This window comes from Carya illinoinensis, chromosome 12 (assembly GCF_018687715.1).
Source record: "Carya illinoinensis cultivar Pawnee chromosome 12, C.illinoinensisPawnee_v1, whole genome shotgun sequence".
NCBI classification, from domain to species: domain Eukaryota; kingdom Viridiplantae; phylum Streptophyta; class Magnoliopsida; order Fagales; family Juglandaceae; genus Carya; species Carya illinoinensis.
Window position 1 is genome coordinate 12,895,673 of NC_056763.1, and position 72,089 is coordinate 12,967,761.

Below are 72,089 nucleotides of genomic sequence, written 5' to 3' on the forward strand. Positions count from 1 at the left end.
ATAAGGCGGCGAATCTATGTTCCAAAGTGGGGAAACCTATGGATGAACCTTATCAAGGAGTGCCACAATTCTTTGTGGGCTGGACATCCGGGCCAACGACGCACTCGAACTTTACTAGAAGCTTCTTACTATTGGCCTCAATTGAGAGATGAGGTGGAACTCTATGTGAAGACTTGTCTTGTGTGTCAACAAGATAAGATGGAGAATCAAAATCCTGCAAGATTACTAGAACCACTACCCATTCCTTCTCATCTATGGGAAAGTGTGAGCAAGGATTTCATAGTGGCTCTACCTAAATCTGAGGGGTGTGGCACTATCATTGTGGTGGTAGACCGATTCTCCAAGTATGCCACCTTCATAGCGGCCCCTAAGGATTGCTCAGTCGAGGAGACCGCAAAATTATTCTTCAAGCATGTGGTGAAGTATTGGGGTTTGCCACAAAACATCATTAGTGATTGGGACTCTCACTTCACGGGCAAGTTTTGGACCGGACTATTCAAACTTATGGGATCGGCTCTTCATTTTTCCACTAGCTTTCACCCCCAAATTGATGGGCAAACCGAGAGGGTGAACGCTCTATTGGAGTTATATTTGAGGCATTTTTTGAGTGCCAATCAACTAAATTGGGTCAAATTATTGGATGTGGCTCAATTCTCATACAACTTGCAAAGGAGCGAGTCAACTAACAAAAGCCCATTCGAGATGGTGTTGGGGCAACAACCACTCACTCCTCATGCTCTTGAGGCAAGCTATAAAGGAGATTGCCCCACTACATTCAAAGTTGCTAAATCTTGGCATGAACAATTAGACGTAGCACATTCCTACCTAGATAAAGCAACTAAGAAGATGAAGAAGTGGGCTGATCAAAAGAGAAGGAACGTGGAATACCAAATTGGTGACTTAGTGTTGATCAAAATCCTGTCAAGCCAGCACAAGTTCACTAGGAAGCTACACAAGGGACTCATTCGCCGATATGAAGGACCATTCCCGATTATCAAGAAGGTGGGTAAGGTCACCTACAAGTTAGACTTGCCCGCATGATTCAAGCTACACCCGATTTTTCATGTGAGTTGCTTGAAGCCGTATCAAGAAGATATGGAGGAGCTAGCCCGAGGGGAGTCTAAGTGTGCACCATTGGGCATCATAACTACCACCTATGACAAAGAGGTTGAAGAGATCTTGGCAGGCCATGTAGCCCGACAACAAAGTTACAAACCTCGCTAAGAGTATCTAGTCAAGTGGAAAGGGTTGCCTGCAAGTGAAATGACTTGGGAACCTAAAGAGGCCCTATGGCAATTTGAAGATCATATTCGAAGGTTTCATGAAGAGAACGCGTCGAGGATGTTGCGGAACTAGGTGGAGGAGAATGTCACCATCTGGATTTTTCTAGAGAATTCTATATTACTCTAGTCTTCTAGATTTTTGTAGAATATTCTAGAATATTGTAGAATATCATAGAATTGTATAGAATCTTCTAGAAGATTATAGAAGCCCCAAACTATCATTTTGTAGATAGATTGTAGAGTATTCTAGATTAGTGATCTAGAATGTTCTTTACTCTCCTGGATTGGTGACAAGTGTCACAATCCTAACCATTCTTTGTACTAAGAGGCCCCTATAAATAGAGGGAGTCCTCATTTGTGAAAGACACCAAGCAATAAGAGCAAACAAGTTCTCTAGAGCTTCTCTCTCTACTTTCTCACTCTAGATTTGTTCTCTTGTGTCTTGAGTCATTTAGAAGGCTTACTTAGGAGTTTTGTGGGGACAAAACCTCCTAAGGCTGCACGAGACGTGTGAAAAAATTCTAAGTCCATGACACATTGCCAATGCTCTTATCCTCAGAACCCTAATGCATATGACAGCCACTATCAACGACCTGTTCACCTCACTTTTGCGTAGGGTCCGGCTAGTATGCCGCCCCAAACATACCGCTGGGCGATACGCCCAACGTTTTTTTTTGTTTTTTGCATTTCATATTTTTTAATCACTTTCTTAATCATTAAGTAAAAAAAATACATCAATACATTTAAAATCACTTTCTTAATCACTAAGTTAAAAATAAAAAAAGTAAAAAAATAAAAAAAAATTTGCCCAGCGGTCAACCCCAAGCGGCAAAGGGGCTTTTTCCGTTTTGTGTAAGACCTCACAACGCCTAAACGGCCTTGCATAAGACCGACAACAAATAGCCTAACAATGATGGAAGATAATTTTGTCCACACGAGGCCATAACATTGCCTTTCATGGTGCTTGCTTCGGGGGTGACCTGGTTTGAGATTTGAGATCATACTACACGAATCTCAAATCCCAAAGTTCTATTCTTAGTTGAACCTCCAGCAGAAATCATTGCTGCACTGAGAAGTCACAGAGCATGGGGAAAGCAATGAGGCCGACACTTCAATCAATAATAGTATCGCATTCCATCTAAAACACAATCTAGGTAACCATTGATTCGGCTGTTTCGGCAATCAAATCAAATGCTTCGTTTAATTTCCTTAAAGCTGTCCCAACAATTAAGGCGTAGAGCTTCACCAATCTACCATGGCCACTTGTTCTTAACCTCCTCTCTCAAGTCCATCTCAGACCCCCCTAATTTCATGGACCCGAAATCTCTTACAGTTTCTTTCCTTCGAAACTCCTTGGGTTGTCCTTGAGAATGTAGAGAATCCCAACTCCATTTTGAATCTATTGAGAACTCACAGTTTGGCACAGAACCACATCATACACTTAATTAGTAGTCGTCCATTATTGCTTTTGGCCGATTTAGGCAATACCCTCAAGCCCAACTTGGAGTTGTTTAAATCCTTAGGGTTCTTTGGCACTAACCTCGCCAAAATGCTCACCAGATACCCAACTGTGCTAGAAAGTGATGCATACACTGCTGTTTATTTTTTTAAAGCACATGGTTTTAGTGATATGCAAATAAAAACTATGATAATGAAGCGTCCCTCATTGTATACGTTAAATACTCAAAAGATTCTTAAGCCGAAGTTGGAGTTTTTCAAATCGGCTTGTCAGATCTTGAAGTTACAGAGTTTTTATCTGCAACACCTTATGTTCTGGAAAGGATCCTTGAAAAAAAAAATCATTCTGTGTGTTCAAGAGCTTAGGCGGAATGTTGGCACTGGTGAGAATGTCTTAAAGGTTATGGCATGCTACCCAGAAATTAACAAAGACGTTGTACATACGCTACGCTGAACATCGCTAAACTGAGAAGCCATGGTGTTCCCCAGTCATTAGTTTTGAAACTCTTCTTTCTAAGACCATTGTCACTGCTTATCTATAGCAATCGGTTTAGGGAGATTGTTAGTGAAGTTATGAAATTCGGTTTTGATCCCAATTATCTGAAATTTGTTCTAGTCGTCATGTCCATGGTACTAGATAGTAAAACACTGTGGGAGCAGAAGGTGGAAGCTTATAGGAGTTTTTGTTTGTCGGAGGGTGACATTTATGCAGCATTCAAGAGGCAACCCTTTTGTATGAGTTGTTCAGAAAAGAAGATCAAAAAGATGATGGGTTTCTTTGTGAACAAACTGAAGATGAAGCCTTCGAGGATCTCCAAGAGTCCGAATCTTCTACTGCTTAGCTTGGAGAAGCGGATTATTCCGAGGTGTTCAGTTCTGCAACTTTTGAAGTCGAAGGGTTTGATCAAGGAAGATACTGACATTGTTTATATGTTCACAATGTCTGAGAAGGAATTCAAGATCAAATTTCTGAGCAAGTATCAAAATGAGGTTCCTGATGTTGTTAGAGCGCACCAAGGGAAGATAGAATTTCATGGGCTCCCCATAGCCATGGAAATGTAACTAGTTTGGATATAATCAAATGCGGCATTGCCTAAAGATCATGAGTTCAGATTTAGTTCAACATGTCTGCAGTTGAACATGTCCTTAATGCTTTAGGGTTGGGGGGATTAGTTTTCATTTTTACTTGGATTTTTAGCTGTTTGGTCATATGGAATTGGTTGCTCTGTCGCCAAATATTGCAGGACCTTTTGTATATGTTATGTCATGTTTAAACTTATGCATATGTTTATCATTCTACTTATAAAAGAATATATATTTATCATTCTATTCCTAGTTCAGCCAAACTAGGTGCTTGTTGTAGAATGTAGCACCTATTCCAGCAGCTTTATTATAGCCCAGAAATCTATCATTTAGTTCTCCATGTTTTTGTTGTTTTAAGTGCCGAAATTTAGATCCTTCACTGGTTTGGAAGTTGGAACTCCAAGTATAGAGTGGATTGCAGGTGTAAATTTCATTTGATAATGTTCATTACATTTTTTAATATCTTTTGGGGAGCAGTGTTACCCTCAACTGGCTGGCTCACAACAAACAGTGCAGACTTTTAATATAGAGTACTAACGTTGCATACTTTTTCTTCCTTTTCATCTACAGATGAATTTAGTAAAGAGTTACTACCTGAGCTTTCCCGGCCTCCAGGATTCTGTAAGAAAGGCAATTGCAATATTTCGTTTTCGAAAGTGACTTCCTGAATTTTTGTTACGTTTATAAGCTCTTGCTGCATCCAAGGATATCAGTAAGTCCAGACAAATTAATTCCAGACAGTATTAGTTACCAATCTCTGTGTGTTGCTTACTATATATGTCAGCAAAAATTCTAAGAACCCATGCTAAACTGTTTTATAAATGGATGAAAAAGTTTGATGATAAACTTTCAAAATCACTCCTAAGAACACCTAGATGTTTACATCTTTCAAAAGCACCGGTGGCACTTTTTTTAAGCTTTGTTCTTCGTTCTCTTCAGCCATTTATGTTTACATCTCATTTTCAAATCTGCTTTGATCCTTTCGATTGAACTCTTAAGGTGGACACCATATTTAGTGCAATATATGTACTTGCTTTCACTAATTATTCGTAAATATATATATATATTCTGCTTTTGTTTTCGTGGACAATATGCACATGCGAGGATCTGTTGATTCTTTTTTGAAGTAATAGTTCATCACCATTCATTAATAAATCGAACATTACAACTAGACTTGGAACATATATTACAAGTCAACTACAACCTTAATAGCACCTCAGTACACAACCGTGATTGACCTGGTCTAATTCCTATTGAAAATTTCTACAAAGCCAAAGGCTGAGAGACTTTACATCTTTGTCTATGGACAAAAAACCCAGTACATAATTTACCAGGGAAACATTACAACAAAAATAATAAGCACACTAGGCACTCATCATGATAGACTTTTGGTCAGCCCACACCGCACCTTCACTTTCTGCCCAACAACTTCCACATTTCCTATGCATTTCCCGGCACAAGATCTGTAAAATGTGCATCCCCCACATTCCTCCACTTGCACTGCACAAAACCAGCCATGCCACCATCTGCAAGAGGAATTACACCTCTGTTTTATGCTCTGAAAATAGAGCCTTTACACCACCAACCTTATGCCACCAGTCCACCCACTTGTAGCTTCTTAGCCGAAATGGGGGTCATGCACGTTCGCAGGAGCCTCTTTGTTGCAACGCAATGCCACTCACCTTAAGAGACCAGAGGCCATACCAGCCTTTCTCCAACAAACCAGAGTCCTCGCTACCACCACTTCTACACCTTACTTGTGCGTGGCCCCAGCAGCATGGCCTTCCTCTTCCCCCTTACTTCCATTGAATACAGTTTGATGAACCAGTAAGGACCATTTCGTTGTTCAAACTTCTTTCGACCAGTAAGATCCAAATCAAAGAGGAGGCAACGTGATTGGAGAGAGTGAGAGAGAGATGAACCACCGAGGATCTTGGGCCAAAATTCATTAAAATAGAAAGAGGAGGAAGTGAGGAGCGAGGCGAGGCTCCCACTTGGGAAGACTTTGTGTTTTGGGTTCTTTAGAGAGAAGTGAGAGCTTCTCTCTCTAGCAGTTAGGTTTTTACGAGCTCTTTTTAGGATCTATTGATTCTGCAATTAATTGGAAACAACATTATGTCAGTCTAAGGATAGACTATATAGGAAGGTTTTTCTGATGAATTGAAACCTCTAAATTCATATTTTTATAATTTCTTGACACTCATAGTGTTAATTGGAGGGGCGCCCATGTGGGGTAGACCCCTCCTTTACTCTGTCTAACGCATGGCTTTAGGCCATGTGTTATTCGCTTATAACGCATGGCTTAAAGCCATGCGTTTTTGCCAATTAAATGGCAGATTAAGGCTGGCCTTTAAGGCCAGCCGTGTAGGGGGCTATATATAGCCCCCCCCCCCTCTTTTGATTCTTTGTAATAATCTGATTTAGTAAAAAGCTTTCTCTCTTTTGTTCCCTCTTAAAATAGTATTTAGGCTGTGGATTTGTTAAAGAGTTACTCTAGTTTTACACTACAAAGTACGCTTTACCACTAAGTGGAAACTCTTGAGATTTGTCGATCTGGAGAAACTTGTGGAGCAACTTTATAAGCTGAGCTTGAGGTACTTTGCACTGTGTTTTCTAACATTGGTATCAGAGCACATTTTATAATTGCTTCCAGTTTCTTTTTGGCATATGCATGTAAACTGTGATTGTGTTTTTTTTTATGTGATTTGCTCACATGTAGTGCTGTATTTTTTTAATAAAAAAAATGGGGCTGAACCGATGTGCAGCGGTACTGCGCTCACCACCCACACATGGTGGTGCAGCGAGCACCACCTCTGCTCTGTGATGGTGCTGCGCGGCACCTCTGTGATGGTGCTGCACGCACCACCATGCCACTTGCACTAGCAGGTGCCCACGGTGCTTCGTGCACCGTGGGGGCACCTGTAGCACCGACTCGGTGCTGCGTGCACTAGAGGCTCTGGAAGCGGTTTCCGGCCAACAGTGGCGCTGGCGACCTCCAAAAAGGGCAGCAAAAGGGAGTTATTTTTTCGAGTTACTGTTCACATGAACAGTAACGGCTGGAGGAAGAAAATGACCTAATCCATATGGGCTGGGCCTTTCGGCCCATTTGTTTCTAGATGGCTTTTTTTTTTCTTCCAAAATAAAATGGGCTGGGCCTTTCGGCCCATTTGTTTTCTGTTATTAAAAAAAAAAATGCCATAATGGGTTTTGAACCCAAGACCACTTAGTAAACTAAGGAGATGGGCGCACCATTGGGCTGCGAATATCCTTTGGTTTAGGTGGGAGTTTTTTTTAATAATAATAACAATATAATTAAAAAACAATTTCTTTTTGGCATGATTTAATATATGCTTAGATATATTGTTATATTACATGTGATCTTTTATTTGGTGTTATAGATTAAATGTGATAACATGTGAATATTTGTTTATTTTCAGGCTATTTTTTTCCATAATGTCGTAATACATGTGATCTTTTATTTAATTTTTTTTTTTAGAATTAAATGTGATAACATGTATGTGTGTATTGAACATGTGGAAATATGATTATTTTATCATCTATGAATGTTTAGACATTAGTCTTTATTTCTTTTAGTGATAAAATAGAAAATCCCACTAAATAGTCTTAGTTAGAATTTTCAGTGTGCATGATAGGCTGAAAGAATTGCAGTGACCCTAGTAAGAACTGTAAATGCATTGTATAGCCAAAAGACCATGGTGACCCCAGTAAGAACTGTAAATGCACTGCATAGCCAAAAAGACTACAGTGGCCCCAGTAAGAACTATAAATGCACTGATGGAACAAGAAAAATAGACTGTAATGGTCTCATATGAACCATCTTTGTAGACTGGCCCAACAGGTTACTGTAATCTGGCTGTCTTTGTAGACTGGCCCAACAGGTTGCTATGGTCTGGGTAGCTGTCCTTGTAGACTGGCCCAAAAGGTTATTGCAGTTTTAGTAGGTTATGTCTTTACATGTGACTAGGCCTAGATGACTACTTAAGATAGTGGGAGTATGGTTGAGATTTATGATGATAAATTCTCCTATATTTTTTTTTTTTTTAAATTTGCTCGAGAATTGAGCTAGAAATCTAATAATTGGATATTGTGGTGCAAGAGATGAATTTGAAGTTTAGCGATTTTTCGATCTTGCGACATATCTAAATTATTCTTTTTCTAACTTGAAAGGACACGACAGATTTTTTAGGTGTGTGAGTAATATCCCTTCTTTGTGTATTGTAGTGAAATGGCATCCAAGAATATTGTTGTCGACTTAAACAAATGGGATAAATTAGATGGGGAAAACTATGACATATGGCATCACAAGATCCAATATGTCTTAAATGAGCAAGAGGTCTTAGAGGCCTTATCTCACACCCTTACTATGCCCGAGGAAGGGAACTCAGAACAGCACAAGATAGATTAATAAGCCTATACCTAATGGGCTAAGAAAAATCGGTGCGCACGCATAATTATGTTAAGCAGCATGCACAATGATCTAATGTGTGAGTTCAAGGTCTATGACACTGCCCAAAGCATGTGGGAGGCTTTGAAGTTGAAGTTTGGTGGAACTTCAGCCACTAGGTTGTGTGGATTAACCATGAGGTTCGACTCCTATGAGATGCACTCTGACCATACGATGAAGCAGCATCTTAGGGCTATGTTAACTATGATCCATGAACTTAGGTCGGCAGGAAACAACCTGACAGATGAACAGCAAGTACAGGCAGTGATAAGATCACTACCGAATTCTTGGGAGAATATGAGCCAGAATATCAAAGACTTTGATGATGTCTCTCATCACTTGAAGGCTGAGCGCCTAGAGGCTGCTAAGCCCAATCATACTGCCTATGTGGCTAATGCTAGTTCGCGCAAGGCATCAAGGCCTAAGTGCAAGAAGTCCAAGAATGGAGTAGCTGCTGGACATATTAAAAAAGTGTCAGGAACTTATCAGCGCACCAAGAGGAGCAAGCACGGGAAAAACAAGTCAAAATTAGAGTGCTTCAACTGCGAACAGATTGGCCACTTTGCTCGTGACTGCACTAAGCCGAAGAAGGTACACTCTGACTTTTCTCACATTGTTTTTGTAACTAGCCATGTGATGGTGCTGACTCCTATCCTTTGTGGACTGTTGATTCAGGAGCGACCGAGCACATAGCGCGAGATAGAGTCAAATTTGTGGAGTATTGCTGGATTCCAACTGGGAGCTGTGATATCAAGGTGGGGAATGGAGCTAGCGTGGAGGTACTAGGACTTGGTACCTACAAGCTGGACTTGCGGGGTGGCCGCACTCTTTTCCTCCACAATGTGCTATACGCTCTCGAAATTCGACGAAACTTACTTTCAGTTGTTACTCTATTAAAACTTGGTTTTTGGATTGTTTTTTAAAACAATTATGTTTCCTTTCATTTGGGCCATGTGTTTTATGGCAATGCTTTTCTTCAAAATGGTTTTATAATATTGGATTTGGTTTATTCTAATATAAATGAATCTATTGCTTTTCTTTCTTCATCTATTGATAATATGGATTCATACAAATGGCATGCTAGGCTTGGCCATATAGGGCAAGATAGAATGACTTGATTAGTTAGAGAAGGCTTGATAGGCAATCTCGCTAAGGTCATCTTGCCCACGTGTGAACATTGTCTAATGGGAAAAGCTAAGAGAAAACCATTTGGAAAAGCTACTAGGGCATCTTTTCCACTACAATTAGTCCACTCAGACATCTGTAGTCAAATGAGTGTGAGGGCAAGACACGGAGGTGTCTACTTCATCACTTTTATAGATGATTTTTCACATTACGGTCATGTCTACTTAATCTCCTATAAGTCTGAAGCATTGGAATGTTTTAGGCGATATCTAAAAATGGTCGAGAATCAGTTAGATAAGAGTTTAAAAACTCTAAGAACTGACCGAGGACGAGAATATCTTTCTAAGCAATTTAAAAGGCTCTGTGATGAAAAAGGAATCAAAAGACAGTTAACGATGTCGAGTACGCTGCAGCAAAATGGCGTGGCGAAAAGGAGAAATCGAACACTGCTTAAGATGGTTAGGTCAATGATGGCGCAAGCAAACCTACCAATTTCTTTTTGGGGGGATGCACTTTTGACTGCTGCCTACATTCTTAACCGAGTGCCCTCCAAATCAGTAACTTCCACCCCATATGAACTATGGACTGGCGAGAAACCCAATTTGAGTAACTTGGGGCCATGGGGTTCAATGGGTTTTGTTCATGATCTTTCTCATAAGTATGGGAAATTAGGCCCTAGAGGGAAGAAGTGTATCATTATAACGTACTCAGAACACCCTAAAGGGTATGTGTTAATAGGTGAACAAACTGATGGAAGTGTAACTGAGATTGAATCATGAGATGTGGACTTCATTGAAAATGAATTTCCAAGTAGAGGTGAGGTTGATAGGAGTTTAGAACTTCATGAGATTGTGGAACAAGAGGAAAGTGCTCCAAGGAATTTAGTTGAGAATGAGGAAGAAATTCTTCAAGCTCCTACAAATGATAAAAGGGACTTAAATCCGAGTGGGAGCACACTACTTGTCAATCAATCACAACAACCTCAACCGTGTAGAAGCACACATGAAAGTATTCCCCATCGTCGTTTTGAGATTGAAGGGGAAGCTTTTATGGTAACTCCGCATGATGATGATGAGCCTAGGAAAATTCATGAGGCTCTCTCATCTTCTACTAAAGATGAGTGGATGAAAGCTCTTAATGATGAAATTGAATCTATGAAGACTAACCAGGTCTGGGATCTGGTTGATCTACCGACAGGGAGTAAGACTATTGGAAACAAATGGGTTCTTAAAGTCAAACACAAGTCGGATAGATCGATAGATAAGTACAAAGCTCTCTTAGTGGTAAAAGGATATACCCATCAGGAGGGTATAGACTATGAGGAAACTTTTTCACCAGTGGTGAGGTTTGCTTCAATTCGCCTGATTCTAGCTATAGTAGCAAACATAGATTTGGAACTCTACCAAATGGATGTTAAGACAACATTTCTCAATGGAGAACTAGATGAGGAGATCTATAAGGATCAACCAACGGGTTTTGTGGTCAAAGGTCAAGAGCGCAAAGTGTGCAAGCTCAAACAATCAATATATGGCCTAAAACAATCATCTAGGCAATGGTACCTCAGATTCCATCAACCTGTTCTTTCGAATGGGTTTACGATGATCATAGAGGACCATTGTGTCTATGTCAAAAGGTCCAATAAGAGTTTCATTATGTTGTCATTATATGTTGACGACATACTACTAGCTGGAAATGATAAAGGGATGATAATCGCCACAAAAGAGTGGTTATCCTTCAATTTTGAGATGAAGGATATGGGTGAAGCAGAATACATTATGGGAGTTAAGATCTACAGAGATCGCTCAAAAAGACTTTTGTGTTTGTCCCAACAGACTTACATAAAGAAAGTCCTCGGGCATTTCCTAATGAATGAATGTAAACCCATTGACACTCCTGTTGCAAAAAGCGAGAACTTATCTAAAGATTTGTGTCCTAAGACTCAACTAGAAAAGGAAAAGATGGCCCATGTCCTTTATGCTAATGCTGTGGGTAGTCTGATGTACGCAATGATGTGTACTCGGCCTGACATATGCTATGCAGTTGGCTTAGTGAGTAGATTCCAATCTAACCCTAGACTGGCTCACTAGAAAGCAGTCAAGAGGATTATGCGATATCTCAAGGGAATTGCAGACTATGTGCTGTGCTATCAAGGTTCAGATTTGCAGCTAAAAGTTTACAGCGATGCCGACTGGGGCAGTGACCTAGATGAGTGTAAATCAACCACAGGGTATACATTTTTGCTCAACAATGGCGCCATTACATGGAGTAGCAAGAAACAACTCTGTATAGCTTTATCCACCATGGAGGCAAAATACATAGCTTGTTCTACAACAGTTCAAGAAGCTGTTTGGTTACGGAGATTCCTTAAGCATTTAGACATTGGCACAGATTCTTTAGATTCGGTGACAATATTCTCCGATAGCAGCATATGCTAAGCACCCTAAGTACCATGGAAGAACCAAACACATAGATATCAGATATTACTACATTAGAGACATGGTAACGCAAAAGGAAGTGGTTCTGAAACACCTCTCTACAAGTCGCATGGTTGCTGATCCCTTAACGAAGCCCATAGCAAGAGATGTCTTTGAGGCTCATGTTAGGAATCTAGGACTAAGTAGATTGTAAATGTATTTTGTGTTTCAAATGATATTCAGATGTAACCTTTCCTTTGGGATATTAATACAATATGATTCAGTTATTGTCTTTATCATATTGTTTTTCTAATTCACACACAAGATATGTCAACAGGCTTAGATCGGCTCACCCATATGAGCAATCACCTCTAACGCTTGAGAAGCGAGTAGAGATGAGACATTGTGTTCTTAAATACTTGTCCAAATGGATAAGTTAGTTGACACAAAGATATGTCATTTTAGTGGGAGCTAAGATGAGGTCCAATGAGAGAACTATGCATGGGTTACCCCACAACCTATGTAGCCTATAGTTAGCCATATGTGAGATCCTCTTTGACGCCTTGGAGGCCAGCAAATAGAGGAACTCAGGTTAGACGCTTAAGGAGCGGCTAGACTAAGATCTATACGGTGTTGATATAGACATATGCTCTTTGAGAAAGATAAATCCACCGTAGCATGTGTTTCATACTACATGTGCTTATTCGACCAAATGAGTAAGTGATTAAATGGTTCCCCTCTTTCTCACTGTGTGAGTCTCCTATTTAGGTGTCCTTTACTTTTGACTATGTCACAAGATGGAGGTTATGATGTCTATGGCCATGATCAATACGGTCTAAAGGGGCAATGCTGGGAAAGCGGTTTGACCAAAGTTGAATGATATGAGTGCAAAGGGAAGATTCTTCGATATCGCATCTTCGATAGTGTTTGCTAACGTCAAACTATGACGCTACATACTAGTAGGGACTAAGGTTGTGAACATATTGAAATGATTTAGAGATAGTCAAGCATTGTTCCGAGTTTTCTAAAACTCAAGAGGGTTTCGAAAATGCTTGAAACTAATGCGATCGAATGAGTCTAGGACATAACCAGACACTTTAGGGATGTTACTATGCTAGTCTTCTCTATGAGAGATTTAGTGTATGTACTCCCACCTTTCTATAGATATGCTTGGTGGTCGCACGGCCTATTTATTTGTATGAATAAGATTGAGAACATTAGAGAGATGCTGACCTAGGGTCATGCCCACTGTGTGCGAGTGGGAGATATTAATTGAAGCGGCGCCCACATAGGGCAGACCCCTCCTTTACTCTGTCTAACGCATGGCTTTAAGCCATGCGTTATAAGCATTATAACGCATGGCTTAAAGCCATGCATTTCTGCCAATTAAATGGCAGATTAAGGCTGGCCTTTAAGGCCAGCCGTGTAGGGGGGCTATATATATCCCCCCTCTTTTGATTCTTTGTAATAATCTGATTTAGTAAAAGGCTCTCTCTCTTTTGTTCTCTCTTAAAATAGTATTTAGACTATGGATTTGTTAAAGCGTTACTCTAGTTTTACACTATGAAGTACACTTTACCACTAAGTGGAAACTCTTGAAATTTGTCGATCTGGAGAAACTTGTGGAGCAACTTTATAAGCTGAGCTTGAGGTACTTTTTGCTGTGTTTTCTAACACATAGAATTTCTAAAACATCCCAAAACTCAACTATTGGGATTCATCTTCTATACCAGGACCTTGTCTTGTTGTTAACTTCTTGTTTGACTTCACCTGGCCCAACTAAAATGGCGATTAAACATGTCCTACACACATGTCAAATTTAAAAGATCAATTGTGCTAGGTACAAACGGGACGTGGAAGCGAGAGGTAATTGGGAGAGTTTATATGAAATAAAAAATAAAAAAAAATAAAAAATAAAAAATAAAAGGACAAAAGTTATAAAAAAAAAAAAAAAGGATAATCGATCATAAAGCTAAAGTAGACTTTCATCTTTTTCTTTCTTCTTCCATTTCTTCTTTTCTCATCTCTCTCTTTTCTTTCCCTGTTTTTTTTCCTGGGATATGGCCTTCTTGGATAAGTTCTTCTTTTTCCTTCTTTGTACATTATCCATATAGTCATATACTGCTTTTAGGCATTTGGAGCCCAACGCAAGGTTTGTTACCCACGATTCCCATCCCCAAATATCTCATCTTTCTCTTTAGATAGTTGTGGAAGATTTAGAAATTCTCAGAAATATTTGAACAAAACAAAAATATTTCTTTTCTTATTTATCTGATTTGGTGCTGCTTTATGCCTAATTTGCTTTTTTTCTTATGATAAATTTGTAGCTTAATGGAGGCTATAAATTTCTTATTTGAAGGAAGAGGAATCAAGAAACACATCATTGTCATTGTGCTCGTCTTCGTACTGGGATTGAGTCAATTTCGAATACTGGGAGAAATATATAACTAACAAAACCAAGTTTTAACCATGCTAAGGTGATATTATTCATTCAAAAAGTGCCTGCTTAAGATCTCCTTCAACAAATCATCTAATCAAAGCATGTGAATAAGATTTAAGAACATCATTCCTTCTCCCTGAAAAAAAAAATGAACTTAAAAAAGGAACCCAAAAAATAAAAAATCTCGGCACTTAAAAGAAAGAAATTCAAAAGGAATTGTGAGAGAGAAAAGAGAGAGAGAGAGAGAGAGAGAGAGAGAGAGAGAGAGAGAGAGAGAGAGAGAGAGAGAATGGTTATGCAAAGAGGGACATGTTGATAGGATCCTTGGTCGAGATCTTAGATGCCAAGCTACCGCGCCTCTCCTTGTGCCTTGATGATCAATGTGATATGCCACTTACTTGACTGTGATGGTTATGAATGGTGTTAGCTGGACTCGTATAAGGGATCACAGAATGATGGTGGGCGTAATTCTAGGCTGGGCGTGCATGCATGCATGTGTAGTGGCTGAGTGGGTTAAAACAATTAAGTGATATAAGGCGGTTAAGTGGCTAGGCTGACTGAATCAAGCACACGTGTCTCCTCTTGGTGGGCTGATCAAGTCAAGCACACAGGTCTCTTGATGGTGGGCTGACCAAGTCAAGCACATATGTCGCTTGATGGTGGGCTGACCAAGTCAAGTAAAGGTGTCTTCTGATGATGAAGCACACATGGCTATGGGTGGTTTTGTGGGCTGGCCGAGTGGGTGGTGGCTGAGCAGTTTATGGTATGGGTGGTTATTCCCTACTTTGTAGGGAGTAACTGTCAGTTTGTCCCTGACCTTACTCCAGATTCGACCAGGGAGGCCTAGTGCAGGCCAGATGCCCTTCAATGGCAACTTATGGTTGCCTTATGTGATGCCCTACTCGAATAGTGCAAAACAATCAGCAAGCAAATATGAATGCAATGCAATAGACACAAACCACAATGCTAGAATATCTCAACAATGCATTAATAAGTGGGAAAACAATGAAAAGCATAAGTTACCCTGATTCACAAATTGCACAAGGTGAGCCTTCTCCTCTGCGATTCACGGATTGCACGCAGTGGAGACTAAGTGACAAAGCACCAATGTGTCTACAAGGGCTTACAAGCCAAATTCGTCCAAGTGTTCAAAGATAAAATATTACTAATGGCCTAGTGCCTTACTTATATTAGAAAGAAAATAACATGATTACAAAGAAAAAATGGTTGTTGGATCCATGCCTCTTGGTTGAGGCCTCATGCTGTCAGTGGGCCATGGGTGGCCTGGATGAACCCACAACATGGACTACTTGCTTGTGTGTGTGGGTCTTTAGGTTGGCTTACTGGGTTGGCCCTGGTTGGTCCATGGTCCCTACATGTGTGGCCTAGGTTGTGTGGACTAGGCGCCATTGGTGAGTCTTTGGGTTGGACTGTGGTGGACTCGAGCATGGCAGGCTGCTACATGGCCCTAGACAAGTGGGGCCTGGGAGTTGGCCATAACAACAACTTTTAGCTAGATGAGTCTACGTTGGACTAGCCATCTTAAAGTTCAAATAATAATATAAGATTATATATTTTAATAATACTCAATACCTTTTGGTCATAGCATCAACTTTTAGTTAGATGAGTTCACATTGGACTAGCCATCTTAAAGTCCAAATAATAATATTATATATTTTAATAATACTTGATAAATTTTTCTTTTAATATTTTGCAAATACACTTCACATATTAATTAATAATTTTATTAAAAAATATATTTATTATTTTTCAACTATTTTTTCTCTCAACTTAATTATTCAACAAAAAGATTTTGCTAAGCATTCATTCAATAATCACATGTACAAACATGCCAACATTTCTTCTACCCAACATTTATATTTACAATTTAGTTAAAGCCAACAAGCACATGATGCCTACAAACACAAAGAGCAAAATGACATGCAAGGATTATCAAGTCGCCCAGAGAAAATGAATTCCTTTGTGGCACCATCAATAATGGTTGAGGATCACATGTTTGTAATTCAAAAGCACATATATCATCTGGTTTAAGCTAATTTGACTTGCAAGGAGCTAGAAAAAATAATAATAATCACCAAAATCACATATATCATCTAGTTTACATCCAATATATCCTCTGGTTTATAGCCAATCTGTAATAGGAGCATGTGATGCTTCGAGATATTTTCTTTTATCAACTTCTTTCTTTTATCAATCTGGGCTCCACCTTCAACTCCACCATTTTCAGAAACCAATAATTTACTGAGATCTACTAGCAAAAGGTAGTTTATAGCAAAAAGCAAAAATATGATCAAAAGGCCAACAAAGTTCACTCTAACCTTAAACAAGACATACTCATTTTGGTTCAATACTCCTCTTTTCATTAGATCAGACAGACACATAATCATGGCTAAACATCCAGCACTATTTTTCTTAAACAATTAAATGCATATCTCAATATAGCAACTCATACTAATGAAATCACATTGTCAAATTGAACTTATGAATTGTAACCTCTATAAAATGTAACATTGAGAAACATTCAATATAATTTTCTTAGAGTGGACTACTTATAATGAGGGCAAAACAGTACACTTCCTCATAATCATGTTCCACGAATGATAACAATCAATAGAAGAAATAGAACTTCCCAACAAAACATATAAGAAAACTATGATTTGAAGTTAAACAGATAAATACATAGATAGAAAGAAGCATATAAATGCGTCTAAACCAAGTTTACCTTAATTGATGTTGCCAAGACAGGAAGAAGATAACTCTGTGTGTTGGCCTTGAATCCATTATTGATGTCCCTATTCACAAAATAGAACAAATTGTTCACTAGAATGAAGGAGAGAACAATCACATAAGGTACGAATTTAAGAGTCGAACACTAATATATTTAGCATTAAAGTATTTTTAAATTCCACCATATTATCTTATAGAGCATACTGAGAGGCAATCTTCTCTAGCATAATTATAGGATAGCAAATCAACAATCAAGTAATCTAATAGTACCTTGGTAAACAATATGCATGAACTGAAATAGTAGAGAATCAATACCCATTGCATTATCAATAGTTAAAATACACCATACTCAATAAAAACCTCTTTGTAGGTTCGTACACCATACTCATAAAAACCAGATTTTTGACACACAAACACAAATTTGTATATGAAATTCATACCATTTCATACTAAAAGTAAATACAAAAATAAGCATTTACACAAATCGCATAACAGTAGTGGCAGATTTGTTCCCATTAGAGAGTGTTGTTGTATAGGGTATTTTCATGGTGATTCGTGTAGGAAATCGCACAACCTTTTAGACGACATTTCACCTACAAGGAAAGAGATTCAACAAATCAATAGTCATTGCAAGGAGTCACACATGGTGATTTAATCGTCGATGAAGAGAAAAGGAGAATCGAAGAAAATAGAAAGAGAAGAGGGAGAGGAGAGACTTAGAGAAAATGCACAGAGGAGAGGGAGAGAAGAGCGTGGAAGAGAGACTTACCAACATAGGCTTGGAAGACAACGGCAAAGAAGATGACCGACAGAGAAAAGGGGACAAACGAGGAAGCTTGCGGGTGAAGAAGAGCGAGGCAATAACGCTGGGAATGTGACATCCCGTTTCTACGTGTATTTTCACTGAAGGATTATGTTAATTTAATTATTAGTTCTTTTATTTTAAATTATTGTATTTTAATTAGATTTATTTAATTGTAATATTTGTTTTTCTGGAGCTCTCTTAATATTAATTATCATTTTGATTTTAAATTGCTGTATAATTTATTTTAGTTTGTTTTTGGATTTAAAATCTAGTTGTTAGTTTTTACTAGTTATTTATTATATTTTAGCTTGATGTGGTGTTTAAATTATTTTAATCGTTTTATAACTTTTAAAATTTGTTTTCGTTGAATCAGTTTCTGGACTCCAGAGGTGAGGGTTGGGCCTCATTTCTTTTCCCCATCTTTTCTCTTTCTCTTTTTCTTTTTTCTCTTTTCTTTTTCTTTTTCTTCTTTTTTTTTCTTCTTTTTTCTTTCTTTCTTTTCCTCTCAGTTTCTCCGTGCGCATGACCCAGCCCCTCCCCCCCCCAATTTCTGTCTATTTCTTCCATCGCCCAGTTCGCCGTCGTCCCACCGCTGTGACCTGCACTGCCCCCACCAGTCAACTCCCGTCCAGCCGGTGATCATCTCCCTCAATTTTCAGGCCAACCCGTGCAGTCGTTGGCCGCCACGCACTGCTGGAAGTCACAGCCCCCTTTCCTTCCAGCTCCGCTGTGCGCCACCCTTTGTCGTCGCCGTTGCTTCCATTTTCTTCCCCACCCACCGGCGACCTCACCCCTCCATTTTCAGCCCCCCAAACGTCGCCGTTAACCACCACGAACACCACCCAAGCTGCAAGGTTTTGTGCTCCCCGCGCCGCCATGCCTTCGCCGTTGACCACCACTTCTTCACCACATCATCACTAGCATCCTAGCTACCTAACCCACCCAACCCCAGCTCCGATCTGTTATCGGTGAAGCTCAACCAACCCACTTTCTGTTTTGGACTTTTTAGCCTTCCACCACCATTTCCACCGCCACCCACGGCCAAATCTCACTTCTATTAGTTTCATAAATATCTCTAGGTCATTCCCTATCAATCCTAAGTCTTGGTTTGTCCCCGTTCGAAAGTGGGTATTTTACAACTCACGGCCACAATGTATTTTACACTGTTACGTTACTTTTTCTCTGTCGTTTGCAGCTCCTTAATCCTTCGAAAATTATCATATAGCGCTATAAGTATTTTTCAAACTCTACTTTAGATTTAAATATATTATTACTTTTACAATAAATTTATTGACTGGTTGGTTATTACGGATGAGTCCAAGGAGTCGGGAATCGGATAGATTTGAGGACGGAGTTGTTTGTTATTATTGATTTTGTTATTTATTGGATGGATTGTGTCTTGAGGTATGCATTGCATGGTGCATTCATGTGCATTTATTAAATTGAGAAAAACTGGTTTTATTTGTGTAAATGGATTTTCGGGTGCATGAATATCACGACCCCAAGTCGAGATGGGGTATTATCTCGATGGAGCTCCTCTAGTCATTCGGGAGTGGATAATATTGAGTGACATCTCCAGGGTTGTCGCTGGACGACGACCGGATCGTAAGATACGGTGACGCTGTCGTGTCGACTCCGTGGTTCCTAAGCTAGTGGGGACTAGAGGATGGCCTGGTCCAGGTACGCGCTGGGCGCAAGACTGAGCATCGCTCATTTAGGTGTCACACACGTAGTCGTTACCTGCGGTGTGGCACAGGAGCTAAAGTGTGCGGATGATCCCAAGGGGAGATCATGGTGTATGCGATAATTGGAACGGGTTTTAGATATTGGATACGAGTCATTTTCTGGAAAAATTGCGAGGTTTTGCTTGAGGTTGTTGTGATCCATTTTCTGGGAAAATGGTAGTTTCCTTAATTTGGGCCATTATCTGGGATAATGGCAAGGATTTGTTTAAAGATGTGTTTTGGGCCAAAATGAGATTTTTGGCGTGTGTAGAAAAATGTGATTTTATGGGATATGTGCATTTGGCATTCTTTCATGCATATTGTTGAGTTTAATATGTTTTTATCTTGTGGCGTTTGAATATTTAGTTACCTACAACACTATTTTGGTACCATAGATTTTGATGCAGATGTCGAGGAGAAGGAGGAGGCTGAACCCGAGGAGGCAGCTCCGCCAGAGTTTTGATTTGGAGTTTTATGCCTTATAGTTTGGTTTTGAAACGATATTTGAAACTTGTAATATTTTATTATATATGTTTTAATCGGGTTTGTATTAAACAAAAAATTCTGGTACTTAGTTATAAGACTTTTATTATCCGCTGCGTGTTTTTATTGCACACTTGTTGCATGTACACATACTTGGCACTTGGCGATAGGGTGGTGACCCGTATTGTCATCATCCCGACGTCTCGATTTTCACATGTCCGTACGTGGGATTTGGGGGCATCACAGGGAAGCTTTTGGGTTGAAGAGAGAGAAAAGAGCGAGAGAAAGAGAGATAGGGAGGTTGATGAAAATAATAAAATAGTCTGATGAAGGGTGAACAGTAACTCGCCCACAATAAAGTGCACTCAAGAATTATTGTAGCTCAAGTGTTGAGTTTTGGACTTTTAACTAGTACAATGTGGAGGCTTTGGACTTGCATTTGTATTTAGCTAAGCCATTACCAATATACTCTTACTCTTTTAAGATTTGAATTTGGCATTAAATTAAAATGGCAACATAAACTTGGCTCCACATGCCAACCTTGGAATTACTTGTAATTCTTCATGGGTAAAGCTTGAGGAATGAGGACCTTTAAAGTTTGTGCTGGACCGCTTGGGATGAAGCCTGGGATGTGCTCTAGTGCTGGTATGCACCACACATGTCCCTTTGAAACCGATCTATTACCGCATGGAATCATTGGAATGTCTTTTAGAGCCAAAATACAAAACAATAAGTTGATTAGTTAGGCTTTGTTTGATTACATAAATGAAATGAGAAATATATAAATGGTAGTAAAATAGTTTGAGTTAAAATATTTTATGCGATTTTAAAAAATAAGAGAGAAAAAGTTAGAATAAAAATATTATAAAGTTAAAATATTGTTTTAATATAATTTTTGTTTTATAATTTGAAAAAGTTGAATTATTTTTTGTGTTTTATTTAAAATTTGAAAGAATATTATAATTATTAGATAAAAAAGTTAAAAATTCAAAATTAAAAATTGTTTGTATTTAAATAATATTTAAATATTGAGATGAGCTATAATGTGATAAGTTGAGATCATTTATGAAAGCAAACGAGCTAATTTATTAAAAAATAAAAACTTCAATTATAATGAAAATTCTGAACAAAAATTGTGTTTTAATAATTTCCGGCAATATCGACTATTACGATCGATATTTAAATCAATACAAAATAGATATAATATTTTTATCATAGCTGATACGATGAATACCGGCCAATACGGCAATTACCTGTAGAGTATTTAAAATATTGATTACAAGTGGCTGCTTTATTTGTTAAAAAAAACTGACAATGGCTCTATGCACGTGGAACACAACTTTTTTGCTATATTACGTGGGTCAATTGAGAATATTTGTCAGCCCCTATGATTATACATAATAAAATAATAGTGAAATTCAATTCTTTTATAATTTTTTATAAATATTTAAATTTATATTAAAATATAAACATACTTAAACTCATTTAAAGTGAACTTATTAAACCCATTTAACTATCTCCACTCAATCCTATTCGTAAAATCCAAAAGTTCTACCTTTTGCAAATTTCACCAACCCAGAGCCTCACAAATTCTGAAAACGACACAGCGAGCCGCCGAGCCCCACAACTCTTCGGAAACCAGAAGTGTAGAGAGAGAGAGAGAGAGCGCAACGGTTCAGACGGATAGACGACAGAGTAGGTCACGTGAGTGGAAAAACAGAAAGTGATTTAGAGTGATTTTATCACCTGTGTAAGGGTGCACATAGAATTATGGGAGAAACCTATGTACTTAAGATTAGATTGGCTGGCGTAGAAACTCCTTATCCACCCGACCGGCTCCAAGTGCCATTTTCTTAATTGACCCTTCACCAGAAGCAGTTTGCGATAGAGTACCACTATTGCACTGGATTTTAGAGGCAGCAGTTTGGGAAGACAACGTCCTGTACGTCCATCCGGCCTCTAGCTAGCTGGTAAGTAATTCGTTTTTGCACCAGCATTTATATAATTAGTTTCCATCATGATTTTCTGAAGATGCATGGACTCAGATAGAACCGAATAGCACCTACATTTCAGGAAGAACGCAAATACTTTATTCGTCTCAGCTCTCCCTATTTTTCTCTTTCTTACCTTCTTATTTTTCTTCTTGTTTCGTTTGAAGTCTGATATCTACCCAGTACCCACCACCGAAATTTGCAACTAATACTGATGCTCTCTAATTAAGGGTCTAAGCCTTAATTACACTCCTCATCTCCTGCCATGATAGTAGAGTTGAGAATCGGACGGTCCGGACCGGATAAACTGACCAGATCGGTCCTATTTGAACCGAACCGAATTGGGACCAGTCTGATCCAATTCGGTCCGGTCCGGTCTGATCCAATTTTTAAGGGACCGAAAGGATTCGGTCCGGTCTAGACTGGACCAAGTAGAAAATTAAAAAAAAATATATATATTTATATATATTATTTATATAATATTTGTATATAATTAATTACATAATTATATGTGGTATAAACAATATTAATAGCCTAATATAGACTATAGTTATACTTATACTAATATAGTTATATTAAATCACTATAACTAATACTTCAACAATAGCTATAGGAACCTATACTAATAGTCTACTATTAATACTAATATACTATTATATAATTTATATAGTTATACTAATCACTATAATTAATACTATGTATAGCTATATAGTATATTTATCACTTTAATTAATATAATATAATTATCACTATACTTATATTTAATTAATATATATAAATCATTATAGTTAATACTTATATAGTTATACTAAAGCATTGATTCACCATAACTAATATTACTAATATATAGCTATATTAATAGTCTAATACTATTATAATTTATATAGTTATATTAATCATAATAAGTTAATAACTAAATCACTAGAAATATAACTATATATATTTAGTATGAATGTATTATTATATTATTTAATATATAACTATAATATATAGTACTAATATATATTAATATATTATAAGAGTTATAGTATAAATATAATATATAAATTATAGTATACTAAATCACCATAACAGTATAACTAATACTAATATATAGTTATACTAATAATCTACTATTATATAGTTATACTAATCACTATAATTAAAACCAATATATAGTTATACAATATACTTATATAGTTGTACTAATACTATTAGTCTATTATATAGTCTAAGACTCAATTCTAATATAGGCTATATAGTTATAACTAATACTAATATTTATATTAATACTAATAATGTAGAATATAGTTATACTAACTAACTGATTCAACATAACTAATATTACTAATATAATATTAGCCAAATTGAATTACTGATAGTCTAATACTAATACTATTATATAGTTATACTAATCATAAATTCATAATAACTAAATCATTATAAGTCTATAACTATATATATTTAGTATCAATGCATTACTATAGTCTTTAATATATAACTATTAACTATAATATATAGTACTAGTATAACTGATCAAAAATATATATATAGTACTAGTATATATATTAATGTATTAACATATTATAAAAGTTATAGTATAAATTATAATATATCATATATTTGTAAATTTATAATAGTATTAGTATAATTAACTTAATATGTAATATGTTAGTATTAAATCACTATAACTATATAGAGTATTAGTAATAAGAGTATTACTATTATCTAATATAGCATTACATACAGTATTACTATCATTACATATAACTATTAGTTATAGTATTAGTACTAGTATAGTTATTAGTACTAATAGACTAATAGTATTAGTTATTAGTATTACATATAGTTACATATATAGTTATCACTATTACTTTTATTACATATAGTTATTAGTTTTAGTATTATTACTAATAGACTAATAGTATTAGCATATTACTAATATATATATATATAATAGTATACTATATGTATATATATTAAATCTATCACAATATAATTACATAAATATTAAACAAAATGTCATTAGATAAAAAAAAAAAAAAAAAAAAAAAAAAAAAAAAAAGGTAGGAAAACCCTTGACCGAATAGGTCCGGTCCAGTCCACAAAACCGGACCGGACCAAACTCACCCCTACATGCGAGGCACTAGTACTCCTTTACTCCATCAAAAAATATTTTACTCAAATATTTTACATATTTGAAGATCAAACCTTATTAAAAAAAAAAAGCAAAAGAAAAATAATAATAATATTTTATTATTATTTTGTCTCAAATTTACATAAGTTAATATATAAGTTTTGCTTGTATGATAAATTGGATCTTCTAAATATATGATTTTATATATACATATATATAAATGTGGATGCTCTTGGGCTGCTTTAGCCACCGTATTAACATTTCTATTTGTGGGAACTTTGGAAAATATTACTTTCTTCGTGTCCACAGTAATTGTATTATACTTTTTCTTCCTAATCCGTGTCAATATCTTTATTAACGGCACTGTTATGCTGAGGGCTCTCGCTGGGAGCTCCCGTTAGATTATTATTTTTTTAAATTAATTATTTTATATTTTTAAATATTTTAAAAAATAAAAAATTATATTATTATTAAATAATAATTTCTTGATTACTAAGAAAAAACAACTTAAAAAAAAAAAAAGGGAGCGGTAATTAGCTCCAGCGAAATCCCAAGCATTCTCCCTTTATTAATGGTGTCAAGTTGACTCCTGTTTGCCTTCAATTATCTGTGAGTAATTTTAAGAGCTGATGCGGCTAAGATTCTTTGTCACATTCTTGATTGTACTCCAAAATTAAAAAGCATCTTTAAATTCAGTATAGATTTCATACGTAAAATGTACAGGGGAAATTGTCCTTACCCTCCTACTAGTATTTAAAAATATATTTTAATACGTGATTAACCACCTTTTTGATAATTTTCATTTAAGAAAATTTAAGAAATTAAAAATACTTAAACCTCATTTAATTACGCAGATGAGATGAAATATCTTACATAGTAGTAAAAATTTTGAATTAAGATGAGATAAAATAGTTTGTAAAAAAATATGTATTTGAATAGTGAAATAAAATGAGATATTTTTTACTTTTTGAGATTTGAAAGAAGTGTGGGTCTCACAGTACTTATAAAATACCCAAATCCTTAAGATTTTATATTGTTTATTGTCAATTTTATACTGTTTGATATTATTTTTTGAGCAATGTTATATACAGTCGTGGAATTGCAAACGCCGCGCAATTGCTTTGAAAAAGAGTGGGGTCCACGATTAAAAAGTTATTTTTTTTTCATGTGGGTCCCATATTAATTCATTTTTTTCAAAACGACTGCACGTCGCTTGCACAACCACGACTGCAAATATCATTTCTCTTATTTTTTTAAGTTGATGTTTTCAAAACTTAGGGAATGTCTGGTAATATTAGGGGATGTTTGGTAATATTTTTCATCCCATCTCATTTTGTTCCCAAACATCATTCAAACACAAAAACTTTCAAACTAATCATTACAACTTTTTCAAAATAATCATTACAACTTTGCCAAACTTTCAAACAAAATACAGAAAACTATTCTACTTTTTCAAATCCCAAAACAAATATAATATTAAAAATTATATGCTTAAAATATTTTAACTTTATAATATTTTTATCCAACTTTTTCTATCTCCTTTTCCAAAACCCTATAAAATATGATCATAACTCAAACCATTTTATTACTATTCACAAATCATTTTACTATTATTTATAAATTTCTCATTTCATCTCACTCCCCAAACATCCCCTTAGAGATAACAAAACTAACACTTGGATAGGCAAAATTCTGGAACCGTACAGCCCAGATGAGATACTAGATGAGATGCTTTGGGTATTCAAACCGGGCCTTAATTAAAAACTATTAGTTTTAATTTATTGGTAATTATCAAATCTAATAGTCATATCTACATTCATTTTACACTTTAGTTACCTTTAGCTAAAATTTAACTAATTTGTTGAGTCCACTATTAGCGCTCTAATATTATATTTATCATATATTTTACTTGTTAGTTCCTATCTTATTTTTCTCACCAACTTGGTGCAAAAACTACTGTGCATGTGCATAAATATAGAGTAATACCCAAGTTGTTCTTAATTAATATTCAATTAATGACAGACCTTGCATATATATTTATATATGTTCTTCGGTTATGTGAGCACCATTGGCTTGGCTCCTCATCCGTCCTGGTGAGTACGTAAGATCTACTCGTTTTTTTCCTTATTTTTTTCATCAGATTCTCGTATGCATACATCAGTGTAGAGATGAAGTTCAACTTTTAGTTTCATCACTGGCAAAACGCAACGTACAATTCCAATTTTCACTAATGTTTCCTACAAGTACTCCATCGTAAGATTTTTTAAGAACTATATTGCTCTTTTGAAGATAACCGATTGTATCAAATCAAACAGAAAGCAAACTGTGTTTTCGCAGGCTTTTCCGAATAAAATAGTTCTTTCTTTTTAAGGATTCCAAATGAAATCGTTAGCGGCAGCGGTTGAGCCTCAGTCCTGAAGATTTCAATTTTTTGCATGCACTGATGTAAAGATGAGACTTTACCACCTAACAACCATTCAAACCAACATACACGAAAGCTAATACCCAGATCTGAAATTTTCAAGTAAAGATGGTACTACCAAGGGGCCCGGGGTGGCCATTAATATGGCCTCCCTGGTTTTAGTATGATAATATTAGGAAAATAATATTTGAGAACGTGATAAAAATATTATATATATATATATATATATTTATATATATGGCAGGGAAAGGGATGGATAATGCGCTTGTGGACAAACTCAAGAAAAATGTGCGAACGGGTAACTGGGACGCTACAAGAGACATTCTTAATAGCCACCCCGATGTGTTGACAGCGAGAATCACGCTGACAGGCGGGACGATTCTTCACGTTGCTGTTGCTGCTCAAAAGGAAAATATAGTGCAGAAATTGGTGGATATGATGTCGGAACATGACTTGGCAATACAAGATGATAAAGGTTATACTGCTCTACATGAGACAACATTTCGAGATAATTCCCGAATGGCAGAGTACCTGATTTCAAAGAACAATAGCTTGATTGGAATCAGAACCTTTTCCAAAGATCTTCCAGTTGTTATGGCTATGCGCTGTGGGCATAAGCAGTTGGCTAGCTATCTCTATTTTCTCACTCCGTTGGATGAGCTAGAGGTAGAACAAGGCCACCAGGGTTCAGTGCTTCTTACCTACGCTATCTATGCCAGACATGTTGGTAAAAAGAGTTCTTGTCTAAACATTCATTGGCCGTACTTAATTTCCTGTGATTTGAGATATTAATTCTCTCTTTTTTTTTTTGTTCATTAATTGTTTTATCCTCTGTTACGCATATATGCATGCACGTACCAAAAACACAAGATATCGCCAAGGATTTAATGGGCCATTATCCTAGTTTGGCTTTTGCCGTGCACCAAGAAAATCTCTCCCCTTTGAACGCATTGGCGACATTCCAGAGGACTGAAAATCAGCTAACAATTAGGGAAATAACGATCAACAGCCTCGGTTAGTACCACCACCACTTTCCTCTTAGCATTTTCATTAGATTCGGTCTCCTTTCTTTGGTAATTATAAGAGGACATTAATTTGTTTCCATTTAGTAATAATTTTGTAACTGATTTTTTTATGATCGAATTCCGCTTTTACTTTGCAGTACTGCAATATATTCCAATATTGGCATTGTGGCAACGATCAGCTTTGCGCTCTCTCTCAAGAATTGGTATATTGCAATATCCACTCGATTAATATATATAATTTCATGTTGATTGATTTTTTAGTTTTTTATTATTCCTGTTGTTCTGTCCGTTGGCTTTCATTTATTGTTTATTACTCCAGCTAAATTCGCATTGTTTCGTAATTGCCAAATGATGGCCGGAATATGGAAAACTTTCTCAATAGTATTACATTCCATTGAATAATAAACACATAAATTATTTGTTTCCATTTAGTACTAAGTTTCTAATTGATTTTTTTATGATCAAATTTCGCTTTTACTTTGCACTAGTGCGAGCTGATTATCATCAACCAGGCCGTCCAGGATACCGTTCATTAATTATCTCCATATTATTCACGCGTCTCATACGTCCCTTGGCCGGTATGTTATCGCAATATCCATTCAATTAATTTTTTAATTATTTGTAAGCATCTTTTCTTTCATTTCTCGTTTCATCGAGCTAATTAATTCTCATTGTTTCGTAATTGCCAATGGATTAATTAGAGGCTTTAGAGCGTTTACTTAGAAGAGAGTTGGAAAATAACCTCTTCCAAGAACTTCTATCTCATATATGCACAAAGATACCGACTTTTACTCAAAGCCAGGTTGACAGTACTATTGCGCCAGCAATCTTTTGTGCTATCAGCAGAGGAAACTATGAGTTTGTTTCTTGCATGTTGGAAGCAAATCCAGAATTTCTGTGGATCCGTAACAGTGAAGGAATGAACATATTCCATTGTGCTGTCCTCCATCGTCAGGCTAAAATATGTAGCCTTATATACGAGTTAGAAGGGGTGGAAGCTCTAATTGCTGAAAGAGATCAATCCGGCAATACTATATTGCATCTGGCAGGAATGTTAACAGAAAACACTCCTATTGATCAGATAGCAGGGGCAGCTTTACAAATGCGAAGAGAAGTAAAATGGTTTAAGGTCAGCTCTCTCTCACCTTATGTTTCTGGGTATACTTTATTTGCACATACTTTCTAATTAACAACGTTATATAAATTCGACATAAGATTACTTGTAAGTTCATAACCAAAATCCATGGAATGACATTAGATGTGACACCCCATATGATAAAGATAATTAAAGTAAATAGTATATGAGATTCCACATTATATGGGAAAGAAAAGTTCTTGTTCTTTATAAAGTTTTAATAGGACTACAACTGTATCATTGATTAATCATTTTAAAGTATAGGTCATGTAGTTTGAGTTTTACATTGGAATGTTACAAATGATTGTGATATCCCATATGATAAATAATGATAAGTGGTATATGGGATCCCATGTTGCTTGGAAATGAGAAATTTTTGCTCTTTATTAGGTTTCAATTGTACCATTGACAAGTTCTTTTAAAATATAAGTAATATGGTTTTAGTTTTCTATTAGGGTGTTATAAATGATATCAAAACTAGTTCAACTAGAAACATTTCTCACCCTCACTCACTAGAGTAGGTTATCACAATCTCTCTCCTTAAATTACTTATGTTTTCATTAGGATGGTTTATCATAGTTGGCACGGCTAATGATACAATTTGAGTCTTATTGAAACTTTATAAAGATTAAGAACTTCTCATTCTCAAATAATATGGGATTCCATACATCATTTATCCTTATATTTATTATATGTGGTATTACATTATAAATGTCCTACAGTGTAATTATCATCTTTCCAAAACAAACTACTAGCTAGGAATGTGATTAGTAAAGTCAATAAGCAATTAAAGTATTCTAAGGCCTAGTTTGGATAATGAAAGCCCAACGTCTCATCTGATTATATCTCATCTCAGTATCTAAACACCACAAATATAATCACTTTTTAATTTTAAATTTTTAACTTTTTCATTTAATTATTACTAATCATTGCAACTTTTCTAAACTTCCAAATAAAACACACAAAACAATTCAACATTTTCAAATCTTAAAATAAAAATAATATTAAAAAATTATCTTTTAACAATATTTTAACTTTATCATATTTTTATTTTACTTTTTCTCTTTCATTTCCTAAAACCCCATGAAACATTTTAATTCAAATCATTATTAACTCATTTAATTTGAACTCAAATATCTCACTACTATTCACAAATCATCTCAATTCACTATCCAAATTAGTCCTGAATGCATGATGTCCTTGATCAGAATTAGGAGTGTAATCGGTCTAGTACGGTTTTGGACAAAATTTATGATCGAATCGGTATGTATCGGTTTTAAATTTTCTAAAATCAATTATGCACCGGTTACCCTTCTAAATCAGTACCCCAGTTTTACCAGTTTTCGATTTGATTTTTTGGTTTTAATATACTATATTATATAATATAATATAGTATATTATAATATATATAATAATTATATTATAGACTATAGTGATATATTATAATATATAATATAGTGATATATTATAGTATATTATAATATATAGTGATATAGTATTAGTATAATTATTAATATGCACTATATAATATTAGTATAATTATTAATACAATAAACAAAATGATATAATATTTTAAAATTTAATATTATATTAATTCGTAATTTATCATATGATACAAAACTATTTTATATATAATTATATATTATATATAAAAATTATATATAATAGAAAAATTAAAAATATATATAAACAGGTTCGATCCGGTTTTAGAAAAAGAAAAATCGGAACCGGACTAGTTTTGGCCGGTTTTAAAAAAAATAAAATCGGTATCGGACCAAACTAAACGCAGGACCGGATCGATGCCACCAATTTGGTCCGGTTCGGTTCACCGGTTTTTTTTTTTTTTTTGTTACACACATAATTAGAATAAATATAATAACAACTAGTGTGAAATCATGGATTGTTTTAAAGGCTTAAATTGATAGGAAGATATAGATTTTATTATTTATTTTATATCTTAATACTCATCCTCACATATGGGCTAGACTCTCCCTCAATGAGTGAGCTCAACACGTGTAATAATTAAATAAATGGGGGTAGAGTGTAGAGTAGGATTCGAAGTGATCGCTTCTGCTTTAATACTACGTAAAATCACAACTTGTCTCAAAAGTTTAAACTAATAGGAAGATGTAGATTTTATCATTTAATTTAAATCTTAACAAACAATACATTATAAAATCTATTAATTTAAAATTACTTTAAGTTTATCTTTACAAATGTGATTCGGCAACGTGCCTACATCCTCTGAGCTGTAGGGAATTTTATTTCAAAGGAGATTATAATCACTCATAGAGTTACAAGAGCACCTCTATACTCACACAATCTCAACTCTCTCTAGGGTTGTTCTCTCTCACAATATGCTCTAACACTGTGTCTCTCTTTTGTTATCTCTAAATCTGCTTAAATTCATGTAAACTAATGCCAAAATATGACATACATATATATATATATATATAGAAATGGTGTTGAAAACCCTAATCTGGCAAAAATGGGTCCACTGCTCAAGTGGCATGTCGAGCGCACATTGAGCAAACAACCAATTAACATTGGCTCGAATAGTGTGTCGAGCATAGTCAAGTGAACACTAGAGTTTGTGCTTCCTTCGAACCCAATGTCAAGCGACCCTTGAGTGAACTCACGGGCTTGAGTCTCACTCAAGCCCATTATCGAGCGAGCCTCAAGCAAACTCACGGTTTGAACTTTTCTCGAGCCAAGGTCAAGCGACAATCGAGTGAACTTTCTGTTCTACGATTTTTTTGCTCACAAACTAGGCTCCACATACAACCCAACAATCTCCTACTTGGAGACTGGTTCTCCACATTCCAACCATTGTTTCCAGCCTAAATCCTATCACCTCTGCAACTCATAGCTCCCATCTTCAAGCCAAAGGATGCAAAAAATTCGAGCCTGACTTTAGTCTTGCATGAACATCGCCCTCAGTCAGCACATTCATTGGGCAACTCCCAAATCCCATTGCACTGGGAATTTTTGGTCTCAAACAACCTTGCACTCTTAGCAAACTTCCACTTGCTAGATCTCCCATCTTGCAAGATTTTCCTGTTCATCTGTGGATCACTACCTTTTATCAGCAAGATCTCATTTAAGGTCGTGTCCACCATGGAGGTCCTGTCATCTTGGTAATTTTGCAAGCATTGACCTTTGATGTAGACGTCCATGGAACTCTAGATGCTCTGCTCCCATGTCTCACACCTCTTCTCTACAATGTGGTTTCAGTAGATTTCCCCAGGCTTACATGAGGAACTGCAAAGCTAACTTCTTTTTGCTTCCTCATCTTTTGTGCATGACCAAGGATGCCCTGTTGCAACTTTATATTTGCCTGCACGTTACTAGACCCTGATGTAAAATATAAAGTGTTAGTCTTCTTGTGATGTGCCAAGACTAGCCACCCTTAGTGACCTTCCACACCTCTCCAGAAAATTCTACTATATGAACACAATTGTTAAGCTATCCCCAAGAGATCAAGGTTTTTTTTTTTTTTTTCACATTTGGAACATGCCTGATTTGCTGCAAAGTCCACACGCTCCTACTAGGGAGTATGATGCACAAATCATCCACTCTCACTACATCCAGTGCCTCTCTATCAGTAGTTTACATCTTCCCAAAATACCAGAAACATAACTCTACATGATCTCTCGATATGAAGTGCTATGGAATGAAGCCCCTGAGTCCATCACCCAATCATCAATCGGGCTATCCGCTCCAAAAAATAGAGCTTCCTATATTTCTTTAGCCACTGTGTTCATCATCATCCCTAGTATTTTCCATATTCTGGTAGTCTCTTTTGATATGACCTAGATTGCCACAACCCCAACAAATGATTTGTTGCCCAAATCTCGTTCTACTCCTACCCCTATTCTTGGACCTATCAGATCCTCAGCCTCGATAATCAGCACACGAGGCCGCTCCTTACTAAAAAACTCCCTAAAGTCTTTCTTGCATACCTACTCAACAAGAATAATGTCGCTTTCATCATCATAACATAGTTTCATCTTGCCGGCTGAGTTACTCACCGCCATCTTCATGGCTTTCCAACTATTTGGCAACAGTACCAACATATTCAGATTGATGACAATTGTTTTGTAATAGTGTTGAATTCATTCAGGTGTTGGATAACAAGTGTACCTTTTGACATCTTCAGATTGAAGAGTTTTTTTTATCAGATGTACACTGTTATTTACAAACCACTTTTCGTACATACCAAACAAAGCTGCCATGAGATCTGCCATGGTTCTCTCCTTGATAACATTATGGACAACTGATATGGACAATGTTAGCCAAATAGCTCCTAGAATTTGTCGATCCAACAAGTTTCACTTAGCAACATCTATGATTTCTTCCTTCAGTCCCAACAAAGGAAAGTCGAGCCTCTTCCCGTAGAGATAATCTAAAAACCAAAGTCTGTACTATCGAACTTCTCAATCTCAATCTTCATGTCTTATCTAGACATCGTTTAGCCTCGAACCTCAACTTATAGCTTTAATACCAGTATTGGGTGGTCTTGGACCTCTTTCAACCCCAAAAACTAGTTAAAGAGATTTCCCTCACACTTATAAATTGGCCATTAGAATTTTCCACAATTGATGTGAGACAATCCCAATAACTTCCCTCTCACAAATTGGGCCCTAGGTCAGAGCAACAACAACCCATTTCTCACATAAACTATTGGGTCGAGACTGTTGGTAAACCTGGGCTCTGATACCAATTGTTATGGTATAATCAAATCAGAATCACCACTCACACACAATGATGATGAGACAGACAATGAAATAATTGCGGAATGACAGGAGTCAAGCGATCACACTCGATACACAGAATTTTACGTGGTTTGACAATGTGCCTATGTCCACAAAGCTGTATGGCAATTTATTCTAGAGGAGATTACAATCACTTAGTGAGTTATACGAGCACCTCTCTACTCACACAATCTTAACTCTCTCTATAGGTCTTTTCTCTCACAATATGCTCTCACACTTTCCCTCTCTTTTGTTCTTTCTAAATCTGTTGAAATTTGTGTACAATAAGGGCAACATATTATATATATATATATATATAAACGGTGCTATAAATCCTAATCTGACAAAAACTGAGTCTTTCACTCAAGTGACATGTCTAGTGGCACATGAGCAAACACTAGGGTTTATACTTCACTTGAACCCAGTGTCATGCGAACCTTGAGTGAACAATCTGTCCAACCTTTGCTTGAGCCCACTGTCGAGCCAACCTTGAGTGAACTCACGAGTAAAGTTTCACTCAAACCAAGGTCAAGTGACAGTCAAACGAACTCTCTGTTATGCTTACAAACCAAGCTCCACATACAACTCAACAGTTTCCTTTTCAACTATGGTTTCATGCGAATTAAGAATCCTATAACCTCCAAATGAGGGGGTTCATGTCATGTAAAAGATCCCATCTGCAGATTAGCTCACTCTTTTGTGTTGTGAAAATGATGACAAAAAAGCTAAAGTAAACAAGAAATAAACCAAGCTCCACAAACCCAACATCTTGTTGGAGCTTTTTTATATTTAAATATATAGCTTAGTGCACATAAAGTTAAAAGCCAAGAAGAATCATAAAAAAGGTTCAATGATATTCTCAATACAAAAATATAAAATTAGTATTTATCTAAACTTTAACATTTACAAACTTTAACATTTACAAATGATTTTTTTTTTTTTTTTATCATTTTGAATTGTTGAATGTCACATATGTGTTTGAATTAAAACAAAGAATATTATTATAATACACATTGCAAATAAATTGTAATTGCATTATTGTTCTTAATAAATGCAGGAGGTTGAAAGTATTTGTCAACCTATCAGTAAGGAACTTTTAAACAGTGAAGGTTTGAGTCCTAAACAAGTATTTAGAATGACCCATCAAAATCTAAGGGAAAGGGGAGAGCAATGGATGAAAGAAACAACAACTTCTGGCTTAGTGGCAGCCACTCTAATTGTTACTATTATGTTTACAGCAGCATTTACTATTCCAGGTGGCAATGATGATAAAGGTTTGCCAATTCTCGTAAATGACACACAATTTAAGATCTTTATGGTAACTGTTTCCTTGTCACTCTTTTCTTCCTCAACTTCAGTATTGATGTTTTTGGGAATATTCACATCACGTTATGCAGAAGAAGACTTTCGTATATCATTGCCCCAAAAAATGATGATAGGATTTTTCACTCTTTTCTTTTCCATCGGAACTATGCTGGTGGGCTTTTGCCTTGCCCTTACACTTCTGTTACAGGGACAACTATCAATTCTCATTCCTATCTTTCTTTTGGCTGTTTTTCCCCTTCAGATATTTTGGTTGACATTCATTCCACTTCTGGATAACATTGTGAGTTCAAGCATTCAACTAAGCATTTTCGATAAGAAAATGAAGTTTTTGATTTGACCTTTTTCCTTGTTCATTATATTAATGTTCCATTAATATTTTGGATACTAACTAGAGCTTATGATTTCTTTTGTAATGGGACTGATGACTAGTGAATTTTCAGCCAACTTATGTTGCATATTTTGTCATTTTTCCTATTTTAGATTGATGTTCATTTGGGTTATATTATTCTTATATATATATATATATATATATATATATATATATATATATATATATCTTTGATCTAATTTAGAGAGTTTGTTGGCTAAGGAAAAATGATTGAGTTCCCTTTGCATCTAATTTAGAGTGTGTGAATCCTGATCAAGAAGTTGCCCCAAAACAGAAGATTTTCAGGTATGAAGTAGCTTGGGGAAAAAGAGAGGGTTGTAGTGAACTGGTACAAGCTGCATGGAAACAGAATTTTTCTGAGAGAATAAAGATCACATCTATTAGGAAAGTGATGGATTTATGCAGAAAACAAACTCAAGTCATGGAGCAAAGAGGCATTTAGAAAACATAAGAGGCTTCTAAATCAAAAAAGAGAAGTTTTAAGACAGCTACAAGAATCTGATCTAGGCCAACATAGTTGCCAAATTAAATCTGTTCAGAGAGAGTTAGATGGACTTCTGGAAGAGGAAGAGCTGAAGTGGAGACAAAGAGCCAAGCAAAGGTGGTTGAAAGATGGAGATAGGAATACCAAATTTTTCCATAAATGTGCTACTCAAAGAAAGCAAGTAAACTTTATTAGGAAGGTTGCCAGTGAGGAAGGTGTGTTAGCATACAATCAGGAACAGGTTGCCAAAAATTTCCATCTCTTCTACCAGAATCTTTTTATCACCTCAAAACCATCGAGTATAGAAGCAGCTCTGTAGTTTTTTCAGCCTTCAGTCAGTGAAGAAATGAATGCTTTGTTAGCTCAGGAGTTTACAGAAAATGAAGTGATTACAACTATTAAAGGCATGAACCCACTGGGATCTCCTGGCCTAGATGGCTTCCCAACTGCCTTTTACCAACATCACTGGGACACTATTGGCAAGAAGGTTACAGAAGCGGCTCTTGAAGCCCTCAACCACAGAAAGGGTATTAGTGAGCTCAATCAGACCTATATAACTCTGATCCCTAAAACAAATCCCCTCAAGCTACGACAGATTATAGACCCATTAGCCTATGCAATGTTCTATATAAGATCATCTCTAAAGGAATTGCTAATAGGCTCAAACTCATCCTGGCCAACATTATCTCCCCAACTCAGAGTGCTTTTGTTCCAGGGAGATTAATCTCAGATAATGTGGTTGTTGCATATAAGCTGTTGCACCCTATGCAAACCAAACTAAAAGGGAAAATGAATGGTTTTATGGCCTTAAAACTTGACATAAGTAAGGCCTATGACCGTGTGGAGTGGGTTTTTTTTTGCAAAGAATCATGGAGAAGATGGGTTTTGCAGACAGGTGGATAAGTTTAGTGATGGAGTGTGTATCTACTGTTAGTTACTCACTGCTAGTCAATGGAAGCCCTCAAGAACCTTTCTCACCTTCTAGAGGAATCAGGCAGGGAGATCCTCTATCTCCCTACCTCTTTATAATTTGCTCAGAATTCTTAAGCCACGGCCTCAACCAAGCTGAAGTGCAGGGCCTTGTTTCTGGTATCCCAGCTATTAGAGGGGGCGTGCATGTTACTCACGTGCTGTTTGCAGATGATAGTCTGGTTTTTTGCAAGTCAAATCCAGCTGAGTGGAGTAGGTTACAACAAGTCCTTAGCAAGTATGAACAAGCCTCTGGTCAAAGATTGAACCTGGACAAAACCTCTATATTCTTCAGCAACAACACCAAGATAGAGGTGCAACAAACCATCCTCCAATAAGCAGGGATTAAAGCCTCTGGTCCATTTGATAAGTACTTGGGTTTACCATCCTATATATTGGAAGACAAAAAACTAAAACCTTCAGTTTATTGCTGGATAGAGTCAAGTCTAAAATGGCAAATTGGAAGACTAGTGTGCTGTCCCAAGCTGGGAAAGAGACCTTGCTAAAATCTGTGTTGCAGTCAATCCCAACCTATAACATGGGAATTTTTAAACTCCCCAAGTCTATTATAAGATGTTTCAACTAGTTGTTGCAGTCCTTTTGGTGGGTTCAGAAGGATAACAGGTCGAAAATGCACTGGCTGAGTTGGCAGGCCCTTGGAAAACCAAAGAAAGAAGGGGGTCTGGGTTTTAGAGATTTTGAGTACTTTAACCTTGCCTTATTGGCCAAATAAGGGTGAAGGATCATCAAAAATCCATGCTCCCTTGTAGCTCAGATCCTAAAGGCAAAATACTTTCTGAATTCAGAGTTCTTCTCAGTCAAACCAAAGGCCAGTGATTCATTTGTTTGGAGGAGCTTCCTTTCAGCAAGATCTGTTCTAAAGGAGGGACTTATGTGGAGACTAGGAGATGGACAAAAAGTGAAGATTTGGCAGGATAGGTGGCTTCCGTGCCCTTCCACCTACAGAGTGCAATCTCTTATTACCATTCTCACTGCTGATGCAATAGTTTCTGAACTTATTAATCGAGAAACAATGCAGTGGGATCTACCCCTCATCCAAGCTATTTTTTCAGAAACTGAGGCAAGCTCAATCTGCAAGATGACCCTTAGCCCGTGTAGGAACCAAGATGTGTTGGCCTGGAGGTGCTCAAACAATGGTAGATTCATAGTGAGAAGTGCTTATCACTTACAAGGCTCCATCAGAGAAGATAGCAAGGGCCAATCCTCAGAAAAATCGTGCTCTTCAAGCTTCTGGAACAAAATGTGGGGCATCCAAGCTCCTCAAGCCACCAGGGCCTTCCTGTGGAGGGCTGCAAAAAAGTCCCTTGCTATGAACCTGAATCTGCATGAGAGAAAGGTTTTGGAGTCTCCATCATGCCCAATATGTCTCAGGTACCCTGAATCAATCTCACATGCCCTTTGGACCTGTGCAGTAGCTCAAGACGTGTGGTCAAAAAGCCCAAGAAGGGTTCAAAAACTGGAGATCCTAAATGGCTTCTTCAAAGCAATCCTAATGCCATTATGGAACCAACTGTCCAAGAGAGAACTCACAGAAGTTGCAGTAACGGCTAAGGCAATTTGGTAGAGAAGGAATACTTGGATCTTTGAGAAAAAGTTTTAATCCCCTTCTCAGGTGTCAAAGCAAGTTCATGCTGAGATGATAGCCATTGTTTCTTGGTTAGAAGGTGGGGGAAGCAGGTTAAGCACCAGGTGGCACCTAGTTCTAAATGGTCTGCTCCTCCACCAGATTTCTTCAAAGCCAACTGGGATGCAGCCATTGATAAAGATAATTCTAAAGTTGGGTTTGGTGTGATTGTAAGAGATTTAGAGGGTTTAGTTATAGCCTCTCTATGTTCTTCTATTACACTAAATCCTAATCCTTTGCTTGGGGAAGCCGTAGCAGCCTTGAGAGTGTTGAACTGGGTTTAACTCATATTGTCTTAGAAGATGATGCTCTCAATGTAATTCAGGTTGTCCCAAGTGAAGAAGAAAATTGGAGCGCTGTTGGTATGGTAATTAGAGATGTGCCACAAAGGTCCAATCTGAAAGGTTTGGTGGTGGTGAGTCTAGTGATCTGACGCATGTGTTGAGAAGAGCTGCCAGAAGGGATGGCACGTGAGGACCGCGTGTAAATGTGGGTGACGTGTGAGAACCACTGGCGATGATTTTTACAAAACAACCATCCTTTGAATGATTTTTGACTTGTGAATTTGGGGTGGTTTGTTTTGCCCCCGCCTCGTCATGGACATCCTCGCGGCAATGGGGTGTGGGCCCAGCTGCATTAGCCTAATCCGCAGCCCTATCGCCTAGGTCTTCAGTATGGGTGGAAGCTCCGTCGGCCCCATCGACGAGAAAGGCACTTACCACCTCTTCACTAACATCCCCAGTCGAGGAAGGTAGGGGAGCCCTTACACTCGTGAAAGAGTCTAGGTTAAGGGTGGCCACTACTTCAGCGTCCAACTCACCTTCCCTCATTGGACCCTCTAAAACAAGAAATTCAAATACAAGGTTGGACGTTAAAGGGAGTGCCTGCTGAGAGGGCTTAACTTGGAAGATAGTAGCCAGATCAAAGAGAGTCATGCTGGCTCAATGTCTCTCAGACAAGAGGAACATGGCCAGGCGGAGGACTCGCAAGGTGCTAGAAGTGTGGTAGTAACTGGCGAGGTAAACGGGTGGACCTGATTGCCCCCCAGGGGTGCTACAACTTCCTCTAATTGCAGCACGGGGAACACAATAGTGGCTAGCTACATTGGCATTAGAGTCTGGGTGCCCTCCAAGGGTGCCAAAGCTTCCATAGGCGATAGCACAGGAAGAATGGCTACGATTGGCCACATGGGAGTCTGAGTACGGGCGCCTACTGGGGGCGTCGGAGTTTTCTTTTGTGGAGGCAAAGAGGAAGAAGAGTCTTCAGAGCGAGTTCTTTTTCTCTGACTTTCATCTTCATTCTTTTTCTTGCTTCTTTTTCCCTCTTCTCTTCATTTTTCTCCTTTTCAGACCGCCTCTTTTTCTTATTATTTTCTTATACGGTGTTGCCAAGCCTCATACTTTGCTCAAAGGGTTTCAGTAAAGGAGGGGGAATTGTATCTGGAATCATGAACGAATGCTCTTGAACATGGGATCGACTGGGGGACATCAGGAACCAATCGATGTAAATGGGTGTCAACAAAAAGTCGGTCCAAAAATCTTTAGCATGAGCTTCAGCCCAGGAATGGATAGTATCAATTCGGGCCAACTCCCAATACAACAAAGGTTTCATGGTAGCCCATAAGCTCTTATCGTCAGGTAGGGGGTGCTAGATCGTCCTAACTGGAAAATTTCTGAAAACATATTCTTGGGCGGGAAACTCCCAGCCCTGGCCGGTAACAAAGAAAAACCTAGTTGTCCAAGTTTTGGCATTGGAGTACTAGCTCTCAAACCAAGCCAAGGTCTGCCCCTTATCTTTCTTGCAAAAGCTAGCAACGTTACCCTTAGTAGTAGTCCTCAAATTATAAATAGCTAAGGTCAAAGGGTGTTATCGTTATTTTGCTTAAAACTTTTTGTTAGGCCTTTAGCTAATATACTCTGTTTCTCTTTATTGGTAATGAGATTTTTGTGTCCTTTTCTTCTTCAATATGATTTAGGGCATTCTCTCATAATATTTCTTTTTCTTTTCTCTGCTGCTACACCTATTTTTCTCCTTTTTCCAACATGGCATCAGAGCGAGATTTAGACACCAACAATCCCTCTTCACGCTTCTTAAATTTTAACGACCCTACCAACCGTTACCGTTTGGATAATGGAGATAACCCAGCAGTCATTTTAGTGACTGATCTCTTGACCACTGAAAACTACATTATTTGGTCCAGAGCTATGCGTAGAACTCTTAGGGCCAAGATCAAAATTGTTTTTTATCAATGGAGATTTTCAAAGACCCATGAAGCCAGAGGACCCTCTACTAGATGCTTGGGAATGATGCAATGATTTGGTCGTCTCATGGATCCAGAACTCAGTTAGCAGCCAGGTGAAATCAACTCTCATTTTTGTGGATGATGCATGGGAGTTATGGGTGGAGCTACAATATAGGTATTCTCAACAAAATGGTCTTAGAATTTTTCAATTAAAAAAGGCTTTGGCTAGTTTGATGAAAGAATAAGAGTCAATCAGTGTTTATTATGGTAGACTAAGACTTTGTGGGAAAAAATGTTGGTGTATGATTCTATTCTTGAGTGATTGTGGAAAGCTGAAAGTTCTCTTGGACCTATATTAGAGAGATTGCGTGATTCAATTCGTAATGAGATTAAATGATGTGTATAGTAATGTTAGAAATTAGATTATGCTACTTGATCCTCTGCCTCCTGTCAACAAGGTCTTTTCCTTATGTTAGAGATCAGATGGTTTCTCAAACACCTAATTCTATGTCTCCTTACACTAAGAGGGATTATGTAAATACCAAAATTTTAGCAAAACCTGCTACTATTTGCAAACAAAACAGGCCTTATTGCATTTATTGTAAGGTTTTAGGACATTTGTTTGAAATTTTTTTTAAGGTAGGGAATGCTGAAGCATCGATATAATATAGAAGTGTTTTAAGCTTCATGGATATCCTCCAGGGCACAAGCTTCATGCCAAGTCAAAGAACACTGCAGTTTTTACCAATTTAGTGAGTGCTGATCAAGAGCAAAATGATGAAGCCGAAGTGGCTTTAACCAAAGGGCAATCAATTGTATTGGAAATACTTTATTCATAAGCCTATATTTTGATTCACCAAGAAACATTATTGATGTGGAGAATATAAAGACATTTCACATCAATTAATAAATAGAGTTTTAATTTCTTTATAACTAAAAGAGGTTTCACAATGGTATATAATACCCCAAACTTATCAGTAGCTAGGGCTGCTCATCCGGGTTCCAACCCGGAAACCCGGGTACACCCGGACCGGAACCTGGGTTTCAAATCCAGGCCGGATTAAGCCGGGTGAGACCCGGTCCGAAACCCGGATTCCGGGTTCCGGGTTAAAATCAATTTTTTTTTTTTTAAATCCAGTTATAAACTGGGAGCTATGAAAATGCCTTAAAAATGAAAAATTGGGAAGATAAATCCTACTTCCCATCACCTGTAGAACATACAAAACTAAATGTTAAACTTTACACTTCTTGTACATGCAGACGATTAAAGGGGTAAATTTTAAACCCCCCTTCCCAGAAAAAGAAAAAAATGAAAAAAAAGAAAAAAGAAAAAAATGCATCTAAAACTATCAGCTGTTAGCTCAAATCAAGCCAAAAACCTGTGCTTACTCCTTACAAGCATAAACTCCCAAAAAAAGAAAAAAGAAAAGGGACAGCCTATTAGCTCGAATCAATGCCACCACTATCCCACAAAACCGCTGCTGTTGGAGCCAAAACCTTCAGAGGTTCGTAGCTCATTGTAGAGAGAACTCTTGAGATCTTCCATTGCTCGACCTACTAATTTCAATGAACAGATTTTCAATTGCAGAAGGGGGGCCAGAAGATTTGGCAATGAATGTCAACCAAATCTAAATTATGAAGAAAATATTATGATATCATTTTGGAAATGATCTCAACAAAAGAAGGCAGGCACTTAATTCCATATACATGCAAAAGCCATGGACTGTGTACGTACAGTAGTAAAGCCAAGAACAAAGAAAAATGCTTGAGAAAATCATCTTAACATGTGACTTTTAAATTAATTCCTATATAGTTTACAACATAAACATGGACACAAGAGCTTAAAACTAGTCTAGAAACATGGAGGAATTTATGCATAAACATAAACTTATGCACGTGCTGGAATAGTTGGGTTCCTGGATATGATTAAGTTAGGTCATTACAACATAAACATGGACACAAGAGCACTTAATTCCATATACATGCAAAAGCCATGGACTGTGTACGTACAGTAGTAAAGCCAAGAACAAAGAAAAATGCTTGAGAAAATCATCTTAACATGTGACTTTTAAATTAATTCCTATATAGTTTACAACATAAACATGGACACAAGAGCTTAAAACTAGTCTAGAAACATGGAGGAATTTATGCATAAACATAAACTTATGCACGTGCTGGAATAGTTGGGTTCTTGAATATGATTAAGTTAGGTCATTACAACATAAACATGGACACAAGAGCTTAAAACTAGTCTAGAAACATGGAGGAATTAGAAATCTTGCAAGCTGTATTTGTATCAAGACAAATTCACTTACTATATTTGTATCAAGACAGATCCAAGATACAAGTTGTATTTGCAAGCTGTATTTTTTCAACATGGAGGAAAAGCAGACACACATCAACATATAATAATTATTAATCATCAATATCTTCAGCATTGAGAATTAATTAATAGATAAACATAACAAATAAAAGTTTCACTTACTCTAATTTTTCTTCAACATGATTGGGAAGGCTGATTCACAGTAGCCTGCTGTGAAGTTAAAGCTAGATAATCATCTAAAAAAATAGAGTTAGATATATAATAAATTAAGTTAGATAGATATTAAAAAAATATTTCAAGTTTCAAACTTGCCTTCAAGGTCCATCAACTCTATGTATTCTTCCAACTCCGGGATGTCGACAGGTTTGGTCCTTAACCAATTTTGATTGCAAATCAGAGCCTCAACAGTCTCTGGAGACAATGAATTCCTAAAAGGATCCAAGATGCATCCTCTACTGTTGAATGCGGACTCCGAGGCAACAGTGGAAATGGGGGTGGCTAACATATCACGTGCTACCTCAGCAAGAACAGGATAATGGGCGGCATTGACTCTCCACCAATCCAAGATATCAAAATTGAGTGATTTTGGTGCACATCCCTCCGACAAATACCTATCTAGTTCTGATCTAAACTCCATGAACCCTTGCTCCTCAAGATATTTCTCTAACTTGCTATCAAAATTAGTCGAGCTACTAGAAGAAATATAAGTAGTGCTTGGCCTCTCTTGAGCCACATTAGAACTCCCTCCACCAGCCACACGAAATTTGTTATACTGCTCAATTAAGCGGCTTAACAAGAGTTTAACCTTAGACTCTATCTTATCCCCCACCTCATCCCCTTTGCATCGTCGCAACCAAAACCTCATTGACAACATTTTGTATCTTGGATCAAGCATAAATGCAACATATATCATCAAGTTAAACTTATCTGTGCTACCCCAATACTTTTCAAACTTATTTTTCATATTCGTGCCCATGGTCCTAGTGATGCTATCATTACTCATGCACATATCAATTAATCTATCTTCGATTGTGTACAATTCTTGGAAATATACATTAGCTGTCACATACAAAGAACCAGAAATGTTCAATGTAACATCATAAAATATTTTCAATAACTCTACAAAAATCTGTGCTTTTTTCCAATCATCACTAGTGGGGTTCACGAATTCATTATCCACATACATATAATAGCGTTCAAAGGCTTATTTGTGTTTTATAGCAGTGCTCAACATCAAGTATGTGGAGTTCCATCTAGTGGAAACATCCAAGCAAAGCATCCTCCCGCTAATATTTTCCTCTAGTGCACAAGCCTTGAACTTGGAAAACCTTGAAAGTGAAGACTTCACATATTTGACGGCTTCTATAATCGTTGATATTAATTGATTAACCTCTCTCAAACTGTCATTAACAACCAATTCAATATATGGGCATCACACTGCATGTGAAGGAACTCACCACCCAATATGGTACCATCACTATTCTTTATCCTCCTCCTCATGTAATCAATAGCAACATCATTAGAGGAGGCGTTATCAACTGTGATAGTTAAAATCTTATTAATCTCCCAATCATGCGACCCCAAGTCTAACATCCTCCCAATAGTTTCACCCCTATGATTGGGAATTTGGCAAAACTTTATTATTTTCTTATGCAATCTCCAATTGCAATCAATAAAATGTGCAGTAATGCACATGTAGTTCATGTTTTGCACCGATATCCAAGTATCAGTGATTAGACAAATTCTTTGACCATCTAATAATTTCTTTAGCTGTATCTTTTTTTCGCTATACAGCTTAATACAATCCCTTTTTAGAGTGAGTCGGGATGACAATGAAAATCGAGGCTCTAAATCAGCCACATACTCAATAAGCCCCAAGTGCTCCACTAGCCTAAAAGGCAATTCACACCTAATAAAAAACTTAGCGTTTGACACCCTAAGTTTTTCAGCGTCATACTTTACTAAACCTTGTGAGCTACATACTCTTCCCTCCGCATCCCTTTTACCACTAGAGGATTTACATTTTCCAGCTCCTTTAATCCTAAGAGGGGAATTTTCACATACATTATAAATGTGGTGATTAATAGAAGAAGTGTCATTCCTATAGTGGCAACTATACTGCTTACCACAATGATTGCACTTAGCTTTTGGGTTATTGGGGTCAATAGGTAGCACTTTCTCAAAATGTTCCCAAACCACCGACTGGTTACTAGGTGTTTTCTTGGATCTTTTGGGTAAAGGTGGGATGGAATGGGTAGGCTATTGTGTATATGTGGATGAAGGATTTGGTAGATTCTCATGCTCCTCCCCATCAACTGAAAGAGAAAAGGAGTCACTACCAACCCCTTGAGTTGTACCGACATTACAACTCACAGAATCTTCTTCCATCTGTTATTGAGTAACAAACACAGTAGAATAAAAAATCAAACACAGCAAACAAATAACCGAACATTATATAAACAAATCTAAGGGCCAATCTGTACTGTTCTAAATTTTGTTCTTTCTTTTGTATTACTAGTTGAAACATATCCATTTCAAAACAACAACAAAAGAAAGGTTTCTTGTCTTGTGTAATACATATTTCTACATGTGCAATAAATGTAATACATATTCAAAAAAAGGTTTCTTGTCTTGTGTAATACTCATGAATTATTAAACTCATTTATTTCTTAAGAAATATTTTGCAGGATTTGAAAAGCTTTCAAGCTTAAGGAATCTGGAAATTTTAAACTTTGGTTATAACTTGTTTGATGAAAATAGCATTCTACAAGACTTTAAGTCTTACTAAGAATAATTTGGAAGGATACTTTCCAGCACAAGGTGACTTAAGAGCTACCCTTGTTCCACATCTCACAATCAACTAGAATCAATTTCTCAGCCAATTGGCCTCAGAATGATGAGGTTGTAACAAAGAAACAAAGAGAGAATGAGGGGGTCTAAGAAAAAGGTTAAGAGTAGTCATCTGAAGGAACAAGACATTGCCACCAACCCCACAAGACATTACTATGTTTTCAGCACACCACGATTTCTTGAGTGACAAAGACATTACATTACATTCAGAACACTCAGAGCATATATAGTGAGTGACAAAGACATTACATTCAGAGGCCAGAGCCCCCAGATGATCCACCCATCTGGTACCAAAGCCATTAACGATGGCCCAAGAACATGCAATGCTACGCTATCTAGCCCACCAAAGCTTTTCAGCTCCCAAAAAATACCCACTTTGAATTCCCACAAATCCTCAAAACCAGCAGATTATTTATGTGATCGCATAAAAACATATATTAATATATTATATATATATATTTTAATATATGGGAGTTTTGGAATGACAGACAGACAAGCCTTCAATGCTGGATGAGATCATAGACTACGTGAAATTCCTCCAGCTTCAAGTTAAGGTACCGAGAAGGCTCTCTCTCTATCTCTGTTTGTGTGCTTAAAATTACATGTTCTGTACTGGAGTTTATTAGATAATAATAAGGGGGAAGGATTGATTCCCTTTGGTGGTTGAAATATCGAGAATTTTTAATTAAATGCATGGGTTTTTGAAACTAAACTTCCATTGTTGGTACAGGTTCTGAGCATGAGCAGTTCATATATATATGTGATCAGATAAGAGAGTTCGCTCGATTTTTCTTAAATAAATAAATGTATAGTTAAATAATGAACCCAGATTAATCGTGATCGATTTCCAATAAACAAAGAAGAAAAAGAAATAGAGAAGAATCAAGATCAAAAACAGAGAAAATGTTGTCGGCAATCTAAACTAAACAAACCCATTTAAATTTTCAGAATAGGCAACCATAGATGAGAAACTATACGCACGAAATGACCAAAACAAGATAAAATATAATCAACCAACAAAAGCATCTAGGATGAAGACAGTAGCATTACAGAAGCATCTACTTACATATATCGGCACGAGGATGATGAGAGGCACAATGATGAAGACGACGGCTAGATTTTCGGAGAAAATCAGAGAGGGACGATGGCTATGGTTTCGGGGAGACTCAGAGAGGGTTCGGCGCGAGAGAGGTAGGGGATAGCTTCCAGAGTCACGGCTTAGGTTTTTTTTTTTTCAGTTTATATACACTCGGGTATAACTGGGTTCCGTATTATAACCCGGGTATCATACCTGGGTCCGGACCGGGTAGAGCGGTTATATAAATGCGGGTTTCGGCCCGGGTCAAATCCGGGCCGAAACCCATAACCGGGAACCCGGTTATCCGAGTTCCGGTCCGGGCCAGATTTTATCGGGCCCGGATGAACAGTCCTATCAGTAGTATAAATTTTTGTGTTAATTCTTTATTTTGAAATAAAGTTGTGTTTTATTATTGTGTTTTTTTTTGGTTATATTTTAGATATTTTGAGTTTAATATTTTTTGTTCTTTAATACTAGTTCTTTAAAAAAAGAAAAAAAAAATTAGTACAAAAGATTTATATGGAAACACGTGTCGTCTTGTCATTTATGTTTAAAGTAATAGTATATACTCTATACTCTTATTCTATTTTCATCTTACTATATAAGATGTGGCATATTTATCATTATTAGATGATAAATAATAATCTAATAAAGGATCATCCAATGGTTATAAATGTGCTACATTTTACATAATAGGATGAGAGTAGAATAGTAGTATAATATATAGAATTTTTCTTGTATTTATATCTTATTTATAATGATTAATTAATAGAATCATAATAAAAAAAACATCAATTTACTCGTTCTTACAATTACAAGGATAAAAAAGTTCAATTGAAAAGTATAAAGAGAAATTTAGGAAAATTATAAGATTTAAATTTATATTTAACCGTATCAGAAAAAATTAAAGCAGACTTTCTAAAATGGCTTATTATAAAAGTCAGTCCTAATTTTATACAATTTATGAATCAAAAGTTCCTCACCGAACCAGAAAAGGTTGTTGGCATGATGTCATTCCGAGATGGAATATCCAATTGAAATTGATGTCTTTCCCTTTTATTAGTCGTTCTTTTGGATCGGCTCGCTGCATTCAATAACGAGGAAAATAATATTTGTAGTTATTATTATATAAGTGTCGCGTAATTTTAAAAAAAAAAATAAATTAATATAAAAAATTAACTTTTTAATCATGACTTTATTTTTTTTTAAAATAATTATATGATATTTATACATTTTACGATTATATGTAGCATTATTCTAATAATAATACACGTCAAATGTCTTTTCCACGAGATGAGGGAGTAGGACTTTTACAAATACAATAATTTCGTAAAAGGAATGGTTTTAGGAAGCGGCCCAACCAATAATTATGTTATTCTACGTTTGACATATTTATGTAAATATATGTAAAGGTTAATATTAAAATACACTTTTAGAATATGTAAATTCTACATACTTCTTTTGAAAAAAATAAAATCTATCATTAAAAATTATTTTTTCATGTGAATTCTAAATTTATTTATTTTTAAATAAAGTGGGCGGAACTTATATATGCTCTTAAGACTACAAATATTATTTTTCTTATGCAAATTAAAAAGAGATTGAAAAATTATAAAAACATAACTACAAACTATTTTTCAATAAATTACCAACTTCAAATTATTTTTCTTGTATTATAGATCAATTCTAACTCCACTGCTGCTAATTGTGCCTCCATAGATAGCAGCAATGTATCTACCGCTTGAGTGTCAAGTGTATCATGGGTCACCACCCTATCGACGAGTGTCAAGTGTGTGTATAAGCAACAAATGTGTACGAAGAAATATACAACAGATAACGAAAGTCATAATTAAGTATTAGAATTTTTCTTGTTTAATACAAAACTATTCAAAACATATATAATAAAATATTACATAACACAAATATTGTTTTAAAAACTAACTACAAAGCATAGACTTTCACTTCAGCACCCTGGCGGAGCCGCATCCTCGGGCTCAGCCTCCTCCTCTTCCTCGAACTCTGCACCAAAATCTACGGTACCAAAAATGGTGCCGCAGGTAAGTAAAATCCAAACACCATTAGATAAAAATATATAAAACTCAAACAATACGCATGAAAGGATGCCAATGCTCAAAACCCATAAAATCATATTTTTCCACACACGTCAAAAATCTCATCTGGCCCAAAAACATATCCTTTCCAAATATCACGCAAAAAGTTACATTTGGCACATATCCAACTCAAACCATTAACCAATTAATCTGTATGCACCATAACCTCCCCTAGGGGTCATCCGCACACCCTGGCTCCTGTGCCACACCTCAGGTAATGACCGCACGTGTGACACCTAAATGAGCGATGCCCAGTTCCACGCCCTCCGCATTCGAAGCCAAGCATCCTCTAGCCCTTGCCAGTGAAGGGCCACGGAGTCGATGCGTATAACGATGTCCAGTTTCACGCACGGCACGTTCGTAGCCAAGCATCCCCTAGCCCCCGCACTCGTCGTCGCCTAGCGACAACTCAGGGGACGTCACTTAGTATATTCTGCTCCCGAGTGACCAGAGGAGCTCCACCGAGATAATAACTTATCCCGGCTTGGGCTCGTAAGACACACGCTCCCAAAATCCATTTACGCCAATAAAACGAGATTTTCTCAATTTAATTAAAATGCACATGTATGCAATATGTAATGCACGCCTCATGGCACAAATAACCAAGCAATCACAAACAGTCAAAACCAAGCACTCCATCCTCAATCCATCCGACCCCCGAACTCCTCGGACTTAGTCCGGAATCAACCAACCAACAGATAAATATTTATTGAATGAGCAAAATATATTTAAATCTAAAAGTAGGGTTTGGAAAATACTTACAGTGCTATATGGTATTTTTTGAAAGCTCGCGGTGTTGCAAACGGCGGAAGAAAAGCAACGTAACAGTAAAATTTCACTGTGGCCGTGGGTTGTAAAGTACGCACTTTTGAACGGGGACAAACCAAAACTCGGGATTGATAGGGAATGATCTAGGGATGTTTATGAAGATAGTGGAAGTAAGGGTTGGCCGTGGGTGGCGGCGAAAATGGCGGTAGGAGGGCAAAATACCCAAATCGGAGAGTTAGCTTGTGGGGACTGTTCTGGCGACGGATTGAGGCCGGAAATGGGTGGTTTAGGATGGAAAGGAGTCAGTGATGAAGTGGTGAACGTGGTGGCCGGAGGTGGAGCGACGATGGCAAATCGGAGCAAAAGCCGTTCGGAGTAAATGGTTTTCCCAACTCCCTTGAAATTCCATGACACATGCTCTCAACATGTCTTCAAGGGTCTGAATGGTGCGCTCTGATTGGTCATCTCTCTGCAGGTGATATGCAGTACTGAACTTCAACTTAGTACCCAATGCTGCCTGTAAACTCTTCCAGAATTGAGACGTGAACCTTGGGTCTCGATCCGACACTATACTCTTCGGTATGCCGTGCAACTGTACTATCTCTTTGACGTACAAGCGGGTTAACTTACCCAAGGAATCGGTGTTATTAACAGGTAAGAAATGAGCACTCTTCGTTAACCGGTTAACAATCACCCAAACAGAATTTTTCCCACTAGGCGTCCTCGGCAAGCCCACTACAAAGTCCATCGTGATGTCATCCCACTTCCACTCAGGAATAGGAGGGGTTGGAGCATACCAGCAGGTCTTTGATGCTCGGCCTTGACTTGACGACATGTGTGGCATTCCTCAACATACAAGGCAATATACCCTTCATTCCATCCCACTAATAATTTTTCTTCAAGTCCCAGTACATCTTTATACAGCCGAGATGAACTGAATAAGGGGCCGCATGAGCTTCTGCCATGATCCACTCCTTGAATTCTGAATCTTTGGGGACCACCCTACAGTCTCGGAACCGAAGAATTCCATCTTTATCCACACTATAGTGTAATGGCCCTCAAGATTTTCTGACTCTTTTTCTGATATCCAGCAGCTTCGGATCCTTCCTTTGAAGAGTCTTCAATTCCTCAAAATCAGTTACCCGAATATCAAGAACTGAAGATAATACCTCCACTTGCTGTGAACTCTTAATAAGAAGTCTTCTCATCCCACAAAGTAAAGAATCTAATTCTGACGGCTCGGCTTCATCTTCTAAGTGTGATTTCGGCTCAAAGCATCAGCAACTATATTTGCCTTCCCCGGATGATACTTGATCTCGCACTGGTAGTCATTGATTAACTCCAGCCATCGTCTCTGCCTCATGTTCAGATTCTTCTGGGAAACAAGTGCTTCAAGCTCTTGTGATCGGTGTATACTTCACAAGCTTCCCCATACAAAAAGTGTAGCCAGATCTTGAGAGCAAAAACAATCGCAGCCAATTCCAAATCGTGCGTCAGATAACTCTCCTCATGGTCCTCTAGCTGATGGGATGCATAGGCAACAACCTGTCCTTCCTGCATAAGGACACAACCCAATCCAAATTTAGACCCATCCCTGAAGACTACGAATGGCCTATGCAGTTCTGGAAGCGCTAACACAGGTGCTGCGTAAACTTGTTTTTCAATTCTTGGAAGCTTCTCTCATACTTATCTGACCAAACAAATTCTGCATTCTTTCTAGTCAACATTGTGAGAGATCTGGATAGGCAAGCAAATCCCTCCACAAATCTTCGGTAATATCTGGCAAGTCCCAAAAAACTCCAGATCTCGCACACTATTGTCGAACGTTGCGATGTCAAAATGGCTTCCACCTTACTAGGATCAACAACCACTCCGTATTGGGAAACCACATGCCTAAGAAATCTGACTTCCTCCAAACAGAATTCACACTTGCTGAGATTGGCATACAACTAGTCTTCTCTCAATTTCCCAAGAACTAGACGAAGATGATACACATGCTCTTTAACATCTCAGGAATAAATCAGAATATCATCAATGAATACTACCACAAAGGAATCCAGATAAGGTCGAAATACTCGATTCATTAAATCCATGAAAGCAGCAGGGGTATTGGCTAATCCAAACGGCATCACCTTAAATTCATAATACCCATATCTCGATGTGAAAGCAGTTTTGGGCACATCCTTGTCTCTAATCTTCAACTGGTAGTATCCCGACCTCAAATCAATCTTCGAGAACACAGCTGCTCCTTGAAGCTGATCAAATAAATCATCGATCCATGGAAGAGGATATTTATTCTCGATGGTCACCTTATTTAATTCCCGATAATCAATGCACATATGGAAGGTTCCATCTTTCTTTTTAACAAACAGAATTGGCACACCCAACGGCGAAGTACTTGGTTGAATGAACTCCTTATCTACCAGCTCTTGCAACTGAGTCTTCAACTCTTTTAATTCAGCTGGTGCCAGGCGGTAAGGAGCTTTATGTACAGGAGTCGCTCCAGGTTCTAAGTCTATAACAAACTCCATTTCTCGAACAGGGGGTAGCCCAGGCAAGTCATCCACAAACACATCGGGGAATTCTTCCACAACTGGAATGTCTACCAAAGACTTCTTCTCAGACGGCGTGGACACCATCTGGACTAAGAATGCATCCCCTCCCCATGCAATCTCTCTTCTTGCTTGAATTGCCGATATAATTACCGGCTTTTCTTTTAGCTTACTTCCCGCAAATTCCAGACGATCACTATCTGGAAGCTGAAAGCTAATTACCCGACTTCTGCAATTAATACTCGCAGAATATCGGTATAGCCAATCCATCCCGAGAATGATATCAAAACCCAACAGCTTGAACACCACCAAATCAGCATCCAAGAACCTTCCATCAAAATTTAATAGACAACCCAAAGCAACCTTGGAACACTACACCATTTCACCGTTGGGTAGAGCCACTACCAATGACTTTGGCAAAGGTTCCGTGACCAAATTAAACATCCGAGCAAACGTGGAAGATACAAACGACTGTGATGCACAGGAATCAAACAAAGTGTAAGCATAAAACTCATATAAATGGACTCTCCCTATAATTACTCCAGCATCATGGGTCACTGATGTCTCATCATCCACATCTCCGGGTGTGACAGCATAAACCCGGGCTTGCACTGCTTGTCTTGGATTTGTTCTTCCACTGCGTCGACCTCCACGGCTTCCTTGAATTCTGACGAGGAACTCACGAGCAATATGTCCCACTTGGCCGCATCAATAACACTGGGGTCCACCGCTCAGCCGACACTCGCCCTCATGAGCTCTATTACAAACTCCACAAATTGGCACCCATCCTCCCATACAAACACCTGAGGATGCTTGCGGTCTAGTTCCGGTTCGCTGAACAAATTTTTAAGGCGAACCCGAGCTACTTCCTTCACCAGAAAAACTCCGCCTTTTATGTCCTGGAGGGGAGCCCATACTCAGATTATTCTCTCGCTCTATAAGGGTGGCCACATCCACTAAATCCTGAAAAGTGGATATCCAGTGACTGACCACAATACGGCGTATATCAGGGTGTAGTCCCTCCTGGAAACGCTTGGCTCGCATTTCCTTTGTGGCGATGAGGTGGGGAGCAAATAGCTCAAGTTCTATAAATCTCTGGGCGTACTCTTCCACTGTCATGCTCCCTTGGACCAAACTTGAGAACTCTCTTGCCTTTTGCTTCCTTACAGAAGCGGGAAAGAAGCGATCATTAAACTCTTTCTTGAAGCGTTGCCAGGTCACAGCGGCGAAAGATCCCAATTCCGATTCCAGCATTACCCTCTAGGTATCCCACCAATCAGAAGCGGTGCCTTGCAACAGATAGCTGGCATAGAGTACTCGTTGCACCTTGGTGCAACCACACACCTCAAATGTTCTTTCCAAGTCTTTGATCCACTTTTCAGCTTGAAGTTGATCCTCTTCTCCAGTGAAGTGTGGAGTTCTATGCGTCAGAAAGCGCTTATAACTACATCCAACTTGCACCATGCCACTAGGCCCTCCTGGGTATAGCCAAGGCCCTCCCTGATGTGACCAAGGACCTCCTGGTTGTGGCCAAAGCCCTCCTTGTTGTGGCCAAGGCCCTGCCTGCTGTGGCCTAAAATTCTGCTGTATAAACTCCGTCATCTGCCGTATTGCTTGGGCTATGTAGTCATCTCTCGATGTATCCTCCCATGACTCCTGAGTAGATTTCCTTGGTCTCAACATTTTTTCTGCCACAATACAACCTTTGACCCTCTTTAAGAAAAACAGATAAAACCAACATAAAACCAAAAACCAAAATCAACACCACATAACAAGAAACAAAAGAAACCAGCATGCAACAACATAACTAAATAAATAAAAACAAGCAAACAAGTTCAAACAAATAAAACAAATCAAAATAGCAACTTTACTTAACATAATTTTTAAAACACAACTTTAAAAACATTCTGGTACTACCTACGGGACATGTGGTTTTATCCAGAGCCAAACCGCTCTAATACCACCTGTGATGCCCCCAAATCCCCACGCACAGACACGGGAAAATCGAGACGTCTGAATGATGACATCATGGGTCACCACCCTATCGACGAATGCCAAGTGTATGTATAAGCAATGAATGTGCACAAAGAAACATGCAGCGGATGATGAAAGTCATAACTAAATACCAGAAATTTTCTTATTTAATACAAACCTATTCAAAACATACATAATAAAATAATATATAACACAAATATTGTTTTAAAAACTACCTACAAAGCATAGACTTTAACTTCAACACCTCGGCGGAGCCGCATCCTCGGGCTCAGCCTCCTCCTCTTCCTCGAACTCTGCACCAAAATCTACGGTACCAAAAATGGTGTTGCAGGTAAGTAAAATCCAAACACCACTAGATAAAAACATATAAAACTCAAACAATATGCATGAAAGGATGCCAATGCTCAAAACCCATAAAATCATATTTTTCCACGCACGCCAAAAATCTCATTTGGCCCAAAAACATATCCTTTGCAAATATCATGTCAAAAGTAACATTTGGAACATATCCAACTCAAACCATTAACCAATTAATCCGTATGCACGATGACCTCCCCTAGGGGTCATCCGCACACCCTGACTCCTGTGCCACACCGCAGGTAATGACCACGCGTGTGACACCTAAATGAGCGATGCCCAGTTCAGCGCCGCACGCGTTCATAGCCAAGCATCCTCTAGCCCTCGCCAGCAAAGGGTCACGGAGTCGGTGCGTAGAGCGATGCCCAGTTCAGCGCCCGGCGCGTTCGTAGCCAAGCATCCCCTAGCCCCCGCTCTCGTCGCCGCCCAGCGACAACTCAGGGGACGTCACTTAGTATATTCCACTCCCGAGTGACTAGAGGAGCTCCACCGAGATAATAACCCATCCCGACTTGGGCTCGTGAGACACACGCTCCCAAAATCCATTTATGCCAATAAAACGGGATTTTCTCAATCCAATTAAAATGCACATGTATGCAATATGTAACGCACGCCTCATGGCACAAATAACCAAGCAATCACAAACAGTCAAAACCAAGCACTCCGTCCCCAATCCATCCGACCCCCGAACTCCTCAAATTCAGTCCAGAATCAACCAACCAATAGATAAATATTTATTGAATGAGCGAAATATATTTAAATCTAAAAGTAGGGTTTGAAAAATACTTACAGTGCTATATGATATTTTTTGAAAGCTCGTGACGTTACAAACGGCGGAAGAAAAGCAACGTAACAGGGAAATTTCACTGTGGCTGTGGGTTGTAAAATACCCACTTTTGAATGGGGTCAAACCAAAGCTCGGGATTGATAGGGAATGGTCTAGGGATGTTTATGTAGCTAGTGGAAGTTGGGGTCTAATCCCTCCAACTTTTGGGAACTTCAAAAGGCTAACCTCATTGTTTTTGTTCAATAATTCACTTTTTGGACCCATCCCTTCAGAATTTGGGAATTTGGGGTCCCTTGTCCAATCAAGCCTCCAAACAAACCATCTTAATGGTTCAAGTCCCCCATCATTAGGAGATATGGGAAATCTTACTCTTCTTCATCTCTACTTTAATAACCTTTTGGGCACCATTCCTGAAGAGTTGGGAAACTTGAAGCGTATCCAGAATCTACAATTGAGCAGGAGCCAACTGCATGGCTATGTTCCAAATTCATTTGTTCATTTGACAAACTTGAACATTCTATACCTTCGTGACAACCAACTTTCTGGTGAAATTCCTCAAGGAATTGGAGATTTCATGAACTTGACTAACCTACAAATAGACACAAACCAATTCACTGGCTTTCTGCCTCAAAACATTTGCCATAGTGGCTCACTTCAGAATTTTTCTACATTCAACAACCATTTCACAAGCCGAGTCCCCAAAAGCTTGAAAAATTGCTCCAGCTTAATCAGAGTCCGCTTAGATGGAAATCAACTCACTGGAGATATATCTAATGATTTTGGAGTCTATCCAACCTTGAACTACATAGATCTAAGCTACAATAGATTTTCTGGCAAAATTTCAAGTAATTGGGGATAGTGTCCACAATTAGACTCCCTAAAAGTTGGTAGAAACAATATCATCGGCAGTATATCACTAGAGATTGGAAAATTGACTCAGGTACATGTGCTCGATCTTTCTGAAAATCACATAGTTGGGGCTATTCCAAAAGAAATTGGAAAGTTGACTTCTCTAGAGCAATTGATGTTGAATGGCAATCAATTTTGGGGTGATATACCATCAGAACTTGGGTCATTGACTAATCTTGAATACCTTGATTTGTCTTCAAACAGATTGACGAATTCAATTCTAAGTAATTTTGGGGATTTATCGAAATTGAATTACCTGAACTTAAGCCATAACAATTTTAGCCAAACGCTTCCAGTTCCCCTCATGAGCTTATTTCAGATCTCCGAAATGGATTTGAGTTTTAACTCTTTAAATGGAGAGATACCATCAGAAATTAGCAAAATGCAGAGCTTGGAGAAACTTAATCTCTCCCACAATTATTTTTCTGGTTTCATTCCGACAGCCTTTGAAGAAATGCTTGCCTTGTTATATATTGACATATCATACAATGATTTTCAAGGCCCCATCCCCAGCAGCAAAGACTTTCTAGATGCTCCCATAGAAGCATTACAAGGGAACAAGAGACTGTGTGGTAACGTTACAGGATTGGAGCATTGTAATAACTCCTCAAAGGAGAGCCACAAAGTTGTGTTTCTTACTGCTTTCCCTATTATGGGAGCACTTTTAGTTATATTTGCTTTCTTTAGAGTTTTTATTGCCTTTAAAAGAAGAAAGAAAGATCCAGAATCAGAACAATCTGAAATGCATGAAGTAGAATTTCTTTCTATGACAACTGTCAATGGAAGAACATTGTATCAAGAAATCATGAAGGCAACTAAGGGTTTTGATGACTTATATTGCATTGGGAAAGGAGGATGTGGAAGTGTTTATAATGCAAAGCTGCCTTCTGGTGTTATATTAGTTGTGAAAAACTCCACCCAGCACCTGATGGTCGAAAATGATTCCAGAAAGAATTCATAAATGAGATAAGGGCATTGGCAGAAATAAGACATTGAAACATTTTTAAACTTTATGGCTTTCGTTCACATCCAGAACATCCATTTTTGGTTTATGAGTACTTCGAAAGGGGTAGCTTGGCAAAAATCATGGAGAATGAAGATTCTACCAAAGTACTGGATTGGAGTAAAAGGTTGAATATTGTTAGAGATGCTGCTTATGCTTTATCTTACATGCATCATGATTGTGTACTGCCAATTATCCATCGCGATATATCAAGTCACAACATCTTGCTAGATTCTCAATATGATGTTCATGTTTCAGACTTTGGCACTGCTAAACTTCTGAAGTTAGACACATCCAATTGGTCTTCCTTTGCAGGCACCTATGGATATGTAGCACCAGGTACTTTACTTCTTTTTTCTCCTAATTTAAGACACACACACACACACATATAAGGAATGCATGTTTTGATTTATTTTTTCTTTTCTTGGCAAAGCTTGCTTATACAATGAAGGTAACTGAGAAATGTGATGTATATAGCTTTGGGGTATTGGCTTTAGAAGTCCTAAGGGGAAAGCGCCCTGGTGATTTCATTTGCTCTCTATCATCTCCATCAGCTATGAAAAACATGCAATTGAAGATGTTTTGGACAGGCGCCTCCCATTTCCCCAACCTTTAGTTGAGGATGAAGTTAATACGGTTGTGAAGCTTGCATTAAAGTGCTTAAATTTTCAGCCACAATCTAGGCCAACTATGCACTTCATATCCCATGTCTTACAGGCTCAAACTGCCCTTTCCTAGAACCATCTCCATCTCCATATGAAGTTGCACCAGGAAAGTATCAGAATATAATTTTAATCTGTAGTGTTGAAATATCAAGTCAATTATTGTTCAGGGTTTATAAGACAGTGCTACTTTATTACAATTCATAAGTCGTATTTTACAAATGATTCCTTGCAAAGATAGAAAGGAAATGCATCAAAATTCTTATGTAGTAGAAACTTTAGAATCCTCAACAAGTAGAAAAGAGAAGAATAAGGTATAACAATTATACAAGATGCCACGATTTCACTGGTTTAGCTAAAAAAAATACCTACCACCAAAAAAAATGAAGAACAAGGGACTGATAAAAATAAATAATCAAATCCAAAATGCTAATTTTCCAAATCTCCCAATCAATCAACCTGATGGACGGGAAAAAAAAATGTGGAAAAGAAATCTAGGTTAGAAAATATAATTTCTAAGGTATTTTTTTATTCTTTGGTGGGGGGTGGGTTTTTTGTGAGTTTCGTCCTTTTTAATATTAAATATGATTATTTTTTCATGATAAATATAATCTTAGTGGATGTAAGTTTCGCAAACTCTTTTTAAAAAATAATTGGATCGAATAGTAAATAGTAGGTCCAATTCAAATAGATTCCAAATTTGTAAAACTTGTTTTAAAGGTTGTAGCTTGCATGCATGTTTTATGACTAAATCATTTCCCTATGATCAAATTGTCAACATTAATAAAAATGAATAATTTATTTTTATTTAAAAAATAATAGATATTGTTTTAAAAACTTTTAGAAAACTATAAAATATAATTAAAAAAAAGGGCAATCCGTTGTGGCTGGTTGTCAACGTTATAGCTAGTCTCTGTGTGGTTAGCTATATTAATATATTAACTGTAATGAACCAAAATTTTAAGAAAATAATGTCCTCTCGCAAAAATTGCAACCCATAAAGGAATTCTAGTTTTCTTGAAAAATATGCACATCTTAATTAATTGGTTGTCATCACTATAGAGTGTGTGTTCTGCATACCAGCTTGCAAGTAGAATGACTTATTTGGAAAACTTATTGGCTCCAACTAATTGGGAAAAGAGGAGTTTCAGGATATCCCTTGTTTCATCATAACAACAGTGGCCATGAAGATAAAAAGCACATAGCCTAGTGTTTAAGGATGCAAACGGGCCAAAACTAGAAAGAAGAATACATAGCATATATATTCCCTTATGGCAGTAGGGAAAAGATTGGAGTTTTAACCCCAAAACACAGCAAAATTCTTTGCTGCCGTTACCACTTTTTGATCTACTATTGCTCGAGAGAGAGCGCTAGCAAATATTGGAAATGAAATTCCAAGGTTAATTTCTGCTCTAGTAGATTTGAGAAGGGTTTTTCTTGCATCAAGTTCATCCTATTACTGAATGGGATCAATTCTTCTGGGGATCAAGGTTTCTTATTATGCTGGTTTTGATCTTTTTGTTCAAGAGTAAGTTTGCTATTTACTTTCCTTTTTCCCTAGTGAAACTGATAATTTTGTTGATTTTTTCTAAGTATTCAAAACTTTTATTTTTTGCAAGCTCTCTTTCAATCAGATCACTTGAAGTAGCCACTTGCTGTGATTAAATCATTGATAGAAGACCATGCTAATGATTTTGTAATTCATATTTTGTAATTTTGTATTTTGTAATGCAATGTGTAAATAACAAAATAATGTAATATGTAGTTGGTTTGCATGCATTTTATTTTTTTCATTTTTATATATTTTTATTATTTTAGAAAATGTTAGTATTATGCTTTTTAATGATTTAGAAAAGCTTTTCACATAATATAGACTTTTATAAAAAAATATACGATTCCATACATTTTCTTAATTTTAAAAATAAATATAGTAGAATTATGCTTTGCAACATTTTTGTATAAATATGAGTTTTCATTAATATTAGATGTGATGTTTGAAGAAAAAAAGAAAAAACAATAGGCTTTTATTTTTATTAAAAAAAAAAGCCTTAAAAACGGAATTTTAAAAAAAAAAAATTAGGTACAACCCGGTACCCGGATTTTCGGGTTTTTGAAACTCAGATCCAAAACCGGGTATATCCGGGCCAAAATTCCATCCGGATTCAAAATCCGGGCCGAATTTAAAATCCAGATTCCGGGTCAGGTATACCCAAATTTTCTATCTAAAACTCGGATGAACAATCCTAGGGTGTTCTATCAAAATTCTCTATCACATATTGTTAGGCATGCAAATAGCACAGGGTACGTATAATAAAACATGAGTAATACAAAACATAAATAATGTTAGATTTATCCTCAAAGGATTGCACGCAATTTATATATCTTAAAAGTACAAATATAATTTCTCAATTTATATATTCTCAAATTATCAAAAGTCATATATTAAGTTATTCAAGTTTTCAACAGTCTTAATTATTGATCTTACAATCATTTCATTTCCTTTTAACCATCTTAGTAGTGGGCTTTGGAGATAAACAAAAATTTCAGACAAAAAAATTGGGATCCTTCCCTTAGCATTTTCCTTTTTTATTTTTTAATGAAAAAATTTCCATTGACAATTCGAACATCTCACGAATTGGACTAAAAAAGCCCACTTAATGCACGCTTTCCTGATTTTTCCTGACTTGTACACGATGTAGGGAAAAGAACAACTTTGCAATATCATATAATTAAAACGAACTAGCAATTTGATACATCTGCAACTTAAGAAAACAAAATTTCCCACACTACAAAAAGACGACTGTCAAACCCTGATACAAAACAAAAACCTATGACTCACTAGCAGGAATCTGGTTGGAAATCTTGTCCTCAGTTGCTGGGAGCAACTCCGGCAAACCACCCATTGCCGCGGGATGGAGCTGTTTGGATGTCTCACCCTTAGTAGCTGGAAGTGGTGCATCTGTGTTGCCCTTCAATTCATTCTCACTGAAGACATCCCTTCGAAGAGGGACCCATTTTTGTTGCTGGGATGATATAACATTTGCAATGGTTTTAAAAGCTGCAGATGCCTCACTACTCTCCACACCTTCATCTTTGTCAGTGCCAAAAAAATTGGGTTCCTCCAATGACTCATCTTGTCGTGGTGAGGGAATAAAAATCTTACACCTTTGCCAGTCATGGAGGGCCATCTTTGCCACAGTAGTCAAGTCAGGTTCCCCACCCTAGGTAGCCCCTTCATAAATAGTCAGTCACGAAGCACAGCTGTTTATTCAAAAACGAAAAATGAAGATATCACCTTTAAGCATTGAAGTTAAAAGAAGCACCTTCAAAAGCTTGCCACTCAATTTGCATAGCTGAAGTAGAAAGTCGTTTTCATCATCGCTGAGAACATCACAATAAGAATCACCTAGAATTTATTAAAAGCAATAGGTAATCTATGTCAGTTTACAACCAATATCCAATATGGGATGTTGTATACAAGCAGACCCACGAAGTGAGGATATAAAATACAAAAAACAGTATGAATTTGAAATTGTGAATATTTGAAACTTTGCTCATTGATGCATCTCTAAGGAAGGTAATTCAAGGTCATGTAAAGAGACATTTGCAGAGAAACACCTGGGAAGCCAGGATGCTCTACGAAATTCTAGTCATGCCGTGATATCATTAAGATTCCAACTACAGAAAGAGTGATACACCAGTGTCTTTTCCTTTTTCTTTTTTTTTTTTTTTTTTTTTTTTTTGTTTTTTATGTTTTATCGTATATGCTCTTTCCAGGTGCTCCTTACACGTTTCAAAACTTCTCCAGTGTTTCAGCAGCATCCTCCAACTTTGTGACACGTACCTGAAAACAAAGGAAAAATCATTAATTTAAAGAGAGATCCTACTTATCATCCCAAAGCCCAAAAGGATAGTGAAACTACAGAGAAATGGATCTGAAAATCTTGACTAAAAGAGGGACTAGGGTGATGGCATAGTATTTGTTTATTGAAAAAATACGCTTTTTTTAATTATTATTATTATTATTTTACCATTTCTTGATATTAAATCAAATAACAGAAATGTAATCGGTGACTCAGCCCATAATAAGAAATATGAAGAAACTATTTGAGAATAATCACTACAAGAAAAATAGGTTTCTACGATTAATTTATTCTAATGAAAAGACTATTTGCAACTAAAATTAATTCAACAAACGCCTTGCATAGCGATATAGTAAAGAAAAAATATTGAAGTAAACAATAATATTGCAGGTTTAATGGTTAATTATCTTAATTAGATTAATTAATATCTTACATTTGAATTGATTTTAGTTTTCATTTTCTTCCTGCATACTAGATCTTCCATTTTTATTGCAGCCATGCATAGTGGGGATGGATGTTAATTTACATTTAAGAGTCATTGGAGCAGAGGCTGTCATCACTAACTCTAAAAAGTATGAATATGAAATTCAAGAAGACCAATCAAATTGGAATATTGCCAGAGAGCTTCAGTACTTTTATAAATTCAACTTTCAATAAATATTATATTAGAAGCATAAACTAGGTCAAAAAATCCCATTCGAGAGATCATGCATGTAATATTATTGCTAGGTTGAAATCCTTATAATAATAATAATACAATAATCTGACTTATTAGTATTGAAAGGGATTTCCTACTGTTAAAGACATATCCCACTTCCCCTTTGCAACCGTTCAACCACATACTGTTAAGAGGCTTCGCTATAATCTACCTAGGAAAACTCTGATGCTTAAGTCAGTAAGTGTAACCAAATGATTTAAAATTAAGAAGAGAGTTCGATCCCTTACCATCAAGGGTTACCTAGTATATACAGGCTCATACGTTATGCTTATCTTATTCAGAGTTTATTGGTGTGGATCATTACCCGATACTTGGAATGATCACGTAACTGAATGAAATCTCTTTCCATGAAAGGTGTGGTGCATGTATAATTTTGATGAACTTTGAACTCCCTAACTCCCTTCAACGGCCAAGGACCTCTCCTATGGGCTTTTATGACAGAATAAGCCCTCGGCTTAAATAAGTCCTCCAGCTATCTTGATAATCCTCTTCGCTCTCAGAAGTAGGGAATTTTTATTGAGTAATCCTACCACCTTATAAATGTCGTGACCCTCGCTATAGGCCTCCTTCTTGTTTCCAACCCTTTATCTTTTGATGGTTTACCGCGAACTTGGGTGCACGAAAAGCGAATAACTGTTGGTACAAGCCCAACCCATCTATTTAGTGCCCGCCAACCTTTCATATTCTCCTCCTACGCTGTTTCACTTTTTCAAAAATCGAGGAGCCCCCATGATTTCCTGTTGTCGTGGTGAAAGGGGAGGGGAGGTTTCTTGCGACGCTTACTTTTCTACTTTAGTGTTAGGCCATGATGTCAATAGTTGTTGGCGTTCCGTATTCATCTTCTTTAAATAGCCTTTCTCTATCTCCTTTAATTTTTCCTCAGCTAGCTTTTCTTCCTCATGCTTCCTTTCTTGCTTTTGCTTCTTGCCTACTTTGTCTTCTTCGCCTCCTTGCTTCCTTTCTCCCTTCCAGTTTTTATGGCTGAACAAGGCGATAGCTTCGTACAACCTTTCCAAGTCCCGGAAGGCACGAACTTCGATGGGTATGGGTGGCACTCAGGCCTCTGAGAGAAACATTTACCACAGATTCGGGAGGAATATCGCATCCCCAAAACAACTGTGATGGAGGCTCCCTCGTCTGGATGTTGTGATGATGAGGGCTTCGCTGGTAAAGTTGTCATAACCATATCCCTTCTGTCAAATGGGTTAAGGCTCCCCTTTTGCTGCCCTCTTTGTGATATCTTAGACCTTCTTGGTGTTGCGGCAGCTCAACTACACCCCTTTGCGTTGAGGGCGTATCTCTGCTCTTGCATTGTTTTCCGTATGGTCCCGCCTCTTGGTGACCCCTATCCCGATTTGATTGCCTGAAAATTTTTGGCCTTATATAATGTGAGGACTACTATGAAGGGCAACGCCATTAGCTTTCGCAAGAAAGATAACGGGCAAACCTTGGCTCGGTCTGAAACTCAGTACTCCAATGCCAAAACTTGGACAACCAAGTTTTTCTTCATTACCGGTCAGGGCTGGGAGTTTCCCACCCATAAAGACATTTTCAGAGATTTTCCAGTTAGAGCGATTTGGCGCCCTCTACCTAATGATAAGAGCTTGTGGGCTACCATAGAACCTTTATCACATCGGGAACTGGCTCGAATTGAAACCATCCATTCCTGGGTTGATGCTCATCCTGATGATCTTTGGACCAACCTTTTTTTGATGCCTGTTTATATTGATCTGTTCCTAATGTCTTCCAACCGATCCTATGTTCATGGGCATTCAATCATGATTTCGGATACTATTCCCCCTCCTCTATCGAAATTCTTTCAAAAAAGTAAGAGGCATGACCATGTCGTACAAGAAAAGAAAGAGAAAAAGAGGCGATCTAAGAAGGAGGAGAACATCAAGAAGAGGGAGAAAATGAGCAAGAAAAAGAATGAAGATGAAAGCCAAAGAAAAAGAACCCACTCTAAAGACTCCTCTCTCCCTTTGCCTCCACAAAAGAAAATTTTGACACCCTCACAGGGTGCCCAAATTCGTCCACTTGTGTAGCCAGCCATTGGTGTATTCTCTACACCGTGGTTAGAGGAAACTGCCACACCCTTAGGGGGCGAACAATCCAACCATCCACCCCACTAGCTACTGCCGCACTGCCATCACCCTATGGGTCCCCCGTCCAGTCGCTTTCCTCTGGTCTGAGGGACATTGAGGGTTTAGCCAGCATGGCCCTCTTTAACTTGGCTGCTTCCCTCCGAGTCTTGCCTACCCTGCAGGCACATCCTCTAGCGTCCAAACCTACATTTGAGTTTCCTATTTTAGAGGATCTGGTGAGGAAAGGTGAGCTGGATGCTGAAGTGGTGGCTGCCCTCAACTTAGACTTTATCACGGGTGTGAGGGCTTTCCCACCCCCCTCGACTGGAGCTGTTTGTGGAGAGGTGGCCAGTGCCTTTTCCATAGATGGGGTGGATGAAGCTTCCCCACTCCCAGAGGGCGACCATGCCAATGCAGCAGAGTGCGTGCCCTTTAGTCGCTAGGATGCATGCGACGAGACCGGGGCAAAGCAAACCTCCCCGGAGACCCCACCAGCCATTCTCTCTAGGGAAAGCACCCATTCACCGGTTGGCAGTGGTGTAGGGCTTTCTCTTCCTTCCCTCCATGCCTCATCCTTTGGGGGAGACAATGACTCCTTCTTTGAGGAGGAGTGGGTCAACTTTCTACAGGAAGATGCCTGCCTGATGGAGGCTGACCTAGCTTACACCACCCACTCTTCCATCTGCACGCCTTGGGGGTTTGTTAGAAAAGGTGGCGGATTCACCTCTGAGCCTTCCGAAGGCTTCCTCGCTTAGGGTGGTTTCTAGCCCTAGAGAGATCATTGGGGGCGATACTAGTGGCTGTGCCTCCTCTAGTATTGCTGGTGCCCAAGCTGAAACCATCGCTTTGATAGCCAATCATTTAAAGGACTAGTTCTCTAAGGTACAAATGCAGTTTGTTTTTCTTCCTTTTGTAGTTACACATTATTTCTTACTTTGGGTTGTTTCACTTTCTTTCTGCAGGGCATTAACGATCTGCCAATGTGGATTGTGGTAGATTGTGCCCACCTTGAGGAGGAGATCAGGGAGCAGTGTAAGTTATGCTACGTTGCCAAGCATGCTTCTGAGAAGTGGTGAGTTGAAAGGGCCGAGTTGGAAGCCTTGGTTGAGAAGAAAAAAGAGTTGGAGATTTTGCTGTAGCAGTCAGAAGGTTACTCTCACTCGTTGCAGGGCAACTTGGAGATGCTCGAGGGAGAAATCCTCGAGCTCCGTGAAGCCGCTCGCCTCGCCCAAGAAGCGAAGGTCAGGGACGACTTTGCCCTGACACTTCTTTAGTCCAAAAGGGACTCAGCCAGGCTCTAACTTTCTGAGGCTCAAAGAATTTTGAAGTCGAGAAGGCCCACATAAACTCCGAGCTTCTCGCTAGTGATTGTGAGTTAAACTCAACCTGTGAAGAATTAGCTCCCTTACAAGAAAGCCATAGTGAGCTATCAAGGCAGTTGGCGGCCATCGTGGAGAAAGCCCGCCTTACCACCCTTCACTTTTCAGAGGCATAGGGGTCCTTGGTATAACTCTGAAACCGCCATGAGTAGTACAAGGACAACCGTAAAGACCTTGACGACGATCTTAGGAAGGCAAACTTGGCTCTTGTTGCCAAGCACCAGAGGCTGACTGAGAAGACAGATGAGCTAGCTGCTGCTAAGGCAGAGATCGCACGATTTCATGCCTAGTTAGTTCATGTCCCATCCCTACTACCAGGGATCACCCCTTTGTTTACAACCACGGCTCTAGCATTCTAAGGCTCAAGAATCGCCTTCTAGCCGACCCCGTCACCAATGTCGAAACCCTAGATCAGTGTTTATTTTCTCCTAAGGAAAATACCTGGCATTGAGTCGACATGTTTGGGCATGATGATATTGTGACGCCCCCAAATCCCCACGCACGGACACGGGAAAATCGAGACGTCTGGATGGTGACAACCCAGGTCACCACCCTATCGACGAGTGCCATATGTCTGCAAAAGCAACATATGTGCACGAAGAAACACGCAGCGGATAACGAAAGTCATATAACTAAGTACCAGAATTTTCTTAATATAATACAAGCTGTTTAAAACATACATAAATAAAATATTACAAAAACACAAATATAGTTTTTAAACCAAACCATAAAGCATAACTTCGACTCAAAACTCCGGCGGAGCCGCATTCTCGGGCTCAGCCTCCTCCTCCTCCTCCTCGAATCCTGCACCAAAATCTACGGAACCAAAAATGGTACCGCAAGTAAGTAAAATCCAAACACCACCAGATAAAAACATATAGAACTCAAACAAAATGCATGAAGTGATGCCAACGCCCAAAGTCCATAAAAACATATTTTTCCACACACGCCAAAAATCTCATTTGGCCAAAAAACAAACCCTTTCCAAATATCACGCCAAAAGTCACATTTGGCCCATAACCATCTCAAACCACTATACAATTTAATCCGTATGCACCATGACCTCCCCTAGGGGTCATCCGCACACCCTGGCTCCAGTGCCACACCACAGGTTACGACCACGCATGTGACACCTAACGAGCGATGCCCAGTTCCGCGCCCCGCGCGTTCGTAGCCAAGCATCCTCTAGCCCTCGCCAACGAAGGGCCACGGAGTCGGTGCGTAGAGCGATGCCCGGTTCCGCGCCCGGCGCGTTCGTAGCCAAGCATCCTCTAGCCCCCGCTCCCGGCGTCGCCCAGCGACAACCCAGGGGACATCACTCAGTTTATTCTGCTCCCGAGTGACCAGAGGAGCTCCACCGAGATAATACCCCATCCCGGCTTGGGGTCGTGATACACACGCACCCGAAAGTCCACTTACGCCAATTAAACAGGCTTTTCTCAATTAAATAAAAACACACGTGCATGCACCATGTAAATGCTATATCAATGCACAAAAATAATCAACCAACATAAATCAATAAAACAAGCAACTCCGTCCTCCATCCATCCGACCCCCGAACTCCTCGGACTCAGTCCGGAATCAACCAACCAGCAGATAAAATATTGAATGAGCAAAATATATTTAAATCTGAAAAGTAGAGTTTGGAAAATACTTACTGCGCTATATGGTATTTTTAGAAAGCTTGCGGCGTTGCAAACGGCGGTGAAAAAGCAACGTAACAGTGAAAATTCACTGTGGTCGTGGGTTGTAAAATACCCACTTTTGAACGGAGACAAACCAGGGCTTGGGATTGATAGGGAATGGTCTAAGGATGATTATGAAGCTATTGGAAGTGGTGGTTGGCCGTGGGTGGCGGCGAAAATGGTGGAGGGAGGCCGGATTTTCCAAAATGGAAAGCTAGCTCATGGGAGCTGTTCCGGTGGATATTAGGGGCCGGAAATGGGTGGGTTAGGACGGCAAGGAACCGGTGATGAAGTGGTGAAGAGGTGGTGGTCGGAGGTGGAGCGACAGCGGCGGATCGGGGCAAAATCCGTGGGGTTTCAAGGGCGTTTTCCGGCCAAACGGCTGGCCGGATGGGGCTAAGGTTCGGTGGGGTGGTGCGCCAGAGGGAGGGGCTTCGACCGGTGGGGGTGGTGTCGCCTACGGTGGCCGGACGGCGATGGGTCGGGGCTGGGGGTACTTCCGGCGTGGGAGAGGAGAGAGAGAGAGAGAGAGAGAGAGAGAGAGAGAGAGAGAGAGAGAGAGAGAGAGAGAGAGAGAGAGAGAGAGAGAGACGATCGGGAGAGGAAGAAAGAAAAGAAAAGAAAGAGAAAAAGAAAAAGAAAAAGAAAAAGAAAGAAGAAAAAGAAATGAGAAAAAGGAAAAAAGGAAAAAGAAAAAAAAAAAGAGATGTAGGAAGAAATGAGGTCCAATCCTCACTCCGGGAAAACAAAACAAAACTGCCGAGAAAAAGATTAAAAACCGTAAAAAAAATAAAACTAAATTTAAAACGTAATAATTTAAAATAAATAAACTAATATATTAATTAAAATAAAAACAACCCTTCAGTGAAAATACACGCAAAAGCGGGTCATCACAGATATGCTTGATGCTTTCATAGGCGTACCTCTGTTGCCACCTTCCGACGACGCTCCTTAGCTTCTTGGCCTCCTTTCTTTTGTTTTTATGAAAAGTTTGTACTTTTCACATGTTTTAATCTTGTTTTGTTAATAAACTTTGGTTTACAATGATGAGTAACTATTACTTCTGCTATTGCACATCTTTGTTCTTTGGTCTTCTATTTATGCTTAGACCGTTTTGTCTTTTTGGTTTTTTGTTTGTTCTTGGTCAGCTTGTGGTGACCTCCATACCCTTTTTCATAGCACCACAAGCCGCTAAGACTTGCTTTTGGTGTTTAGGAGTGGTCTGGTCTCGTGACCTCTGTGCCTTTCTTCATTGCACCACAAGCTGCTAAGGCTTACTCTTGGTGTTTAGGGGTGGCATGGTCTGATGACCTATACGCCCCTTTTCACTGCACCACAAGCTACTAAGGTTTACTTTTGGTGTTTAGGGGTGGCATGGTCTGATGACCTTCACACCATTTTTCACGGCACCATAAGCTGATAAGGCTTGCTTTTGGTGTTTTAAGGGTGACATGGTCTGATAACCTTCATGCGCTTTTTCATGGCACTACAAGTTGCTAAGGCTTACTTTTGGTGTTTAGGAGTGACGTGGTCTAATGACCTCCGCACCCTTTTTCATGACACCACAAGTTGCTAAGGCTTGGTTGTGGTGTTTAGGGGTGGCGTGGTCTGATGACCTCCACGCCTTTTTTCATGACACCACAAGCTGATAAGGCTTGCTTTCGGTGTTTTAAGGGTGGCGTGGTCTGATGACCTTCGCGCCCTTTTTCATGGCACCACAAGCTGCTAAGGCTTGCTTTTGGTGTTTAGAGGTGGCATGGTCTAATGACCTCCGCACCATTTTTCATGGTACCACAAGCTGCTAAGGCTTGGTTGTGGTGTTTAGGGGTGGCGTGATCTAATGTCCTCCGTGCCCTTTTTTATGGCACCACAAGTTGCTAAGGCTTTCTTTTGGTGTTTAGGGGTGGTGTGGTCTGATGACCTCTATGCCCTTTGCTCTTTGTGCTTGCCAGGGTTTTCACCAATGTCCATCCTCGGATGTTCTTTACCTTTTACTAGAAAGTTACTTATGACGTTGAGCACAACAGTTTTTAAGCAGTGATAAGCGAACGCAAATATTTCTGCAACATGAATTTGAATGTAATATTGTAAATACTGAGAAAATGAATTCGATAGAAATGACAATGCTATAGATGCTACTGATAAAATTTCCTTAAATGCTCCACGTTCCATGGATGTGGTAACTCTTTGCCTTGGCTGTCTTTTAAACAGTATGATCCAAGCCTGTTGTTAGCTATCACAAGATAAGGCCCTTCCCATCAGGGTCCCATTTTTCCCTCCCTTTGGGTAGTTACTCTGGCCTTCTTTAAAATCAGATCCCTACTTTAAAAATCCTAGGCCTCACCCTCTTGTTGAAGTATTGCTTGGTTCTTCCTTTTTCCTGCAACATTTTGACTTACACTATCTCTCTTTCTCCCTCTAATAAGTCGAGGTATTCCTCCATCTTTTTATCATTTTGGGCAGCCGAGAAGTAGCTCGTTCTATAACTTGGAAGCCCTACATCGATTGGTGGGACTGCCTCGCACCCATGCGCTAGTGTGAATGGGGATTCCCCTATTGGGGTTTTGATTGATGTTCTATATTCCCAAAGTACCCTAGACAACTTGTCTGCCCAATCTCCCTTCTTCTCTGCAACCTTCTTCATAAGGATTGAGAGTAATGCTTTGTTCATTGCTTTTGCTTGCCCGTTCACTTGGGGGTCGCCCGACGAGGAGTACTTTGTCTTGATTTTTAACTCAACACACCACTCTTTGTAATGTTCGGAGTCAAACTGGCATCCATTTTCTGTCACTATGCCCTACGGCATTTTGAATCTACAAACAATGTTTTCCCACAAGAATCTTGTTACTACCTTGCTTGTCACGGTTGCCAATGGTTCTACCTCTACCTACTTTGTGAAGTAATCTACGGCAACTATCATGAATTTCACTCCCCATTTTTCTTGTGGGAAAGGCCCTACCAGGTCTACACCCTACTGGGCAGAAAGACAAGGCGCAGTCACAGATGTTAACTCCTCTTGGGGGGCATGCGATATAGGCGCATACGTCTGTCACCTAACACACTTCCTGGTGAACTCCAAAGCATCCCTTAAAGCATTGGACCAGTAGTATCCTACCTTGATTGCTTTCTTGGCCAAGGCCCTTCCACTGGAATGGTTTCCACATATTCTTTCATTTATCTCTGCTAATACGTACTATGCCTCTTGTGTGGAAATGCATCATAACAATGGAGCGGAGAAACCCCTTCTATAAAGGACTCAATCTATGATCAGGAATCTTGCCGCTTTCCTTCTCATCCTTCTTGCCTCTCCCTTTGCTTCTGGTAGTTTTCCTTCATCTAAGCACTCAACCACCCCGCTTGCCCAATCTGGGATGTTGGAGCCCAAGGAACCTACTTCTGCGCCAATTTGTCTGCGACTTCTTTGCCTGCCCTTGGTATCTAAGTTATAGTGAAGTATGAGAAAAAGTCGTGCACTTCCCAGACTTGTGCTAAATATTTTTTCAATTTCTCACCTTTGGTAGCATACAGGCCCAACACCTGATTCACCACTACCTGCAAATCTGATTTGGCCTCTATCCCGATTGCCCCTATCCTGGCGACTATAGAAAGTCCTGCTATGAGTGCTTCATTCCCAGCCTCGTTGTTTGTCACTTTGAATGCCAATGTAGCCATGTAGTCTTTTCCGTTAGGGATTAACAAATGTAGTCTCAGGTCCACGCCCGCCCGGCAGGATGAGCCATCTATGAAAAGTTTCCAAGGCTTTCCCAATTGGGCTACCGTGTCTTCTTGGGGAAAACCTGAGAAATTCACCACAAAATCTGCCAATGCTTGTCCCTTAATTGCCTTTCTTGGCTCAAATTCTAGATCAAACTCACTCAACTCGATTGTCCATCCTATCAGTCTTCCTGTGTTGTCTGGCTTCCTCAGGGTTTTTCCTAATGGAGCTTCCGTAAGCACTCTTACTATGTGGGCTTGGAAGTACGGCCAGAGCTTTCTAGCTACCATTACTAAAGTAAAGGCTAGCATTTCCATCCGAGGGTACCTTTCTTCTGCTCCTCTGAGAGCTCGACTTACATAGTACATGGGATGTTGGGCGATCCCCTCCTCTTTCACTAGGACGGTGGACACGACATACGGGGAGATTGCTAAATATGTGTAGAGCACATCACCTTTCTCTGGCCGCTTCAGAAGGGGCAAACTAGCCAGGTACTGCTTCAACTTCTCGAACGCTTCATCACACTCTTCGTTCTAGGGATGCACTTTTCGCAATACTTAGAAAAAAGTGAGACATTTGTCCATTGACTTGGCTATGAATCTTCCTAGAACGGTTACTCTGCCTGCCGCTAGGTTTCGTTCAGACTTCTCTGTAGCTTCATGTTGAGTATGGCTTCTATCTTTTCTAGGGAGGCTTTAATTCCTCTTTCAGACATAATAAAACCT

The 72,089-nt window shown here is 38.3% G+C and overlaps 2 protein-coding genes across 5 annotated transcripts; both read left to right on the forward strand.

The window, feature by feature from the left end:
- Positions 1-21,822: 21,822 nt before the first annotated feature.
- LOC122288925 lies at positions 21,823-46,887 on the forward strand. 4 transcript variants are annotated; one of them, XM_043095755.1, is made up of 8 exons: positions 21,823-21,998; positions 26,158-26,228; positions 26,802-27,284; positions 27,428-27,571; positions 27,720-27,785; positions 28,071-28,160; positions 28,284-28,711; positions 46,187-46,887. In XM_043095755.1, exons 3-8 carry the CDS (start codon positions 26,810-26,812, stop codon positions 46,292-46,294), a joined length of 1,311 nt encoding a protein of 436 aa, XP_042951689.1. In that variant the 5' UTR covers positions 21,823-21,998; positions 26,158-26,228; positions 26,802-26,809; the 3' UTR covers positions 46,295-46,887. The 4 variants fall into 4 exon arrangements, with proteins under 4 accessions (XP_042951689.1, XP_042951688.1, XP_042951686.1 ...); XM_043095754.1 differs by lacking the exon at positions 46,187-46,887 and adding an exon at positions 34,529-35,244 and having other exon boundaries at positions 21,824-21,998; positions 26,158-26,232; XM_043095752.1 differs by lacking the exon at positions 46,187-46,887 and adding an exon at positions 34,529-35,244 and having other exon boundaries at positions 21,824-21,998.
- Positions 46,888-55,701: 8,814 nt separating this feature from the next.
- Positions 55,702-57,874, forward strand: LOC122289259 (MDIS1-interacting receptor like kinase 2-like). The gene is made up of 4 exons (XM_043096240.1): positions 55,702-56,191; positions 56,321-57,145; positions 57,289-57,587; positions 57,692-57,874. Exons 1-4 carry the CDS (start codon positions 55,702-55,704, stop codon positions 57,872-57,874), a joined length of 1,797 nt encoding a protein of 598 aa, XP_042952174.1.
- The last annotated feature ends 14,215 nt before the right edge of the window (positions 57,875-72,089 follow it).

What these genes read in the sequence shown, in the direction of transcription:
- LOC122288925 (XM_043095754.1), top strand. Translation starts at nt 26,810, where the DNA reads ATGGATAATGCGCTTGTGGACAAACTCAAGAAAAATGTGCGAACGGGT. An exon ending in TATCTATGCCAGACATGTTG is followed by an intron (nt 27,285 to 27,427) that starts GTAAAAAGAGTT and finishes CAAAAACACAAG; the next exon opens with ATATCGCCAAGGATTTAATG. An exon ending in GAGAAGTAAAATGGTTTAAG is followed by an intron (nt 28,712 to 34,528) that starts GTCAGCTCTCTC and finishes TAATAAATGCAG; the next exon opens with GAGGTTGAAAGTATTTGTCA.
- LOC122289259 (XM_043096240.1), top strand. Translation starts at nt 55,702, where the DNA reads ATGGGAAATCTTACTCTTCTTCATCTCTACTTTAATAACCTTTTGGGC. An exon ending in ATTTTCTGGCAAAATTTCAA is followed by an intron (nt 56,192 to 56,320) that starts GTAATTGGGGAT and finishes AAAATCACATAG; the next exon opens with TTGGGGCTATTCCAAAAGAA. An exon ending in TTGCAGGCACCTATGGATAT is followed by an intron (nt 57,588 to 57,691) that starts GTAGCACCAGGT and finishes TTCTTGGCAAAG; the next exon opens with CTTGCTTATACAATGAAGGT.